The 59,033-nt window shown below is 32.6% G+C and overlaps 7 protein-coding genes and 1 long non-coding RNA gene across 8 annotated transcripts; 4 read left to right on the top strand and 4 right to left on the bottom strand.

The window, feature by feature from the left end:
• Positions 1-701: 701 nt before the first annotated feature.
• LOC146901629 (uncharacterized) lies at positions 702-2,602 on the top strand. Its single transcript, XM_085735966.1, has 2 exons — positions 702-1,163; positions 2,107-2,602. The coding sequence occupies exons 1-2, from the start codon at positions 835-837 to the stop codon at positions 2,231-2,233; spliced, it is 456 nt and encodes a 151-aa protein (XP_085592092.1). The 5' UTR covers positions 702-834; the 3' UTR covers positions 2,234-2,602.
• A 2,097-nt stretch (positions 2,603-4,699) lies between these two features.
• On the top strand, positions 4,700-8,429 carry LOC146901628 (26S proteasome regulatory subunit Rpn7). The gene is made up of 8 exons (XM_085735963.1): positions 4,700-4,888; positions 4,967-5,081; positions 6,786-6,876; positions 6,962-7,107; positions 7,201-7,420; positions 7,530-7,638; positions 7,788-7,956; positions 8,057-8,429. The coding sequence occupies exons 1-8, from the start codon at positions 4,750-4,752 to the stop codon at positions 8,229-8,231; spliced, it is 1,164 nt and encodes a 387-aa protein (XP_085592089.1). The 5' UTR covers positions 4,700-4,749; the 3' UTR covers positions 8,232-8,429.
• Positions 8,430-13,009: 4,580 nt separating this feature from the next.
• LOC146901627 (uncharacterized) lies at positions 13,010-22,398 on the top strand. The gene is made up of 12 exons (XM_085735962.1): positions 13,010-13,313; positions 13,434-13,562; positions 13,657-13,851; positions 15,230-15,277; positions 15,353-15,481; positions 17,099-17,223; positions 17,845-17,955; positions 19,029-19,137; positions 19,360-19,478; positions 20,655-20,808; positions 21,437-21,581; positions 22,011-22,398. The coding sequence occupies exons 1-12, from the start codon at positions 13,191-13,193 to the stop codon at positions 22,073-22,075; spliced, it is 1,452 nt and encodes a 483-aa protein (XP_085592088.1). The 5' UTR covers positions 13,010-13,190; the 3' UTR covers positions 22,076-22,398.
• A 6,341-nt stretch (positions 22,399-28,739) lies between these two features.
• Positions 28,740-29,711, top strand: LOC146901626 (uncharacterized). Its single transcript, XM_085735960.1, has 2 exons — positions 28,740-28,970; positions 29,104-29,711. Exons 1-2 carry the CDS (start codon positions 28,874-28,876, stop codon positions 29,529-29,531), a joined length of 525 nt encoding a protein of 174 aa, XP_085592086.1. The 5' UTR covers positions 28,740-28,873; the 3' UTR covers positions 29,532-29,711.
• Positions 29,712-30,028: 317 nt separating this feature from the next.
• On the bottom strand, positions 30,029-33,642 carry NDPK2 (nucleoside diphosphate kinase 2). Its single transcript, XM_085735959.1, has 7 exons — positions 33,308-33,642; positions 33,168-33,224; positions 32,967-33,053; positions 31,626-31,706; positions 31,426-31,538; positions 31,243-31,292; positions 30,029-30,241 (listed from the first exon to the last, which is right to left on the bottom strand). The coding sequence occupies exons 1-7, from the start codon at positions 33,548-33,550 to the stop codon at positions 30,174-30,176; spliced, it is 699 nt and encodes a 232-aa protein (XP_085592085.1). The 5' UTR covers positions 33,551-33,642; the 3' UTR covers positions 30,029-30,173.
• Positions 33,643-34,605: 963 nt separating this feature from the next.
• On the bottom strand, positions 34,606-36,511 carry LOC146901624 (GRAS family protein RAD1). The gene has a single exon (XM_085733439.1). It carries the CDS (start codon positions 36,483-36,485, stop codon positions 34,917-34,919), a length of 1,569 nt encoding a protein of 522 aa, XP_085589565.1. The 5' UTR covers positions 36,486-36,511; the 3' UTR covers positions 34,606-34,916.
• Positions 36,512-41,683: 5,172 nt separating this feature from the next.
• On the bottom strand, positions 41,684-43,333 carry LOC146901623 (uncharacterized). The gene is made up of 2 exons (XR_015023587.1): positions 42,322-43,333; positions 41,684-42,220 (listed from the first exon to the last, which is right to left on the bottom strand). It is a non-coding gene; the product is annotated as an uncharacterized LOC146901623 (long non-coding RNA).
• Positions 43,334-56,283: 12,950 nt separating this feature from the next.
• Positions 56,284-56,874, bottom strand: LOC146901622 (uncharacterized). The gene has a single exon (XM_085735958.1). It carries the CDS (start codon positions 56,775-56,777, stop codon positions 56,574-56,576), a length of 204 nt encoding a protein of 67 aa, XP_085592084.1. The 5' UTR covers positions 56,778-56,874; the 3' UTR covers positions 56,284-56,573.
• Between the last annotated feature and the right edge of the window lie 2,159 nt (positions 56,875-59,033).

The following is a 59,033-nucleotide window of genomic DNA, read 5'->3' as shown; positions in this document are numbered from 1 at the left end:
TTCAGAGACAAAAATTTGAGGAATGACCAACATGTCATAGTTTATTTTCTCATGCTAAAAGTTGTTTTTTCTTCTTCTTTTTTAAAGCTGAGTAGTGTAGAGTTTTTCTTTTTAATGTGTAGAACAACTCTGATCAGATTTTACTGATTTTTTGCTAACTTCTAATTATCAGACTTTTTATATTGAGAACCGGAGATCTAACACCAAAAAGAAGAGGCTAAATTTGGTTTCCATAAGTTTTTATGAATAAATAAAATTGAACTTCACTTTTTAGATTAACTGAAAATGATCCATTCATAAACTTTTATTTTCTTTTATTGTTTGTTCCAAGAATCAATTTTCGATGTTAAACCTTCTTAAATAGTTTATGTTAAAAACTCCATAAAAGAAAAGCTAAATTGCAATTTTAGTCCCTCTATTTTAAAATCTAATAGTTTTGGCCTGCCATCATATTACTGAATTAAAAATTAGTGATGAGATATGTTTTAAATGAAGGGATATACGATATAATGATGAAAAAAGATCAATGTAGATGAAATTGTAAGAAAATTCTTTTAACAAATTCATTTAAAACATGTTACATCATCATATTTTTAAACGGAATATTTGATGGAGGACCAATTTTACAAAATGGAGAAAATAGAAGATCAAAACTGCAATTAAGAAAAAATGTAAATTAAAAAAAAAAAAAAAAAAGTAAATTGTGCTCTGAAAGCACATTGAAGGCCCACAACCACGAACCAGTACAAAATCAAACAACAGAGACACTGACCCTACAGCACAACATTCTCTCCCTCCTCCTCCACTGGTCAATTTTCTCACTCGCAAACCGTAATGGCCGTTTGGTCTCTTCGCCCTGCAACATACCCATGCCCACCCTCACTCTCACTACTACAATCTTCTTCGGGTTTCACTACAACTAATTTTGGCCATGTTTCATTTTCAACAATCGCGTACCCTACACTTTCCGTCAAATATTCCAGTTACAACGTACATATCAATATCGTAGACGACGAACCCGAAGATAAACTCATCAATCGCTTCAGAAAAGAGGTTATTAAGGCTGGAGTTTTTCAAGAATGCCGACGCCGAAGATTCTTCGAGACTCCTCAAGACAAGATCAAAAGGAAAGCCCGAGAAGCTGCTAAAAGAAACCGTAAACGGTACTCCATTATTTACGTCTTCCATAAACTTTCCTTAATTTCCATTAATCTAAAGAAATTTCGTACAGTTAGTAATTAAAAGATATGCACGTCAGTGTAAACTAGTTTTACACCGGCATTCAATAAAAAACTTATTATTTTGTTTCATCGCCTCACTTTGATGTTATGACATTAAATTAAAAAATAGAGTTTTCTCTTTGAGTATCAATGTAAAACTGACAGTTTTTGGTGTATGCCCATTACACTCTTAATGTTATTTGTGATTAGATTTGTCTAGAGTAATCCTGATCCAATAATTATTGTTTTGAATTTTTTTTCTTTTCTTTCTAGTAAATGTATTTTATGGTCAAGAACAAATTAAGTGTAGTAGAGATGATCATGTTAGGTTGGATGTGTGGTAAGATTAGACGGGATAGGATTAGAAATGACAACATTAGAGAGTTAAGGTAGCACCTATAGTAGAAAAGATGGTGAAAATTAAGCTAGGTAGTTTGTGAATGTAGAGAGAAGACTTATAGATTTGGAAGTAAGGAGGTTGGATCATATAAAGAGTAGTCAAATCACTAGATGCAGAAGAAGACTTAGAATAACTGTAAGAGAAACTATTAAGAAAGATCCAGAGATTCATGAGTTGGATAGAGATATGATAGATTATTACGGCGTTGTTTGATCCATATAGCTGACACCACTTAGTGAGATAATGTTTGGTTTGTGTTGTTGTTGTTGTTGTTGTTGTACTTGTATTTTGTGCCTTTTTGTGCGATGCGATTCAAGGTTTTTTTTTTAATGTACTCTTGGTATCTATCTAGAGTGTAAATCGGGATTAATTTTAAATCGACACAGCTTTTTCTTTGCTATGAAACTGATATTTGTGTTAAAAGGAAACTATTGCGTATTTATTGGCAAGCACTGCCCATTATTAATTTGCTCTCATGGATATCAGGAGGCCATATCCTAAAATTCCTGCACGGAATAGATATGAATATGATTATCCAAATAAGAAAAAGGACGATGATGATGAAGAGGAGGATAATTGGGAACTTTTAGATGTTGATGTTCCATATTCTTGAAATTTAAATGCAGAAACAACCAGAGATGAATGAAACTTTATGAATAAAAGCATTTGACTCTCTTCTATGTTCTCCCCATGCCAAAGTCCTTCTCTGTCCGAAGCTGGTGCTCTCACTACCCTGAGATGTAATTCCCTGGCTCATAACTTTCACTTTACTCCAATTACACACATCAAGGAAAGGAAAATATCGCTTACTTAGTTTTAAAGATGGCTACTGATGTTCAGTTGCTTGTGCAGACCTTCGCTCTGTTCTAATTTTTTCTGCTTCATTTGTTTGTAAATATTGCATGTTGCAAAACCATTAGTGTTTGCACTGTTAGCTTTTATATTGTTTGTTTTATGGATATTTTCTTTAGGCTATACTTCCTATATGGCGTATTTTACTCGGATTGTTTATTGGTTCTACTTATTGTTGGTCACTCGATTGACAAGGACAATGTGGTAGGAATTTACTAGCTATACTAGTTCATTTATCGTTGGCACTAGCTACGTCCTATGTTATGATCTCAACAGTTTGTGGACCATTTTTAAATTCTGCTTATACTCGTTGTTATGAGTACAATGTTCATAATAGGTATTCACTTTGCCAATAGACCGTATGTGTGCATATACGGTAAAGCTGAGTTATCATCAATTAATTTAGTCTCTTAGTTAATCAACTTTGATGTATTCGGATTGTAAAACAGAGATCACCTGAAACACTGGAACAAATTTTTCAAAATGTGCTCTAACTTGGCAAGTTGTAAACGATATGTCAGCTCAACATTCTTATGCAAATAGATGATATAGAGAGACTGACTTAATTGATGGATAACCTTCACTTTCGAGGAATGTGAATTATTTTGAGGAATTAGTCACTTTAGTCCCTGAATAGGAAAGGAGTCGTCAATTTAGTCCCTGAATGCAGATAAATTGCAAAATAGTCCCTAAATGTAGACTCTTTTAGTCAATTTAGTCCCTGAATGCAGACTCCGTTAGTCAATTTAGTCCCTGAATGTAGACTCTGTTAGTCACTTTAGTCCTTGAAATTGACCAACAAAGTCTACATTCAAGGACTGTTTTGCAATTTCTCTGCATTCAGGGACTAAAGTGACTACTCCTTTTCTATTCAGGGACTAAAGTGACTAATTCCCCAAATTATTTTGTAGTAGGGGTACCGAATTTCTCGATCCTTATAATTTTTGAGTCCAAAATGGTGATTTTCATGTCGTCGACATATTTTTTTTTTTAGAGAAAGAATGTCGTCGACTTATGATGGGGAAAGGACTCCTGAAAATAAAGTTCCCCTTATGTTCATGGTTTTATTGAGTGTTTTGAACTCCGTGTGGTTACCCGTATATGCATAAGATTCAGAGTAATGTTAGCAACACTCTCTATAAATGAGTGTTGTTAGCATTCCTCTTTCGAAGATAACCTTTTGTGGTGAAACAACTTTGGATGCAACACTGCCATTGAAGCAACCACGGTGAGTTCAGCAAAATCACAGTGAACCATCGTGATTTTGCAAAACTACACTTTAAACCCCTACCATGAAATTTCTGAGTTTTTAAACTAAGACAAATTAATTATGATTTCTTTTAGAAATTCATAATTATGGAAAGCGTATAAAGTGGCATGTTTTAGTCCCAATAAAAACAAAAACCTTAACTTAAACAACAGAAACCTCAACTTAAAACTCGAATATTGAGTTGAATTTTTTGCTGAGATCTCTATAAATAAATACATAGAAATTTTGTAAATTGCAAAGTCGACTCGATTTATTTTCATTTTTTTATCAAAACGTGTAAAATCGCGATTTTATTTCCCAATTTTGCAGGCATGTTTATAACATCATAAAAACCCCTACCATGAAATTTCGGAGTTTTTAAAGTAAAGACAAATTAATTATGATATTTTTTAGAAATTCATAATTATGGGAAGCGAAAAAAGTGACATGTTTTAGTCCTTATAAAAAATTTAGCATGAAGTTTTAGTCCATGTTAAATTGAAATATTTTAATATTGTTAAACTTTTAAATTTTTGAATGACTTTTTGAATACATGTTCAAAACCTTATAAAATCTTATTTCATAAAAAATTGAATTTTTTTAACATGAAATGAATAAAATATGAAATTTTTAATATTTTAAAAATTCAAGATAAAAATAGTAAAAATAAACTTATAAATCATATTTTGAACTCATTTTACATAGAGAATTTTTTTTATAATATTTTAAACATTACAGACAAAATCACTAAAAAAATTTTTTGACATATGATAATTAAACAAATTTAAATTTTACAAAATCTATGGTAGAAAAATAACGAAGATTAAAAATGAAATTTAATATATTTAGAGTAACTAAAAAATTATTTAAGTCTCCTTAAAAAAAAAAAAATATTTAAGTCTTTATTTTAAATGTGAGTTGTTCACATTTTGTTACCTTTTTACTCAATATATAACTCCGATACTTGTCTTGCCCAGCACTTTTACTTGTGGGTGATAGATTTGGGTTTTTTGCATCGCATCGCGTCAATGGCAAATGAAGGTGAAGAAGTTCAGCAGCCACAACTTGTCCTCGCCGACAAGCTTTTCCTCCTCAAACAACAAGATGTTCAAGACATCGACAAAGTTCGATTCAAAGAAGATGTTTTCAATTTCGTCAAGGAACATGGTATCTATCCCTCTTCTCTCTCCGTAAACCCTAATTTTCTTCACTATATAAACCCTAATTTTCTTTTGTTTTTCACAGACATGGTTCCTTTATACGAAACCCTAGTTGCTGATTCCGTTTTGGATATGGATCGTGTCCTTTTGGACTCCATGCGTGCTAAAATTGATGATGAGCTCAAGAAGCTTGATGAAAAGTTAGTTTGTTTCTCTCTCTCTTACTTCGTTTAACCCCAATTGTGAATTTTGGATTTTGAATGCACTAGGTTAAATTGAAGAAAATTTATTTAATAGGGTTTTGATGTTTATTTTTTCAATTAACTATATTGTATGAGATTTGCTTATTTGAATTGTACTAATGTATTTGGTAAGTGTTTTTCTGTTCTTAAATGTTTTACTGGTTTTTGATCTTCAATTATTGTCAATTTTATGATGATTGCTGTTTGTTAACACTCATTATCGCAACATCTTCATCGCTTTATTTACTGAGATTGTAAACTGCGTTGATTAGTTGATTAGTTTATCTTGATGTACAAAACTTACTAAAACAAAGTAAGATGCTGAATTCCTGCTAAAGAAGTATGTTTGGAGTTGTGAATCCACGTGTTCCCTATTCAAGAATCTCTAGAATTAAGTTTTCCCCCTCTAGCAGTTTGATTGAAGTTGAACGGAATATTATCTGTGAAAACAATTTATGCCATTCAGATCATATGTCGATTTTAATATGAAAGTTGACTAGTTGAGTATAATGAGTCTTTGTTGGGGGAAAAAGATGTGTTATTATGTGTATACATTTGTATCATTAAACTATATATAGAGTGCTTTTAAATCAAATTAGTGTTTCTACCAGAGTTTATTTTTACATATTGTGACCTGGTCACCCTTGCTTATTCTGGGGTTTTTCATTAATATTATCATTATAATTGTAGTTGTAGTAGTATTAAGTTCATGCTATATACCCAATGTCACCAATGGCTTATGGGCCACCATAATAGCTAGCCTCAAAACATGCCCAGTGAATGGTAGATGCCATGGAAATCACCATAATCAAGGAAAGAAACAGTTTTGGATAATAAATGTAAATAGTATACATATACCTAAAAATGATGAATAAGTTGTATTTTATATAGTGAGAAGTCACCATACATCCATATAGAACTAAGCTTATAGTTGGAGGAATATTACTTAATAGACAATTAAAACAACCAAGAAAGAAAAGGATCAATAAATACATATCTTAATGGTTCCAATGATGTAGCATCATGTAAATTGTCATTCTGCAATCATTTACAGTGTTACTTGCAATAAGATTAAGCTCAATGACCGTTGTGCCCTGAAAAATCACCAGCCTTTGAGCTGACAGATGAAAATGAGATAATGTTTACCAAAACTTTCATTTTCACTCTGGCAGAGAAGGCACAGTAGCACCATAGTCAATGTCCACCTCACTTGAGGAGGCTGCAATGATGCTACCAGACTGAAGATGTCCTACAGTGAACCCTCTTCGTTGCTTTGCTATTTGGCTGTGACTGTGAGAGCCACATCTTCAAAAGTGATTCTATCTACTTGTCGCCTGAACTTAGAATTCCTGATGGATGAAATTTAGCCTGTCTCTGCGGTTATTATTAATTACCCATTAATCTTTCTAGGATATATTGCTCTTCTATTTCAAGATAGAAAAAGAAATATTAGTAAGTTTCAGTGAAAAGATTACAACTCAGTAAGCACAAGTACAAAACCTAGAATACTGGGAGAATAGAAAATGCAAAGGCTGGACCAGATGTGTCATAGTAATTGCATTTTTTCAAGTCAAAATTCCTCGAGATACAAACTATTATTTGAAAATTTCAAATTATATTATCCTTGTACTAACGATAGCTCATATGAATGTCTCATTTTAGGATTGCTGATGCCGAGGAAAACTTAGGTGAGAGTGAAGTTCGTGAGGCTCACTTGGCAAAATCCTTATTTTTCATCCGGATTGGGGACAAGGTATGTATATCTATTATAATTTATTGCTCATTTCCTTTTCCTTTCTGCTGCTGGAATCAAGTTAACACTGTCCTCTATGCACCAGGAGAAAGCCTTGGAGCATCTCAAGATAACAGAAACCAAGACTGTTGCAGTTGGGCAGAAGATGGACCTGGTATTCTATACATTGCAGCTTGGTTTCTTTGGCATGGATTTTGATCTCATTTCCAAAAGCATTGACAAAGCTAAAAGGTAATTCTTTGAATCTCAAATATCTCTAGTTATATCCTTTGCTATAATTTTCTGTTAAGAATGGGTTATCTAACTGTTTGCACCATATGACAGCTTGTTTGAAGAAGGTGGTGACTGGGAAAGGAAGAATAGGCTGAAAGTGTATGAAGGCCTCTACTGCATGTCCACTCGAAATTTCGAGAAGGCGGCCACATTGTTCTTGGATTCCATCTCAACCTTTACTACCTATGAACTTTTTCCCTATGACACCTTTATATTTTACACCGTTTTGACCAGCATAATAACATTGGACAGAGTTTCCTTAAAACAAAAGGTACTTCTATTTTTTTTTTTATGTCGCCTTTACACCATTTATCTTTTCTTTTAACCGTTGTTCTGTTATTTCTTGGCAAGTAAATATTAACTAGACTAATTTGCATCAGGTAGTGGATGCTCCTGAGATCTTGACAGTGATTGAAAAAATTCCACATCTTAAAGAGTTTTTGGACTCCTTATATGGTTGTCAATACAAGTCTTTCTTCTCAGCATTTGGTGAGTAGACATTGTTCGAATCACAGTAATTTTCTGTGATATCACAAGAGACACTTTGTGCTAAGTTAATACAAGTGCTGATAAATAATTCATTCCTATCTTTTTGCTTCTATGTTCATATATTTGTTTTATTTTGAAATTCATTTCAGCTGGCCTGACGGAGCAAATTAAGTTGGACCGCTATTTGCATCCACACTTCCGGTATTACATGAGAGAGATCAGAACTGTCATTTATTCCCAGTTTTTGGAATCTTACAAGAGTGTGACAATTGAAGCCATGGCAAAAGCGTTTGGAGTATCTGTGGATTTTATTGATGTGTAAGTGAATGCATCCCAAATCACTTGGTTTTTCGTTTTTAGCATTTTGATTAGATTACAATGTTGTGGGAGGCTGCTCATTACATATATTTGTTTCCAGGGAGCTATCACGTTTTATTGCAGCTGGGAAACTTCACTGTAAGATTGATAAAGTTGCAGGCGTTCTTGAAACTAACCGCCCTGATGCTAAGAATGCTCTTTACCAAGCAACCATTAAGCAAGGAGACTTCTTGTTGAACAGGATCCAGAAACTGTCTCGTGTGATCGATCTTTAGGCCATTTTATGTTTAAAAAGTGTATTGCATTGAAAGGCAGAGATACCGACAGTATCAAGGACATCTGTTGAATGCATTTTACTAGGTGGGGGAATGAGGCATGACATTTCAGTAGTCCATTTGATTTCCAAATTAATGAACATCCAAGCTGATCGAATCATCTCAATCAATTTCAAATTATTTTTTTGAACGGTTTAATTATTTTTGTGATGAATTTTAGTGTTTGAGCGCATACTTATTAGATATGCTATGATTGAGTTTGTCGTTTTTGTTTTATCATTGGGTTCGCTTGCCGCTGAGGCGTGATTTCCAAACAACTTTGGTCGCTAAATTCATCTCAGGGTGCCTCTCTTCTTTGCCCACAATTTTCATGTTTACGATGTTATTTGCTGTTGCTGGATATCCAATTGGGTGACATAGCATGACGTTGATGATATTGGTCAACCACAATGTCACGAGTGTACCAAAAAAACCTTGTGAAAGAGAAGAAAGTCACTTGTGACATTGTGGTTGACCAATGTCATCAAATTTTATGTCACCCAAATGCTACCCGGTTCACGGCTAGCATTGCTGTGTTTGAATAGTGTTGATTGCAAGAGCTGTGTTGTCCTTACATGCTAGGTCAAAATGGCATCTGCCATGTGTTACTATTTGACCTAAAAATATCTTCCAAATTGTAGCCTCCGTCCTCCCTTGTCTTGACTTGAGGATAGTCTAGTTTTGTTTATTTCCCAAAAGCAGGAAGATTTCTTTTGGAATAAACAGACCTCCTTGTGAAGGAAGGAAGCAAATGCAGTACAAATAAGAGCATAAATATCGGCAGGTGCTTAAGTTGCTTTTTCAACCATGATGCCACAGTGCTTGTGAGTAAGGACACCACTATTTGATGTGGTAAGAGTGGTATAAAATGGATACATGGTAAACTTTGGCAACGGTAGCAATTCACAATTCATACACCTTTAAATAATATTATAATGAATTGAAAGTTAATTTGTGAGTATATTATAAGATTAGTGGGACCCATTGTAAGTTTTGGAAGAGTGGTATGAATATTTAGAAAATGTAGTTGAGTGGTTTAAATAATTGAGAAGTGTGAAGTAATATAAAGTATTACGTGAGACCCATTTATACCATCCATATGGGTGGCATGGATGTGGATGCTGTCTTGGAACTTACGTTTCTATGAATGATATATCCATAAATGATCAACCTAATGATCGATTACATCAAAAATGACGCATACTCTTAAGTAAATTACGGATAGTATAGCCACTGACAATGAGATTACAAAGTAAACATCATATTTACCCCTATTTTGCACATAAATGTATCCAATATAAAATCACCTTTATTTATTTCAACTCCAATCAAAATTTTATGAATCTACGTGTTAGAATATGGTCAAAAGTAGACTCTTATAAGAGTACTCCCCCGTCCAATAATATAAGCAAAAAAAACTCATTTTCTTTGTCCCAAAATATAAGCAAAAAAGACAAACTTTTATCCTATTTAATTTTTTTTTTTTTAAATCTCTTTTCCAAGAAAAACTTTTGTTTATTCTCATAAAATTAAATGCAAATTATATTCAATTTTCTCTCTCTTTAATTTTTTCCATAACCAATAGACAATGAAAATTGTTTTTACATCTTCCTATAAAAAAATTTCCAATGAAAACACAAAAAACTATACTCCAAATTCTTATGTTTTAGTTTTTTTAATAAGTGTGATTTTTTTTCTTCTTATAATTTGGGACAGAGAGAGTATATCAAGAAGGTTAATCTAAGAAAGAAAAAAAAAGGCTAATCTAACTGTTGTAGTAGTAAATCTATCGATGTGTATTAGTTTTTCAAAAGTATCCATATAACTATTAGTTTCATATTGCACTAATCACTGTCTTATTTCTTGTACTCTTTTAACCAATTTTCATAAACTAGACTAGATAATAAAGTTATCCTTCTAATATTAAAAAATAGAAGTATTATTATATAAAAAAAAAGTTAATAAAAAGGATAATTTAAAAGGAGTTTTATTTATCTTATTTACTAAAGCTTAACCCCTGAAGCTAACCCTAACCCTAATATTTTCCCCCCATTTTTCCCTCCACTTTTCTGAGCCATTGGATCTTGCACATTTAGGTGCCATTCAATTTTAGCCATTGATCATATTTCATATTTATCTCTTCTATTTTCCGAAACAACTATTTCATATTTATCTATAGCCCTATTTTTCCGAAACAACTATTTCATATTTATCTCTTCTGTTTTCCGAAACAACTATTTCATATCTATCTTATCTTAATTACTAAAGCTTAACCCTTCAAGCTATTGTTGCCCTAATATTTTACCCCATTTTTCCCTCCACTTTTCTGAGCCATTGGATCTTGCACATTTAAGCGCCATTCAATTTTAGCCATTGATCATCTTACTTAATGCCAGCCGAATTTTGTTATCAAGTTTGCTATAATTTTGGCCAACCGAATCCTTATTTTTTAACCTAACAAACTTCATTCATATCCTCCTTTTTTTTTTTTTTTGAATCAAATATTTTCTACACTTTTAGGTTTGCAATTATTTAACATAACAAATTCCATCTAAAAAAATGCATCGCACCAATTTTATTCCTATCCTCTTGCCTTTTTTTTTTATGAAGCAAATATTTTCTACCCTAACTTACTAAAGCTTAACCCCTCAAGCTATTGTTGCCCTAATATTTTCCCCACATTTTTCCCTCCACTTTGCTGAGCCATTGGATCTTGCACATTTAGGCGCCATTCAATTTTAGCCATTGATCATCTTACTTAATGTCAGCCGAATTTTGTTATCAAGTTTGCTATAATTTTGGCCAGCCGAATCCTTATTTTTTAACCTAACAAATTTCATTCCTATCCTCCTTTTTTTTTAATCAAATATTTTCTACACTTTTAGGTTTGCAATTATTTAACATAACAAATTCCATCTAAAATAATGCATCGCACCAATTTTATTCCTATCCTCTTGCCTCTTTTTTTTTATGAAGCAAATATTTTCTACCCTAACTTACTAAAGCTTAACCCCTCAAGCTATTGTTGCCCTAATATTTTCCCCCCATTTTTCCCTCCACTTTTTTGAGCCATTGGATCTTGCACATTTAGGCGCCATTCAATTTTAGCCATTGATCATCTTACTTAATGCCAGCCAAATTTTTTTATCAAGTTTGCTATAATTTTGGCCAGCCGAATCCTTATTTTTTAACCTAACAAATTTCATTCCTATCCTCCTTTTTTTTTTGAATCAAATATTTTCTACACTTTTAGGTTTGCAATTATTTAACATAACAAATTCCATCTAAGAAAATGCATCGCACCAATTTCATGCCCACCAATTTCATGCCTTTTTTTATCCTTATTTATTAATTTTATTAGGTCTGCAGCAACTTAACCTAATAATTTCCCTCTAAAATTCTGCATTAGATTAGCAGCAATTTAACCTAACAAATTCCATCTAAAATGCAGCACACCAATTTAAACTAACAAATTCCTTCTAAAATGCAGCAATCCCTAATATTTCTCCTCGCTGATAAGCTTTTTATTCATATCCTGTTGTGTCATCGTTTGTATATATCTATTGTTTCTGTAGACTGTTTTGTCATCGTTTGTATATATCTATTGTTTCTGTAGACTGTTTTTTTTTGACAAGTTGTTGTACACTTATTAATGATATTTTTTTTGTTACAATTATTAATGATATATTTGTACTATATTTATAAACAATAGAGGATTTTAGGCTGAATTTTGTTATTCAAACTATACCTTAAACAATTTTGTTTGTTACATTTGAAATTCATAAATATTTATGCTTATAATTTTAATCTATATAAACTTTTTTATATAAAATATCGTTCATAATCTATATGTGTTAGCGTAATAAAAAAAACGAAAAGACGGCTTGAATGCCCGTCTTTCCACGCGTTGACATAATGTAAATCAATATGTTTCTAAATTAAAAAGAAATCAAATTATTACGTGGTATATCCCGTGAAAATAAAACTATCACATACCTCCCTAAAAACAAAAGAAACAAAAAACTATCACATTCCTTAAAAAAACAAAAAAAAAACTATCACATGCTTGAAAAATTCTATAAAAATCCTAACGAATCTTTTTCATTTTTATAAAGGAACGAATATCTTAATATATATATATATATAAATGTTAGATATTCTCGAATCAATCTTAATTAACCCTAATCCCGCCCTTTTTGACGGGTCTAAATATATTTTTTTTAAAAATTGTTTTGCAAGGAATTGAACCAACTACCCATAACAACACCTTAGAGCTTTTACCACTAGACCACTAACATTTTTATTGAAATATAGTTGCTTCTAAAATGGATATGTAATCTTAAAGGCCTTTTTTAAGCCACTAACACTCATTTTTATTGTGTTTATTTTCATGTTTGATTAATTTCACATAATTTAATTTATGACTTTTATTCCATGTTCATTTCTGTTGATGCAAACTAATGTTATAATTTTTTTTTTTTGAGATTTTGCATGTCGATCACTCTCAAACATCACTTAGTTTCATTGTTTCTATTCCTTTGAATGTAACTCTAAAATTAATAATATAGTCACTTTGATGCTTATATAAGAAACTCTACAAAACCCGTACATCGTACGGGTTAGAGTCTAGTAAAACAAACAAACAAAACTCAAAACCAAAATTCTTAAATTAGTCATATTGAGTAAAAAAGAGGCGAGAAATGAGTAAAAAAAAAAGTGAGAAGGAACATAGACAAGTTATCCAAAATCCAAAAGAATGAAGTTTGGCCAACTATGGTTGTGAGGTCCCCAAAACGCAGAAATTAAAGTGCAAGTGAAAATCGCAACATGGCTTGTGCGCCACACTTTTGAAAACGTTACTTCTAAGTTCTAAGCACAATATAATATGAGCTATTTCAGTGTAGTGTAGTTAATTCAGTTATGTTGCCCCCTATCGTCGTTGATCTCAACGACATAAAACAGAAACTCTCCGTTCAGTTTCGTCCTATTCAACGTTCCTTTCAGTTCTGGGTTCGAGCAATTGATATTTACACCGGATACAAGGTTCCTCTCTCTCTCTCTCTCTCTCTCTCTCTCTCTCTCTCTCTAACCAAATTGCTACATTAATTAACTATGCATGCTTCAATTCAATAATTGAATTTGCCTCATTTTCACGAATTGCAGGTTTTTCAATTGAGAGTTAATTTTGTGAAAGATGCACAGAAGCAAGAAGCAATGTGGGAAAGACAGCATGAGCTTGCTGCCGATAAGATTTTCTCTATGTGCTCTGACCTTGGTGGTTTCTTCCTCAAGGTTTTTTAATTTTTAATTTAATTGCTTTTTTCGTTTTCAATTTTATCTTATGGATTGCATTTTCTGAACTAGTGTTGTTGATTTTTGTATTCAGATTGCGCAAATTATTGGGAAGCCGGATTTGGCACCTGCTGCATGGGTGAAAAGGCTGGTTACGCTCTGTGATCAAGCTCCACCAACTTCTTATCACACTGTTAAACTTGTGCTTGAGAACGAGCTTGGAATGAGTATTGATGATGTGTTTGATAGATTTGATGTTGAGCCTCTTGGTTCCGCTTCAATTGCTCAGGTTTGTTTCAATCTTGTTTATTTCTTATCCCTCAAGTACTTTTGTTTATGCATCTTACAGTGATATGTTATGACACTAGTTGAGGATAACAATTTAAGTTTACCGGAGGGTTTATTATATTACGAAGCACTAACTCAGACACCAGACATCGAAGACCAAACACAACACTGAAACATCGACACTAGTAATAATTTGAAAAAAATAGAAATAATTGACCGTAACCACATGTGTCGGACACCAATCCCCGGACACACTTCAATCTTGACTATGCTATTTAACTCAGCTAGTATACAGAGTGGCTGGTTCTACTTCGTAGGCCAATTTAACACTCAAGTTATTGTGTAGCTGAGGAGCTTATAGTATTTGGACCAAAAGGAGATACATAATTGAAAATAATAGAGGGGGAATGAATGGTAACACCTTTGGGAACGGGGTTTGTGGTGCTCACCTACCTGTGTGACTTGCAATAATGTTAAGTGATATTTTCTGTTGCAGTGTCCGAAGATAACCTGTTTATTCTAGACTGACATCTTTGTTGTTTGTTGGTTGTTTGTCATGGGTGGTATTTGATCGGGGTTGAGTGGCTACCGGATTTTCCAAAGTACTTTTAGTAAAATTCAAGTAGATCAGCCATAGAGCTGGTGTGTAGCCAAAAAAAAAAAAATCATAGAGCTGTGTGATGATTGGGAGGGTAATAACTGAGGTATATTTGAATGGGTGGACTGGTGAAGTTGGGGGTATCGGTGGCTCGGTTAAGGCAATCGGAGAATAGCACGGGGCCATGGTCACAATTCACTATCATATGATATAGTGGCTGATGCATATGCAACAGTTCTTAGATTGTTCTTCTATACATTCATATATATGTTGTATATGCACTCTTTTGAAGTGAAGCTTGGTTAGTAAGCATCTACTGTGCTGTCTATCTCTGCGCATTTACTTTTAAGTGCTTAATTTATGTTAATCAAGGGTGACAATTTGGTTGTGTGGGATATTAAACAAGTCCTGCTATGTGTGCTATTTTCACACCTTCGTGTTCTTTTTTTTATTTAAATTTCTATTTATTTCCAATGCTATTCACTCTAATCGGTGGCTGGGTAATTTTGAACATGTTAATTAGCTGAATTTTGCATGAACAATTGTGTTTCAAAATTTTAACAGGTTTTACATTTCCAATGCCCAATATTGATTTTTAGCAGCGTAGATCTGTTTTCTTAATAGAACTAGTATTGAAAACGTTTTGTTTCTTGGGGTTCATATTCATGTTTACATGACATATAAATCCACACGAGGGTGATTACTTAGTAAAGTGTTTGTGTTACAGTCATAAATCTTTTTAAGATTTGGTACCATGTAACTGATATGTCTTTTGTAATAGGTTCATAAAGCAAGACTGAAAGGTGACAAAAGTGATGTTGTTGTCAAGGTAATTGAAGTAGACAAATCTTATGAATGCATGGCATAGTCAACTTCTGATTCTGATTTACTTTGCATGCAACAGGTTCAGCATCCTGGAGTTCAGGATCTGATGATGACAGATATACGTAACTTGCAAGCTTTTGCTTTGTACATGCAAAAAACAGATATCAAATTTGATCTATATTCGGTGACAAAGGAAATGGAAACACAGGTGTAAATTATTTCATTGCAATATTTCTTATACACGTCATGTATCAGATTATTTGATTCCCACTTATTTCCTTCCTCCCTGTTTTGTGGGTTTGTTTACTGATAGGCGATAGCATGTTAATCAAAGAAGGAACACATTATTGGATTTGTTTTTCATTTGCAGATTAGTGTAGTATTTCCTATTAGAAACAAACTGTACTATTTACTACTCCGGTCACTATTATAAGCAAAAAACTACTTTTTAGGTTCATTGAATAAATGATGTATGTGGTCTATATTAATGACCACATACATCCCTCATTCAATGAACCTAAAAAGTAGTTTTTTGCTTATAATAGTGACCGGGGGGAGTATGTAACTTTACTTGTGAAGTGTATGACATATGAGTTTTTTTATTTGATTCATACTAGAAACATGATGTGGATTAAAATGAATAATATATACGATCAAGTGGACTAAGTTACCAACATATCTTGCCAATAGTATCCGATTTGTTTCTTGTGCTTTCAAATTCATTTTGTTTCTCGTGCTTTCTATTTCGATGAGTCACATTAAACCCTTTTTCTCCAGAGACAGGATGCATTACACTTAATTTCACTCACGGTAAAAAAAAGAAGGGAAAAAGTAAACTGTGTTGTATTATTCGAGTATGGTGATGAAAGAATGGATGATACTCCGATAAAGAGGAACCACCCCTAGCCTAAATTTTATAAATATAGGAGCCCCTCTGATATAACAAAAGTAATAATGTTCATCACCCTTACCCTAAGTCCCTAACAGAACTTCCCCCTATATTACTTCCCACTTTTTCTGCATACATGTATAAATGACTTCTCACTTCCCCCTATCTCCCAGGTATTCTTTGTCCTCCCCTTTTGGCCACGTTGCTCTCATACATTGCACATGAACTTTACCAAACATAGGTCCATGCCCTATGGCTACTTGGGCGGTTAACATTTGGTCCTTTTGTGGGTTTGATTGTCTGGAGGGTCTAATCATTTTAAAATATATATTGGAGCATTTTATGACTGAATCTCAACTTAATGTTTGTTTGAGGTGATTGTAGTGCCTGTGCGAATGTTTGTTTAATTATTGAGTGTAATTTGAACCTCAACCTGGCCTAACTCTACGAAAATATTGCTTGCATATATTTTTTTTTTTATTACATTGTCTTGCTAATGAATTTTTTGGAAGGAAAAACAATTTAGGCTCTAGCAGGTCAGTTTTATTACATATTTTTTTTTTTGTAAAAATACAATTCACCACTTATTTTAAAAAAAAAAAAAATCACAGCAAGCTCCTCTTTTTTCTAGATAAAGAGCAAACTTCTCTTTAATTAACATGTAAATCATGATGTTGTCAAAAAATAAACATGTAAATCATGTTTAAACTAATGGACTAAAGTCCTTTATCTGTTTATGACAGCAATTTGATTCTTGAGTGAGTAAATAAAACTGACCTAAAACCCTTTGCTACCCTTTAGTTTATCGTCTTAAAATTAAGATTAAATCATTGTGCTTCTTTTCTATGGTTATTGCTTCATGGTCATGTTAATATTGTGGTTCTTCCAGCAATCTACCATGACTAGTTCTGAACTTCTACATGATAATTATTGTAGATTGGATATGAATTTGACTTCATGAGGGAGGCCAGTGCAATGGAAAAGATTAGAAAGTTCTTGTATAAAATAAACAGAAGGGCTCCTGTTTTGGTGCCAAGAGTTATACGTGATATGGTTACTAGGTATTCACCAAATCATCTTACATATTCTGTAGATAATAATATTAATAATGTACTAGAATGCTTAACTTTATTATTTTCAGAGTGTCAACAATTTATTTATTCTACTCGGAATAAGCTTGTCTCTAAAATGACATGTTAAATGAAAGTTGGTCTTAGCATTACTAATTTCTTATTCCATGCATTTTATTTCTTTGCTTACTATTTTTGCAGTTAGATATTTAGGGTTTTGGACAATATATTAACAGTAAAATAATTAAAAAGTGTGAATGGGGATGCACTATAAGCTTGTGCGCATAGCTGTTATCAGGATCTATAAGTATATGTTGTGAATCTAGCATGTCATTATTATCTTTTGAGCTCTCTATGCCAACCGCTATACTATATGTTACGAAAGGCCTTTATTGATAAAAACAAGGTTGAATTGAAAACAATGAAAAAAATAAATTCAGTGCTGAAACAGTCTTTTTATGTTACACAAGAAATCTTGGTCAAATGGCCAATAAATGTACAAATGTTTTTTATGTATTCGTTTGTTTAAGTCTTTATTCAGATGCATTGGTTCACTTGTATTTCATTGTAATGAGATATTTTTACTAATGATGGGCTTCTTTAATTGTACAGAAAGGTCCTAGTTATGGAATATATTGACGGGATTCCAATAATGAACCTTGGTGATGAAATAGCGAAGAGAGGCATAGATCCTCATGGTAAGGTTGCAGCTGCCGCAAAGCAGTAAGCTCCTGACCTATCTTGAAAGCAGTCCTGTACACCCTACTTATGTTTTGGTTAATAACTTATACATGTCCAGTACTCTGACTTATGATATTTGCTTGTAGTTTTCTTGTCTATTTTGAATCATCAAAGTAAACTTATTCATTCGTTGTTTTCTTCATTACCTTCTTTCATGTAGTTTAACTTCTATTTCCTTTCTTCCTAATTCCAATCACTTTCTTACTCTCCTCCTCTGCCCATATCTTTTACCCATTTTCTCTCAACACTATCTTTAACTTATTTTAATTTCATTGCACAACTAGCTTCACTTTTATTCTCCCCATCAGCAAGTTAGTCAGTTATGTCATGGAAAGTTGATTGGTGCTAGTAAAGCACACTCTGCGCCTATACATGGAAGTAACCCCATTTTCTTAAAGCTTAGTAAGCTTTAGCTTGAGGGAGAGTGTTAGAATATTATGAAGTATCTTATAATATCTTTATATTTTGAGTATCTTGGTTTATCTCGTAGGATTACTTTGTAATCTTAGGTTATCTCCTAGGATTGATTTTTATTACTTAGGTAGTATTATGACTTGTTTCCCAATTTCTCTATTTTCTTAGGATTTGGAGATTTGTATCTCTATAAATAGTGGTTTGTGTTCGGCCTTTTGCATCAAGCTACTACCAAGTTAGTATCAATTTACTACCAATAATCTGAAAAGCTCCAATTATTTCTCTCATCCTCTTATCTAAAACCCACAACGTCAACATAATCTATACATTTAAACTATAAATTTGGTGTAAACTACAAATAAAAAATATGTTATGCTTCTGACGATGATTCTCCAATCAACAAGTGGTATGACTAAAACAAATGTGATGAATCTTGGTGTTCATTCATCTTTCTATAAATTTGATTGCATACCTAAATAACTTCGGGCAATGTCATAGATTTATGTAATATAAAGTGGACAGTTGAGTTTAATTACAGTAACACCAGCCTTTTCTGAAAGATTCATTACAAAGATTGTTTTCCATACTTATGTATGTAGTTTCAAGTATATTACACCGTTAACATTCTTATGGGCCTGCAGGAAAATTCTTCAAAGTTTGACTCTAGCATATGGTCAAATGATTTTGAAAAGTGGGTTCTTCCACGCGGATCCTCATCCAGGAAATATCCTGATTTGTAAAGGATCAGAGGCAAGTCATCACTTATATTTCTTTTCATTTCCTTCAGTGTTATTTCATCTCTCTATGGACGAGTATCCTATTGTTTATTAAATCGGTGTTTTAATCAAGAGGAATCACATATGGAAATGACTTAGGGGTAGAAAGAACATTGATGTTTAGTTCTAGATATTGATGCCTAATATAATTTTTAACTTTTAACCACCCTAATATTTGTATTTTTCCTGGAGTCAGGTTGCCTTGCTAGATTATGGACAGGTGAAAGATCTCCCGGAGCAATTGAGGCTTGGTTATGCTAATCTCGTTCTTGCAATTGCTGACGGTGATCCAGCGAGAGCTTCAGAGAGCTATAGGTACTGTTATTCTCATACTCTTGGATATCAAATGCTGCTTCTCTTATATTTGTGGAAAATAATAACAGAAATAAATAACTTCACTACTGCCAAGTTACAAACTGCACTAGTTATTTTGCTGGGAATAAATAATGGAAGCGAGGAGGAAATAGTTGATGTAGAATATGATTGATGTCCGAAGTAAGAAGATTTTGCTGGGAATAAATAATGAAAGCGAGGAGGAAATAGTTTATGTAGAATATGATTGATGTCCGAAGTAAGAAGAAACAGAAATATAGATATGATGGTAGGGGAGAAAAGATAAAGTGTTAGGATATAGAATATAGGTCTATTGGAGTGGCTAAGAGCTGGTTAGTAGAAGTTAGTAAGTTGATAAGTTGGTTTGGTAGTTGTTAACAGTTGTTATTTTCATTTTGATTATTCTCAGAAAGTCATTAAATAGCCTTCAATTGGTAGAGGGGAGGATGGCTTTGAATAATTAAATTTAGTGACTAGAGAATGCTCTAGTGCGAAAGGAGAGTGCTCCTTTGGGGTAGCCTTGAGTGCAAGGTTATCATCTTCCTTTTGTATCTTCTCTTTCAACCCTATTATCCCATTCAATTGACAGTAACAGAAAGATATTCAAATTCTTCTTTTCTCAATTTTGTTTATCAATCTTTATTCTAGTTAGAATCATTCTCTTATTTATTCATTTCTGCCCAGTTTTGGGAATTCTTTCCATATACCAAAAGTAAGGTTCTTAACATAAAGGGAATGCTGGAAATATGAAAAATATTATTTACTTAATCCTTCACAATTAATACTAAATTTGATGGTCTTCTCAATTTATCTTCCCTAAAGTTGAAGGCACAAGCCCTATATTAATATAAAATCCTGATTGAATTGTACCGTAAACATTAGTCGCAAAATCTTATGTTCATAGTATATGCCTTTGTCAATGACCTTCCTAAAGCTAAATTTGTCTTCTTTCATTGTTACCATCACTATATATATAGATATTAATATTTCACCATAGGGATAACTGCTAAATCAACTTAGATTATGTGAAACATGGACTTCATTGAAGGAAAGTTGACTTCTTAAAGTCATAATTTCAAATTGAGAATGATAGCTGATCGGTGGCTAATGGCTATATTCAAACGCAATTAACTAACTACTTTTAATCTTATTTTGCAGGGAGCTTGGTATAGATACGTTAAGCAAATGTGAAAATGAGCAACAAGAAATGCTTAAGCTGGCACAGACAATGTTTGATACAAAATTACCTCCTGGTGTAAAAATGCTGCAACCGTTTTCAGAAGAATCTTCAATTAAAAAAATTGCTGTTCAGGTACATTCTAGAGTAGAAATATCGACGCCATGTTTGTTCCCAAAGATTACACATCCTTGATGTGACACGGACATTAGCTATTAAACATGCTGCTTAATCTATATTAGTTGAAGTTTTTATTGTAAGAAGTAAGAACAATTTGGTTTTATAATCAGGGGATAGGGGATAGGACAGTAAAAATTTGCCAGGTCATTTTGTTGCACATTGAAGTTAAAATCACTTGATTGAGAAGATATGCATAGAAGTTAACCCAAGGAAACTAAGGGGGAATGAAAATTGTTGTTTTTAAGGGATTTGTAAATTTCATTGATTCTTTTTTGGCGAATCTGTGTTTTTCTGTGTTGCGTAATATTGCACTTTTGAATTTCACACTAGCTAAAATATGAAAATTCTTGTCTCTTTTATCTGAGTTTTGTGGCACTGGCAGACCTTCATTTATAACTCATTAACAGATTAGTAGATGGAAATTTGTTCACACAAATTAGTGTTTTTAAATAAGGCCACGCCGATTGATGTATACATATAAACAATATTTATAGTCATGGAACAAGCAGGAAATAACTTGTTAATATTTTATGCCGATACCTTTTTCTCACTAAATATATATTCCTGTGCCTGGTTATGGTAGGCTTTTCCAGAAGAACTGTTTTCTATACTTCGGACAGTGCATCTACTGAGGGGACTTAGTGTTGGACTTGGAATCAATTATTCTTGTGCGGAACAGTGGAGACCCATTGCTGAAGAAGCTCTGTCTCAAGCTGGCAGATTTAAAGGTGCCACTGTAACTCTTGCTTAAAATGGAAATTCGAAGTAATATTATCCATGTTATCCATGTTGGAATTATTCAATTTAGCATGTGAACCATATTGATTTCAATCTGAAAATATATATGGACTATATAAGGACTAGTTTTAACATCAACAAATATAATATAAACTAAAATCCAAACATAGACCAAAAGGTATATACTACTGAATTTAAAAAGTTATTTAAGCCAATATTTGTATAATATCTTTTTTTTATGACAAATATTTGTATAATATCTATTGCCATTTCAAATTGGAATGCGTCCCATGTTTTCTATTTCTTATTATGTATATGTTATTTGTATAATCTCTGGTGTAACTATTTCTTATTATGATATCTCCCTTTTCTACTAAACTAGCTATATCTAATTCCGAGCTCACTTGTCATTTTCACAGGTAAACATGTTAAGCACAGAGGTATAATCCATGGTATAGTAAAAACATTATTTTGGAGAGACTAAATAGGTAGGTATGGATCAATCTGCATTCGGTTAATTCGTTGATTGACCGGTAAATTTTGTGTGGCATTGAAGAAATGTAAATTCATCTTCAATATGGCATGTAAATTTGACATTGATGGCGAGGCAATCACAAGTATAGGTGTTTTGGTGTGTCCGTGATTAGTTTCTGGAAATTTAAAATGTTTTGGGGATTACACTTGAGGTGTTTTTAGACAAGACCAATTGCATTACCATCATTTGAAATTTTGCCGTCTGTATATTTCAGTCCGCAACATGACCGCAACATGAACTTTCGTATTATTAAGTTGAGTACTATCTCAAAAGGTATTGTTCTTCTTTTTACATGTCAATTACTCAAAAGGAACTGATTAAAACAAAGTGTCCGATACAGTCTATAAGCAAACTCCTCCCACTAACAAAATTACTCAATAATGAACACTAACAGGCATCTGCCGTAAGCAGCTTTACATATAGTCTATGGTTTGCAAAAACAGAATCTTACATTCAAATTACACTTTCCTTTCATTTAATTTTAATAAGACCAAGTTGTAAAATCTACATATATATTTTTTTATGTCGTAAAATCAAAAATAAATATTCAAACCAGTCTCTACAAATTAAATTCCCAAAGTATTTGTCATAGTCATAGACCATCATTAAAAGGCACTTTCATATACAAAAATAAATTGACCAAGCACACCGTGGGCAAGGTCGGGGAATACCACTAACTGTATTGAAGATTATAATGAAATTTTTGTATAATCTATCGATTGCGGAATTTTGGATTTAAACCCAAATCATAATGATTGTGAGTGAAATGTCTAACTATTTGTATCCACCGCAACACTTGGTAAGACTTCCCTCCAAAAAAAAAAAAAAAACACTTGGTAAGACACATTAATACTAAGAGTGATGATACTTTGACATCCATTTGATGACAACTTTGTTGACAACCTTGTTTTTCTCACTTCTTATTGGTCAAAAACAATGGAGAGAGAAAAAGGAAGAGAGAGGATAACAACATCATGTGAGTATGAGAGAGAAAGTTGTCCAAAAGTTGTCAAAAAGTGGTTGTCAAAATAGCATTTCTCTAATACTAAAATGTACCAAGTATAATACATTTATATCGAGAAAATAGATTGTAGGTTGTACGATAATAGGAGAAACAACTGTAACTTAAGCTTCTATTATGAAAATAATGTCATATTCTCATTTACAAATGATGGGTATGACAAAAAATGTTGGTCTTAAATCATAATTTTAGTAGTGAAAAGTTGTCACTTTATTGGTTTGGAAACTGTTAACAAAACATGTTAATATTAGGAATTAATTTTTGAGTTAATTTTGATCTAAAAGTATAGTTACCCAAGCAAAGTTTATTTCTTTTTTGTTAACATTTAGGCACCCGTACCTTGGAGTTATTTTTCTAGTTTGTAGATGAAGTGATGATCATCATTTAAAGATCATGTACATACAAGTGCAAGATTCTATATCTGAGCTCGTGTGATGGTGTCTAGTAGAGCTAACCATAAATCGAACCACTTGAGTTCGTTAAATAAATTAGTTGAACTTGAATTATGTATAGGGTCTAGGGTCGATCCTGATATTTCTGTACTCTAGGACAACTAAAATAATGGCGCCCTAACCCTCTCTCAATATTATTAATATAATTTTTTGGTTGTGTTCAATGGTGAAGCTTGAGCAGAAATTTGGGTAACGTGTAAAAGTGAAGATAAAAAATGTAAGGTGCAAATTTACAAAAAAAAAAAACAAAAAAAATCAATAATATATAATAGTATTAATAAACTACATGTACAACATGACAAACGAAATAAAAATAAATCACCTTAGCATATTTTGACCCTCAGGGCAATGGTTAAGGAATCCAAAAATAGCATGTTTGCATTGGTTTTAACAACATTTTGACTTTTAAAAAGTTAAATTTATCACTTTTCACCATTTTCCAATACTATATTTCTATTTTTATCCTCTTATCCAATGTCCCGAGGGCAATGGTTAGCATTCTCCTACAAATAAATGTAAAAAAACATCATAACAATAATCACTAGATAACATACAACTACTTTTCTCAAAACTAATCAAGCCTTAGTCCCAATAAATAACTAAATTAATTATTTTTGTTAATATGGAACGATCTAAAAATTAAACAACTTAAATTCTACTAAGAAAATAATCATTACAATATGTAATGTTGTCGTGAAATTTTTTAATTAATGTTGTGAATTCATTCACAACTTGCTTGAATCGAATTTCAAAGAGAATCATTTTAGAAACATATCAAGCTTTGGTGAATGCATGCTTTGTTAATTAAATAAGGCTTAAATATGTTATTCGTCCCTGCAAATAGGGGTCACTTAAAATTTCATCCCTGCAATCGCTAATCCTTTTTTTTTGCCCCTGCAAAGTTTAATCAGTTAAAAATTCGTCCCTTGACCAAGTTAATGACTGCCACGTCATCAAATTAACAAAATGGCATGGGAATTGACGAAAATACCCCTGGCCTATTTTTTTTTGTTTTTTTTCCTTCAAAAAAAAATTCAGTTTTTTCCCGAATTTTTTTTACGATTTTTTCCCGAAAATTTTTCAGTTTTAATTTTAACAGTTTTTTCCGAATTTTTTTTTTGACTTTTAATTATTTTTTCAGATTTTTTTAATTTAAAAAAGAATTTTCAAAATTTTTTCAAAAGTTTTTGAAGGAAAAAAAAATTAGCCCAGGGGTATTTTCGTCAATTCCTATGCCATTATGGTAATTTTGATGACGTGGCAGTCATTAACTGGGTCAAGGGACGAATTTTTAACTGATTAAACTTTGCAGGGGCAAAAAAAAAGGATTAGCGATTGCAGGGACGAATTTTTAAGCGACCCCTATTTGCAGGGACGAATAACATATTTAAGCCATTAAATAATAAATTAAAATAATATTAGTATATAATTAACTTTAAATTAAAAGATATATATTTGAATATTAGATATATCACACAATTGATTTTGTCTCATTCTTATTAACTAAAAATGGTTTTGGACTAATGCATTTCAATCACAAACTACATACACGAACCATCGATATATTTTGCAAAGAATACATATCTATATCATTCTTCATGTATTAAATATGATTCTTGGAGTCATATATTTCAATAACAAACATTTTCACCAACTACATGTATGAACTACCAAATTTTTTTAAGGAGCATGAACTATCGATATATATTGCAAAATAGTACATATTTTTCTCATCCTTCACGTATTCAATAAGTCTATTTGAGTCATGGATGTCATGTGAATAAATGTTATATATATTAGAAATACAAAGTGATCGTAAATTTCAACCCTTACATTTGTGTATCATGTATTAATTATATATCCATTATTTTATGGACAAATAGTTACTTATGTGATCTCTCATTTGTTTTCATCTATTCTTTTAAAAAAAAACTCTTCTTTTTTTCGCAAATGCGTAAAATAAAGACAGTTTTGTGAATGCATAAGCACACAAAATTGTTATCCTGTAATTATTTGAAATATAATATTAGAAAAAATCACTGCACCTCTAAATATTTATATTGTATGTATTATTAAAAAAAATAGTGCTCATTTATGAATGGCACCGTAGGTAGTTGCATGTTTCAATTGTAATCAACGGCACCACTGATTGTGTCTAATCTAACAATATCGATGTTTGTAAATTGAGCTAGACCTTATATATAGTACCCTAGAGTTTTGTTGGTAAATACTCGTCATCCAACCAACATCATTTTTCTATATGTAATTAGTCACATTATTTTATTACAAATGCTTAAACACCATTATTCACTGGTGTGAGATGAGAAATAATATAATATGAATTACGACACTTCAATAAATTATAACATACTTGTCAAAAAATGGAATCTCAAATTTCTCATACTCTCTCTCCCGCTTCATCTATTCGTTTCAAACTCATTTGCATAATTGTATGTGAAATATGAAAATTTCAACACTGATGATTACAATTTTCTATAGTTACGATTATGTTCAAAATATAATTTCAACAGTGATGATTGCAATTTTCTATAAAGTTACGATTATGTTCAAAATATATGGACCGAATGGAATTGTAATGATGATAATATTGCAGATGATTATAATAAGTTAAATGATTACAACATCGGGCATACCAACTACAATCATGGCCACATACTCAATGCCTGCCAATGGGGATAAGTGTTCATATCAGTGATTTCTTACATGCCACGTATGCATTTCTAAAAATTATGTTTTATACGTCATCAATCAATTATCGTGGATAGATGTCGTTGGCTTCGAGAGTATATTTAGTCTGTAAATCGTGGGTCATTGGCTTCAAGTACATGTGTAAATTATGTTTGATATATTGGATAATACTATAATTAGGGTAAGAAATAATATTGATAATTGTGAAACGTTGTTAAAGATAATATTATAATTGTGGAACGATTTAGCGATGATGATCCATTATAAGATTTAGGCAAAATATCTCTTTTCGTCATTTAAGTTTGGCAAAAATGCCGAGGTTTTTAAGTTTTAAATAGGTCCTTTAAGTTTTTCTAAGTTTCAAATAGGTTCTTTTAAGTTTTGTAAGTTTCAAATAGGTCCTTTAAGTTGCTAATTTATTGCACCTGTTTGGTTTTTTAAGTTTTTATGTTTCAAATAGGTCCTTAAAAAGGTATTAAAGACCTATTTGAAACTTAAAAAACTTAAAGACTAATTGATATTTTTGTCAAACTTAAAGGACTAAAAAAATGTATTTTGCCTAAGATCTAATAAAACACAAAGATTCAATGGTGTCAAATATTTTAGTAGTTTTTTTTTACTAAATAAACCTCTGCATACCACTTAAGTTAGGGGTCCATGCTAGCATTCAGAAAATTTTTACTAAACTAAAACCCTTCACTTTTTCTAAAAAAAAAAAAAAATCAAAGTATTCCGCTACACAAGAGAGAGTTAGTTTCCAAAATCAAATTCGAAAAAATTTCTTAGATTTTTAGGTACACACATAGTTTCAGAAAACTCAATTGTAACTTTTCAAGTTTAGAAAAAATTCCTGAAAACCTTATTTGAAGTATTCCGATCTACAATTATTTTACGGAAAACTTACCTCAAGTATTTCGGTTTGGACTATGTTACCGGTAAGTTTACCGAGTTTTTTTATAATTAAAATAAGAATTATCTTAAAAAAAATATTAGTTTTTTTTGAAGGAATTAATATAAGTTTTCCGATAAATTTTTTTTTTTTGAACAAACAATTTTCCGATAAATTAAAACCAAAACTTAAATCTTGAATGAAGTTTTTCCGAAAAACAATTTAAGTTAGAAATCTTAAATGAAGTTTTTAGAAAATCATTTTACATATTCGGAATAATGGTAAGTGTGAACTCCTGCTAAATTTAGAAAGGTTGAAAGTGAGTGAAAAATGGTAAAATTGACATTTTAATGGTTTATAGGGTTGGGAATAATGAAATGAAAGAAACTGTGGAATTTTCAAGCACAAAGAGCACTATCTGTATCACCTACATGACAAAATTAAATTAAAGACATTTTTGTGGTTGAAAGCGAAATTCACTAATTTCTCTTTTTTTTTTTTTGTTTGAAGGACACTAATTTCTCTTCTGATTACCATATTTGGTGGTTCAACCCAATTATGTGTTTGGGGTGCTATAACTTAATTTGTTTTTTTTTTCTTTCTTTGTTTTTTCCATTGCAGACTTTGTAACCTTTGATTTAGACTTTTCTTTCTGGCACACTTTGTGCTGGAAAGTCTCAGACTCTCAGCCCTTTAGTAATATAATTCCATTTTAATTTTTTTTTTTAAAAAGAAAGAAAATGAAGGGGTTGCATAGTAAAATTGAACTTTCATAATGGAACATCCTTAGAAGAAGATTATGTTTTTAAATATGCGCACATTTTCCACCTTGAATTTATCAAGTTTATATTCATATTCATATTTTGCATCGATTATTTGAACAAATGTATAACAATTATAATGTCTCAGCATTTGTATGCTTGCAACGAAGGGATACAAAGATTACAAATTGAGGGATACTGCTAATAGTTAATTGAAAGAATGGAAGACAATAATAATACAAAAATTGTGAAAACTTTTTATTGAAGGCAAAGGCTATAGATTGATTCATTGGTTAGTGATAATTGGGCAAAAACCTTCACACCCCTTTTACAACTCAAAATTATTTGTGTTCTTCCTCTTTTAATCATGCTCTTCTCCCATCAAAAATTGTTCGGTCCCAATCAAACTTTCGAAAATACCCCTGTGTGACTTAAGTCACGCAACCTACGTGAGTTAACTCGCGCAAGATTTATAATTAGTGTGAGTTAACTCACGCAGCATATATTTTCGAAAGTTTGGTTGGGAGCGAACAATTTTTGATGGGAGAAGAGCAGAATTCCTCCTCTTTTCCTTGTCTTTATATTGGATATGGTAATGATAATACACATTTTAATTTGTATTCCAACTTCTTTAAACCCACTCAGAAGAATTTCTTGTACATCAAACCTTTGATTTGTTCGACTTTGACCAAAAACAAAAACAAAAAAATCAATAAAACCTAAATAAATAAATAAATAAATTAAAGAAAAAAGGAAAAGAAGTTTGCGAAATACGATTCCCGCTTCGATTCTACGATTCAATCTAAAGCAGCGCCAAATTAATCTTATTTCTCTTCTCTATTTAAATTCCTCACTCTTCTCTGCGGATACCCGAACCGAACCAACCCTGTCCGACCCGATTATTCCTCTCAGAAAATGTTCGGCAGAATCAGAGCTTCACCTTCGTCGCTGGACACTTTAGAAGGTTCTCCTCCGTCGAAGATTCTCAAAGACGATTCTTTCTCTATCTACGGTACTCTCTCTCTCTTTCAATTTTCATTAGCACCAAAAAATTATTGTAAAAATGTTTAATTCATGTTTAATTTCTTCAAATTCAGATCTGGTTGATAAAATTCTTGTATGTGTTTGTTTTAATTTTGATTTAGAGGCTACTCTTATGAAACTTAAACTCGGTGCGAAACGTGATACACCGTCAGTGCAAATTGACGAGGAAGAAGAGTTTACAAAAGATTGTTCAGTTACTGATGAAGTGAGTATGGATGTAGATTCTACTCCAGTTACAGAAATTGCTTCAAACTCTCTCGGTGTAACGACGTTGATGGAAATGGATTATTGCTCTTCTTCTATAACTAACACATCACCTAATGTTGTTACTAGATTGGGTGAAAGTGTTTCTACTGAGAATAACTTAGAACAGCCACGGCAAAATAATGTATCAATTCTTCATTTCTTTAATAAAATCAAGGATCCTGGATATGATTCTTCGTTGTCGATGAAGAACAGTAGCTGTGGATCTGCTTCATCGTCGGGTTCTGTTGTTTCTGATGGCACAAGAAGTGAATTGTGTGAATGATTGAAGATTGTTTTTTGATTTGGAAGCATGGATGTGGGTGATTATGCCTACTGCTTTTATATCAATTAAATTTCATCTGTCATATTGTATTGTATTGTATTGTATCTTGCTCTTTACATTACACCCTCTATGTGTATCATCAATTATTTAAAATTTAAATACAACCAAAAGTTTGGTGAATTATACTCCGTTCTACTTATTTGCTCATAAATCTTGTTAAGTAATGTGTAGACTGTATAATAATGTATTTATTTCCAAATGTAATTTTTTGTTTTATATAAGAGCGACGGAGTTTAATTTGAAGCAGTGGATTGTAATATTTACTATCAGTGACGGAGTTTTTGAAGCAGTGTGTTAAAAATTGATTAGAGAGGCATCCCTTAGAACTTAAAAGTTTCAGTTAGACAGGGTGTCTTTCAAGATTGCTTTAGGTCTAAATAGATGTTAGGCGCCTTGAATTGGCACGATAGAAATAGAGAAAATGGTATGGACTTCCATGAGTCAAATGCAAAATTTTATAAGAATTTCAGAGTATGTTTGAACATTGAGCTTAAAGGAGGGATACATTGAAAACTGAACAATTGAACAAATTATTGAACTTAAAAACTGCATGAATCGTTGTCATTGCGCATCTCTGGTTTATTATTCTCTTAGCCATGGATGTAGGACAGGAGTCCATTCACATAATTCGCCTTCCTTGAACCATAGAGCTGCAGCAAATGGAAATAACTGGGTTAGTTAAAGAATCACAGTATTACAGGAATATTTACATTGCTGTGCAAAAGCTCAAAACAATCATGAGTCAGATTTTATCCTATAACTAAATATCGACAAAATAAGGTGCACAAGTTTTATAACCATTCAATGATCAATCTCGTTGTATCTAAGATGGACCCCCTTTGCAACTTATATTTTTCTTTTCCTCGCAACCACTCTTTACACTGTTGGGTTTTGTGGTGGAGGTATGGGTTTTGTTCAAAAGGTTCTCTATGTTGCTCACTGTTGCTTCTTTTTCGGTAACAGGGCAGCCAACAGTTTATACAACTTGTGCCCTGTGCATCACCTAAAATGCTTATGCATGCCAAGTTTTGCCTGTATTCAATACATAATTCAATTGTCTGTTGTTAACTTAAGCCCACACTTACACACAATTCTGCGAACATAGGACACAAACGAGTTAAATTTCAGGATCACTCTTCGCTGTTGGTAAACTTGTAGAAGTCGACGAGAACTTGACAAAATTACAAACTCTGGATTCTACTAGCAGGTTTATAAACTTATGCTGAAGAGGGTCTATTCCACAACTTTTTTGGGAATTCTAAAACTTATGCTCATCAAAGCAAACTGTGGATAAATGCTAAAATAGAAAAAGGCAGCCCAGTGCACTAAAACTCCAACAGGGTCCGAAAAGGGGTCCCACCATTTTGGTGTAGCCTTACCCTGTTTTTTACACAAGAGGTTTTTTCCTGGACTTGAACCTGTGACCTTTCAGTCACATGACAATAACTTTACCGTTGCACCAAGGTTGTTTCTAGGACAAATGCTTAAAACAACAAATAAAATTTAAAGCTTTATTTTGTATTTGTAATACTCTTTAAACCTGCTAATATATAAATTAACGGCACACAATGATATTCTCTTTTGCAATCTACAATCCTTTTCGTTGCATTTATTGGGTTAAACTGAATCATGACACTATAAGAGGCCTTACCTATTTCACGCTCGCCATTTTCAGGGCTGTCACTGCCATGAATAATATTCCTGCCAAAAGTTCATCACAAGATCTTGTCACTCCACATCCTCAAATCAACCAGAAAAACACACCCTATGAATCTTATCTTGATTCTTGACTAAGGCTCACAAAAGTCACAAATCAGATGTGAAAAGTCCTTACCTTCCTGTTTCAACAGCAAAGTCTCCTCTTATTGTGCCTGGTTCTGCTTGCAGAGGATTTGTTGCTCCTATAAGCTTACGTGCTGATGGCACTACTCCAACACCCTCCCAAGCCTTGCAAACATAAAACCAGAAAGTACATTCAACAGGTATACTGTGAAACCCTCATTGAGAATGGGATACTAGTGGAAAGAGTTATACCATAGACACAACGGGGCCCGAAGTAATATAGTCAATCAGCTTAGGGAAGAAAGACTTCTGATTTAGGTCCTTGTAATGCTCCTGAAACCATAAATAATCACAATAAGTCATCCATGTGTAAATAGCAAATTAACAGTTGAACATAAGACAAACATCACAAACTGAATCAACATTATTGCAAACACAAGATGTAAGTCTACTCTATATCATATGGTATAGTAAGAAACCATGAAAATATGGATACAATTGGATTTTGTAACTGGATGGTTGGAATTAGGTACTCAAGCACTTGATATTGTGACATTTCATGCAACTATACTCAATCCTTTCATGGAAACATATTCAGAGACAGAGAATAGTTCTAAAATACAGAGAATAATACCTTGAATGAACTTCACAATATGTCATGGATTCTAGTCGAGAAAGTAACACTCTTAGTGCTTTTATTCATTTAATGAGGGTTAATAGGAGCATTGCGTTAATATTTTGCATCATACATCATACCAATTTAATAGATTACTACAGGTCTCCTGTCTCTCTTTTTGTCGTTCCCTACCTAAAACCCATAATTAGGCCATGGTATCCATCTTGAAGAGACTTTCTTGTACTATCAAGTTTATGGAACCAGACCCTGACATTCATGTTTCATCTCTTTTTGCTCTGCTCTGGTTAGTTTTAAAACTGTTTAATTAACTCTGTTCCAATCCCCTTCTCACCACAGATTGACTCCCGTATACCTATACCTATCTTAGAGCGTGTTTGCTCTATTCCATCTTGTTGTTGCATAGATTGAATTTATTTAGGTCTTGTCTTTTATGCAGATTGGCTTAACTGCAAATCCCATTTAGTTCCTCTCCAATTGAACACCCTTACAATGGCACCTCAGCTGTGGCGTGCCCTTACAACTGCATCACGCCTCCGCCATTGCACACCCTTACAACAGTGTCTCTTCAGAGAACTTAAAGATTAACAATAACAAGCTATACCTTAGAGGGAGAGTGTTAACAATACCACTATGGTATATCCTGATCCGGAAGTATCTTAAAAGATCTTCGTAGTGTATTGTGCAATGAATAAGTTTGCTAATTGAGAAAACAATCTTCTCATTTTCCTGCTAAGAGTCAACAATCTTATTGATGGTTTTTATTATTATGAAAAGCACAATTGGGTTAAGTACTCTATCATATTACTAATAGATAGTATCCATATCAATGTAATATATTGAACCCTGTCATTCTCCTTTACAAACTGAACCCTGTGTCGTAACAACAAGAAAAATAAATTGAGCATAAGACATCATTTATACAAACAAGCAAGTATTGAAGAAGAAAGTAGACAAACCTCAGCTAATTCTTTAGAGCATTGAAAGAGCTTCAAGCCAATTAACTTAAAACCCTTCTTCTCAAACCTAGAAATAATTTCACCCACCTAAACCAATTCAACAAAACAACAATTATAACCTTAAACTTCAATTTTTGTTTCATCTCTTAATGTCTGAAACCAGAACATATGAAATTGAAGTGAAGAAATTAACAGACTTACAAGACCACGTTGCACGCCATCGGGTTTCACCATAATATAAGTCTGGTCAACTTGTTCCTGCACATTAAAAAAAAAACATTTAGAATTACACACAGTGATGATAAATTCAGCGAATTTGTGAGCAGAAAGATAAAACATACGAGAGAAGCAATTAAGTGGGGAAGGAAAATGCCGGTATTGGTGGAGCTTTTAGTGCGGATGGTTTTGGCATAGGAAGAAGAAGTAGAAGATGAAAAAAGATGGGATTTAGAAGGAAATGCAGAAAGGTGTTGGGTGGTGCGTAATTGAGAGCTTCTTGTGTTTGTGTTTGAGTTGGTGGTGCGTAGGAGAGAGGATGTGACATAGATACTATTGCTTCCGCAAAACACGCCCATGGCTTCCATTTCTCTTCTTCTTCTTCCTCTCTTTGAGTAGTTTGGATTTGGATGTGGCAAGTGTTTTCGTTTTTTTTTTTTTTTTTTTAATATAATGATAACAATTAAAAAAGTTCATAGAAGAAAAATGATACAAATAAATGTATAACAAAAAATAATAATTACAAGTTCTTCTGTCTACTTCAATTGATTATTATTAATATCAAGTTGATTTGATTATTATCCTTTTCAAAAAAGTTGGGACAAAATTCATGAATTTACCGTCTGTCAATAGATTTTTTTTCAAGGAACCGCTTGTCAATAGATAGATAGTTTATCTTTAAAGATTCTTTTTTATTATTAAATTTCACAATTGGTCAAAATAATTGAGATTCAAAACTTAGTTTGTCGTATTGTGAGAGATTAGTCTTTTATATTTAACCGAACTTTAATTTCTTTTACGGTCTTTTGGTGTTTCTTTATCATTTTATTTTATGTGTACATCTTCGATTTTATGTGACTATATTTCTTTTAGGTAGGAGTACGACTAGTTTAAGTTTAGACAAGGGAAGAAGCAACGACTAATGAGATGGAGATGACAAAGCGCGTATTTGTTTAGCATATAACTACTACCATTTTAACATTATATCGATAGGTTTTTCTTAGGGAAACTTTATATCAATAGTTCTTATCATATAAATAATTTATTTTAATTTTATTTAAATTATTAAATTTGGTATTTTATCATTTTATTTCAAAGATAATATATAATGACAAATATGAAAATTGTCTAAAATTTATTTTACCAATGCCCTTGAGGTATATTTTGCGGATATACCCACATTCCTCTATCACACTCTGCATTTGCAGCCCCTCCACTCTTGGCCACCTCAGGCTATGCTATCCATAATGAACTCTTTTTCTAGTACATTGTGCTTTAAATCACAATTATGAATGAACTTCCCTTCAAAAAAATAAGAATATGAATGAACTTGGTGCTAAAAGATAGGCTTAGATATACTTACATGAAATAATAGGGTAGCAGAGCCAACATTAACCAGCAAATACAGGAATTTTTTTGGAGAGAGTATTATTAAGTTCATTGAAAAATTGAATCAAATAAATGTTAGTAGGATTTACATCTCATCTAACTCCTGCACATATTATGAACACAAAGTCAACACTTTATTTCTGCTCCATCTCAACAAGCAGCCATACCACACACAGAATTACATGAAAAGTTTTATTCTCGCCCTAAATATTCAGTGCTTCCACAAGCCACTAATTTAGGGTCTTAAATTCAAAACATGCACACAAAAAGAAAATACTCAAACGTACACATGACAACAGCTTCTCACAAAACTGTTATTTATTGACAAAACCTAAAGAGGTTCATTCAGCATTTCCAGCAAGAAACTGCAACAATAGGCTTTGATTTCCATCCAAGAACCAAACACCCTTTCTCTTCCACAACAGTATATCCATCACAAACATTATTCTTCACAAGCCACTGCTTAGCTTGAACAACCATCTTAATAGGTGAACCTTGAAATCCAGCCCTACTCATTCTCCTCCTCCACTGATCAACTTTCTCATGCCTCTCCATCCTCAATGGTCCTTCACAGCTCACAATGTTCTTTATCTCCTCAGCAAAATAAAACTGTTCCATTTTTGCCCTCTTAGTGTCATACTTTGGCAGCATAGCATCCAATGAGTCAAATATAGCAGAATAATAATGCAATGATTCCATAAACCTTCCAAGGAAAAAAGGTCCATTGTGACCAGAATCTTGCTCAGCCATAACCAACACTTTTGGCGAAAGACCGTGGATCATTTGTAAAACCGCATTCAAAGCGCCACGACTCTCTTTAACAACACAATGCAATTGAAGAATGCTGTTAACCACAAGGACCTCATTTTCATTCACTTTTATGTCCTTAGGTTTCAAATTCTCCAAATTCTTCTCAACAATTGAGAATTCCAAATGAATCCCCAAATTTTTCGCGTAAATTGAGAGTTCTTCACCAATGACTTGGATTCTAGCAATGCATAGACCAATCGCTGTGATCCTAAGCTGCCGAACACGGTGGCTGGATCGATCCGCGAGACTTTGAATTAGTCCTCGCCATTGGTGTCCATGTGGAAGACCAAGGCTCATGCCAAGATCAACCACATGAAGAAAACTCTCACCCTCAAAGGCTTCCAATATTATGGAATTAGCCACAAAATGTCCAAATTGAATATGTGGACAATTTTCATAAACCAACTTGAATGCTTCTTCCATTTCTTCTGATGCAGCATCCATTATGTTCATCATTGATTTTGTATCTGATCCAGCAGAGTTATTACCAATTGGTTGAATCAGAGTTAGTCTCTCTGTGAGTCCTTGAACAAAACAAGAAGCAACTCTTTGAAATGAAGAACCAAACACCAAAGCATTTGATTTAAGCTCGGACAGTAAAACCGAAGCGTGTGATTTGTCGCGACACGCGACAGCTTCAGCACATGCAATTAGAAGTTGAACTAGTCTCATTCCATCAGCACATGAACCATCTTCTTCAGCTTCGCAATTATTGTAGTTGAAGTTATCTTCTGCTGCTTCTTCAACAGCTTCAGCAGCAAAATATCTTTGCTTATAAGTTCTTATGTGATCTCTGAAATGAAGCCTTGGAATGCTATTCACACTGTTGTTATTGCTGTTGATGTTATTGAAGAAACTATTACTATGGCTGCTGAAATTCGCAAACCAAATAGGGATAGTTACGGTTGATCTTTTCAATTTCTTGTGATCCCTAGTGGTTTCAGTTTCATGATCAGAAAATGGATTAAGGATCCATGTTGAACTAGCACTGTTTTCTAAAATAGGCAAATTTGGATATAAAGAAGCATAGTAAGAACCCATTAATGATGATGGATTTTCATCTACCTCACATTTGAAGGTACTAGCATAAAGTGCAGGTGACATATTAATTTCTCAATTAATGTCTATAACACTTTATAAGTTTGCTTTCTAAAGATATTCAACAAAGCTCTGAAAGAACGTACATACAAATGATTGACAATTTATAGCAAAAATTACCTTGTAATAGGCGTGAAAAACAAGGTTTACTTTATTATAATATTTTGGTACAAAATTATAATATGGAACATATGCTGTCAACTTCTCTTGTTGACGTTGAAGTATAGCATAGCAAATTAAATTGAATTTTGATCAATAAGGAATCTCCAAAGAGCATTGTGTCCGCTCCCAGGATTTAGGAATTTGACAAATGGCATGCATCCGGTTACGCTAATTGGTTGATAAAGCATAATTTCTCTGAAGAAAGATCGGTGGACATCCAAAACTCTTTGACATCGTGAAAAAGAAAGATAATAAAGCTACGTCAAATATATTGTTGATGTAATAGAAAAAGAGACAGAGAGATAAAATGAGGTGTTAAATAGATGAAGCGGAGTCAAAAATGTAAATGTATTATTATTGTTTTTTTCTTTGGTACAATGAGAATATGATATTCTAGTACAGCATAATTTGTTGGCAGTTAAATAACGTTTATTTTTGTCGCCGTTGTCATGGTCAACAGAAGAACCGCGTCTAACAGAATATGGGGGTGAAATATAGCTACGTAATTTCTCGTCCAGTGACGTAATAACTATATACTAATGTACTCTCTTAGTCCTTGTACAACTACATATACTCCCCCGGTTTCCAACATTGTACATATACTCCCCCCGGCATTCCAACATCTACATTGTACATAGGAAAATTGTCGTCTTTTTCACTTTCAATTATGCCCTAAAACAAATTTAACTATTAATATGTTATTTTGTTGGTGTTATTAAAAAAGATAATAATTTATATTATATTTGTTACATTGTTAGTATTATTGAAAAAGATAAATATAGTTTGTTATAATATAAAAGCGGTAAAATATCTATTATCTAAACATATACTTTTAATCAAAATAAAAATAATTTTAATCAAAATTTCATAAAAACTATTATTCGTAATTTATATGTATATGTATTGGTGCAATAAAAATAACTAATTAACAGACGGACATGAAGAGTCGTGCCCGTCTGAACGCTATAGTAGAAATAATATTTGTATAACAATTTCGTGACAACTTTTGGGACAATCATTTTTTATATTCTCTCTTCTTATTCTCTGTCGTGTCCAGTAACATGATTATCTTGAGAAAAATAGAGAATTTCACGTTGATGATAGATTGATGAAGAAAGTGCCTCCTTCCAAAGAACTTGTCGGTGAGACGGAGGGGGTTGCACCCGCACACGCACTTCGACGCCACAAGTCAGATGGGAACTAAGAAGGTTGAGAAATTTTGGGGATAGAATAAACTTACTTGGAATGTAATGAAGCTCTCTTTATATAGACATAAGAGAGAGTGTTGGGCTTGAAGCCTTATTGAGCCTTGTCTTGCAATTGGGCATTATCAAGTGATTTTGGCTTTTAGCCTGTTCAGAACTCTCTCTCTATTACTTTTGTTTTCATGTTAATATCTATAATTTTTTTTAATATCTTGAGTCATCTCATACTTGTCCAAAAAATGATTGTTCAAATAACATACCTCTTTCAAATATAAACAACAAAAAATCATGTTATATGGTCTGAAATATAAGCAAAATTTAACTAACTAACGCGATCTTCCTAAATTACACTTTAATCGATTTATATTTTAATTTTCAATAACTCTTTCAATATCATATAACAAGTTCCCATGATGGTTATTTCAAGGATTACAAAAGCAATGAAGCATGTACTTTGAGAAAACTAAACGAGTTTAACAAAAAAGAATTGGTGGTGAGTTTAACTATTTAAAAAAAAACGTGTGAAAGTAGTTATTTTTGCTTATATATGAAATTGAAGGAGTATATTTTTGTTACAAGAGATAAAAAATAAAAACGAAACAAAAGGAAAGAACTATGTTGTAATATATGACACTTCAACAACATCAGCTAACAAAGCTGAGGAAATTCAAAAGCGCTTAGATGAGATGGGGTGAATTTTTTCTAGTTTAACCAAGGTCTTAGGTTCGAATTTAATATTGGACATGCAACAACATTAAAGCTTTTAGGGAGAGTTTGCCGTCTATTTGAGTCCTACAAGTTAGAGGGATTAGTCTTCGCAGTTGTATGCGGAGGATACCTAGTTTACGTAAAAAAAAAAAAAACTGAGGAAAGACATGAGACGGTTCTTGAACCATAATCAATTTATCCATATAATTAGCTTACAACTTCACTATAATTATCTTAAAATTATTTTTATCCATAAAAAATATTATCTATATTAATTTTAAATGTAATTAAACATTACGTCAAGACTACAATATTTTTGTATTTTATTATTATTTATCCTCCATACACTAGCAACTACTTTAATAAATTTGATAAAATTAGTTAAAGGTAAATAATATTGTATTATTTTGTCCCAGGCATGGCATTGTTAATATTTTTTTGTCAAAAAAGAAATATTTTATTATTTTGTACCAAAAAAAAAATTGTATTACTATATATTATAAAATGATGATAAATAGTTTGAGAGAAACAATATTCTAAATGAGGCATATATATAATGTGAGTGAGAGGGAGTACATACAGATTTTAGAAGTTTTATTTTAACATCACAGATCAGTCATCAGACACCATATACTTTTTTATCAATCGGGAATTGTACTGGTATCTTATCCTAGAGCTTACAACACTAATTACTCACATTGTGCACCACCATTTGTGTTAGACCTCAACAGTATTTGACAGTGTGTGTGTGTATATGGTATAAAAATGTATGTTTCAAAATAATCGTCAACATTTGTTAAAAAGAACCTCGAGATGACTGGAAAAGAGAAAAAAAAACGTAGATAAATAAAGAAGACAATTTTTTTTTTTCTCTCAAAAAAAAAATATTTTTTAGGGGAAATAAATAAGACAAAGTTGTAATTGATATGATATTCAACAACATATTTATTGTCAAAATATAATTCTCGGTTTTTATCAACAGTTTAATCATGTAAGCACTTACATCACTCAATAAAATATTTATGCTTGCATATGCCAAAAAAAAAAAAACATTATGTCCCAACATCTTTCAAATTTAAGATAAAAACGATGGTTTAGAAAAAGGTTGGTTTCTACCAAATAAAAATAGAAACATAACTGAATTAATAAAACATAATCCGCAGATTTGTATATGAAAAAAGTTCCATGTACAACAATGACCGACGATTAAACGGTATAGAACTGAGCAAGTAATTGATCAATTGAGTGTTTGAATGACTCACTCAAAGAATGGTATAAGGTAATTTCAAATATGGGTGTTCGCGGTGCGGTTTGTTTCGGTTTTGAGATTAAAAGTCATCTGAACTAATAGATTGATAGGATTAAACTATGTTTTGATATTTAACGTGAACTTTTAGAGAAATAGACTATATATTATATCATATTTAAATTCTAATTTGTAATAATACATTTAAATATGCAAAAAATTAGTGTCTACTAATAAGCTTAAATTACTGAAAAAGTTAACAAATTTATATTTAATTCAAAGTACAAAATATAATAAATAATATAATTCATATTTACTTAAGTAGCATGTGATATGACCTTTTAAGTTAAATAAGCTTCTAAAAGAGTTTAGATCTTCTCTGATTAAGAAAAAAAAACATGACCTAACATGATCTATCATACCTTATTTCGTAAACCCTATAGACTAACCAAAGCTATTCCCATCCTTACTATGTAGTAGTGATATAAAAATATGAAATAGTGACATTCATAAACTCCATATTCGTGATCAAAAGAAGCTTATCAAAAGACGCTTATGACATAGTTAAAAGCTCTTTTTATAGACCTATCCAAACACCCTTACAAATATTGTCAATTGATAAATTCACATAAACTAAAAATAAGTCAATTCATTTATTATAAAAAAGGTTAGATGTAAATGTTTAGTCCATATAAAATTAAGAGTTTTTTTTTTGTCTAGCAATTAATAGTTTTTATTTTAGTCTCTCTAAAAAAACTAATTTAATTTTAGTCCTTATTTTTATTGATTGTTTAATAAATTGAGTATTTTTTTTTGTTGTCCTTGTATTAAGTTTCTATAAAAGGGAAATAAAGACTAAAATTTAACAAATTTTTTGTATGAACTAAACTTAAAAAACCCTAAATTTAATAAAGGACTAAAAAGGAATTTAACAAAGTAATAATCAAGTGCCATGTTGTTTATCATTTCCTTATAAAATCACCGTGAAAAAAGTATAATAAAGGTTTTGTGATTTACTTCCGAAGTAAACGGTGAGAACTACATTACCCTCTCTTGTTTAGGGGGTAATTTACCCTCTCATGATATTAACCAATCAAAATGTAATATGCATAGACAACATTAAATGTCAAATATATGAATCAATTTTTTCTAAAAATAAAAAAGTTCATCTTAATCATAAGGTAACTTTTAATACTTTTAATTTTTATTTAGAGTAAATTACACTCCCCTCCCCTCTTATGTTAAAATATACACTTCCCTCCCTTTAAAAATAAAATCTACACTCCTTTCCTTCTAAGATGCTTGAATTACAACCCTCTTCCTTAATAATTAAATATGTACTACACTTTAATCTATTTTAACATAAATAAATATTTTTATGATATATACTAATTTTGAACCACCATTTAAGAAAAATAAATTCATTTCTTTATAATTTAAATATCAATGGTAATTAAACTTAAATATTTTGCTATTAAGTTTATAATTTATAGTATAAAACTAATTTTTATATAACCATATTTTATTGTATTTAGTAATTATTGTAATTTTATTTTTTGGTTGTTTCATATTTTATAATAGGGTTTAAAATTATATGTTAATGTAATTGTGATTAAAAAATAGCGAAAAATATGTATTCAAATTTTGATTATGTTAAAATAGACCCGTGGTACTTTTTTTTTAAGTGTGTTAGATTATTTTATTTTATTTTTGCTAGATTATTGAGGAAGTAAAGTGTAGATTTTAACATAAGAAGAGAGAAGAATGTAATTCAAGCTTCTCTTAAGGGAGGGGAATGAAATGTTTTCTAATATGTTTGGAATAAGAGGGGAGGGGAGTGTATATTTTAACATAACAGGGGAGGGGAATGTAATTCAAGAATCTTTGAGGGGAGAAGAGTGTAATTTACTCTTTTATTTAATTATATTAAGGTGTTCAATCTTAATTAATTTACACTACAAGACTTATAACAAATAAAATTTTTACATCAAATTTCTTTCATCTGGATGTCCTTACATTCATCACTTACATTCATAAAATTTCTTCCATTCCACAACCCCGAACGTGAGAACAAAAACATCTCCCTCATTCAAATTTCTTCTTTATTCTTCCCTATTGATCAATTCTTGTTTCTTTTTCGTTTTCTTCCCATTTTGATTGTTCAATTTTGTCATTCCAAACTGCTGCAGTTTCAAATTATAGTGAGAATTGTCGTTGTTTCTAGAACCGTGTCAGGTATCGTGACTTTTTTTTTATTTAAGTAGCCAACCTAATAAAATCTGCTAACACGCATAGACCTACCCCACTATCAGCCAAAGCCTTTAAGTCCAAACAAAAGAACAAAAGCCTCGTGACATAACCATATCAGCAGCAACCGAAAAAAATGCTAGCAAACTCCCAAAACATCACAGCAGCAACACCTGCTAGCAATCCTTAAAGTATAACATATGACTTGCTCAATTGTTATAATTAACTACCTCACAACCAAGAAAAATCAAATCAAAAAGAAAAATCAACTCACCATATCTGACGTGGTTCTGGAAATAACGATAATTCTCACGATATTTGAAATCAAACGAACGACGACGATTTTCACGAAAATTGAAAAATGCGGCAGTTTAGAACGACAAAATTGAACAATCAAAATGGGAAGAAGAAATTTTATGAATGTAACGGATAAATTTAAGGACATTCAGATGAAAGAAATTTGATGTGAAATTTTAATTGTTCTAAGCCAGTCTTGTCGTGTAAACTAATTAAGATTGAACAACTAAATATAATTAAGGCAAGATTACATTTGGGGTCCTTTATCTTATTTTTTTGTAACAATTTGGTCATTTATCTTTATTTTTTCCCGTTTAGGTCCTTTATCTCTCTTAAAAGCACATATACATCTTTTTTCTCATTTTTAAAAATACATAATTTTATTTCTAAAAATATATTTTTATTAAAAATGAAAAAAAAAATTCAGAAATATGATGAAGATGTTCATCATCTTCATCTTCTTCCTTTGACTCTTCATCATCTTCTTTAAATAAAAAAAATTCTACTAAAATATATCTCCAAATATCATGAATTAATGTTATATTCACCTCAAATATTCTTTTAAACACAAAAATCAAAACCTTAATTTCACAAATGTTGCAAGGCGGATGGTGGAGGCTTAGTCACTGGCGGAAGGGTTAGGTTTTACAAAAGTTAAGATTGTTCCGGAAACAACAAAATTGATGTGCAAAGCTGCTCTAAACTTTGGGTTTATTTTTATGCAGGGTTTGAATATTGAGTTAGAAAATAATAATAATATACGGTGTGACAATTTATATAACTAATTTTTTTTTTTTTTTGTGATGAAACTAAATCTCTTTTCTATAGAGTTTTGATTTTTGTGTTTAAAAGAAGATTTGAGGTGAACATAACATTAATTCATGATATTTTGAGATATATTTGTGTAGAATTTTTTCTGATTCGATGAAGATGATGAAGATTCAAAGAAAGAAGATGAAGACGATGAACATCTTCATCATATTTCTGGATTTTTTTTCATTTTTAATAAAAATATATTTTAAAAAATAAAATTATATATTTTTTTAATATAAAAATGAGAAAAATGATGTATATGTGCTTTTATGAGAGATAAAAGACCTTAACGGAAAAAAATAAAGATAAAGGACCAAAGTGTTACAAATAAATAAGATAAAGGACCTATAATGTAATCTTGTCTATAATTAAATAAAAATTAAAAGTATGAAAAGTTACCTAAAATTGATTTTTTTTTTTTTATAGAAAAAAGTTACTCATTTATTTGACATTTAATGTTGCCAATGTATACTACATTTTGATTGGTTGATATCATGAGGGGGTAAATACCCTCTAAATAAGAGAGGGTAATCTAGAAAAAACCGAAGTAAACTGAAGAAAACTGTTTTAAAAATTGAATTGCCGGCTTTATCAACATGTAACCAACGACAATGAGAAAGAACCAAAACAATGGAAAAGCATTACGTTGCTTGCTTGATGTACTTTATAATATTTTGTTTTAGAGCAAGTCTAGCTCTTTATGGATGGATTATTAGTTGTTATTGTTACCAAAACTCTTGCAACTTCTTCCTTAAATTAATTTTAAATAATTTACTTAGACTAGGGATACTCTTGTTCAATTTTATCAACGTGAATATTCCAGCATCCAAATCCTTCAAACAACACTTTTATAAAAACTAGTACAGTATATTTGAAATACCAATGGCAGCCGCCAAAGCTGCTAATATGTTATTTGAATACTTTTATTAAAATGTTGTTACGAACTCAGGTAGAGTAAACCAACAAGTTTTTCACCAACTTTGTAAAGCGCTTCAGGGTCGGCACAACATATATTGAGGTGTTTTCACTAAACTAAAATATTTGTATATGGAGGAATGATGCAATTGTTTTGGTGGTCTTAATAGAGACCAAAGTTCCCTAAGAAAGAATACATTTTGTATGCTCTAAAGTTTTTGATGAAGATGACACATACCGAATTTGAAGCCATTGAGATATTTGTGACTGAATTAAGAAAAAAAATCCCTATCTTTGTCAAGTCGTATATCCTGTAAGAGGCAAACATTATATGTGTCAACATTAAGGTTTATACATTTGACGTTACAAAGACCGATAAAATATTTGAAATATTGCTAAAAGAAAATATTTGAAATATCGTTTCAAGGATATGATTCGGAAGCTATTAAAATAGGAAGATTGAAGTTCGTTTGCAGGAAACCAGACATGAAAGTAGATACTCCCTCCGTTTCAAAATGAGTGTCGCTTTAGCTAAAAAAAATTGTTTCAAAATGAATGTCACTTTCAGTTTCCAATGCAATAATAACTTTTTCTTTTCAATTGTACCCTCCAATTAATACTCTGCACACTACTTCCAAAGTATTACTTTTAAAACTAACCAAGGATAATTTGGTAAAATAACCATTTTCTTTCTTTTAATCATTGCATTTCTTAATATGTGTGTAAACACCTAAAACGACACTCATTTTAAAACGGAGGGAGTACCATATAATTAGTATCGGCAATGGACAGGTACCCTTGAACTTCGGGATGGTCATTACTATGGTGATTCCAACATAGTATTCTTCAACGTAGATTTTCTCCTCTGTTTCTATATCCGCGAGAAAATTTTCCCGCCCGCAGATCCCGAATAGGGCAGTCTATGCCAAGATCCCTATACGCGATTACAAACTCACATCCCTAATGAGTGTCCGCGCGTGCGTGTGTATATATATAATATCTAATACTCTCTCCGTTTCAAAATGAGTGTCGTTTTAGTCAAAAAAAAATTGTTTCAAAATGAATGTCACTTTCAGTTTCCAATGCAATAATAACTTTTTCTTTTCAATTGTACCCTCCAATTAATACCCTGCACACTACTTCCAAAGTATTACTTTTAGGGAAATGTTAACTTGTGCCCTTGGGACATAAGTTAAGAAGTCAAATGTAGAAATTTTTTCTTGTAAATTGTGCATTTAATGTCTTAAAAGTTTCAAAAGTTATATTTTCAATATAAATTTATTTTTAATTTCCATTTTAAGCTCATTAACTTGTGCCCTAAGGGCACAAGTTAACATGACCCTTACTTTTAAAACTAACTAATAGTTAATAAGGATAATTTGGTAAAATAATCATTCTCTTTCTTTTAATCATTGCATTTCTTAATATGCGTGTAAACACCTAAAACGACACTCATTTTGAAACGGAGAGAGTATAATTTATGAAACCCAATGATGGGTATAGAAGCTTACTATGTATCTAAACTAGATTACATTCTTGTTTGACTTATTTAATCCTTCCTTAACATTCCCCTTTTTGTTTCATATGACGCTTTTCAACATTTATTAAGCATTCCTAAAATATAAAATAATTTTTTTTTTCGCTTAGCACGGTTACTTGGCTTGTATCTTTCAAACGAGAAAACAGAGCTCTTTTAAAAATACTTGTTGATAAATTCATTATGAATTTTAGTAGATGAATATTACAGTTATTTTAAAATAAATACGATCTTACTTATTTGCAATGTGTCTTGCACTTCCAAATCCAAACTTTTGTCCAAAAACGTTTTTCAAACTTTCTGTTTGGTTTTGTGTTCACCCTATTGAATAAAGCTTGACATTTTTCAGACTTTCTGTTTGGTTTTATGTACCCAAAAAAAAAAAAAAAAGGCTTGACTTTTGGGATCACAAATTGGTATTGTATCAATTAACGCATTAAAGGTTTTTTCGTTCGTCAAAATATAGTTATATTAGGAGTATTTTGGTGAACGTTCATTATCTAATAAGTCAAGCCTTATTCAATAGGGTGATATAAATTAGTTCTAGTTTTGGTTAATTTCAGAACAAGCTGAAATGATGGCTTAATCAGTTTGAAGGTTATTATTATTATGATCATCATCTTTGAGATGATCTAATTCATGATCTGATGATCATGTTCTTTCTTATGGCTTTTAATCTAATATGTTAATCTTGTATTCGCAATTTCGCATAGAGAAATTTGTTTGGGTAACACATTATCATGTTTGTTATTCTTGATAAATTGTAGAAGAATTCCATATTCAAGCATCTAAGAAGATTGCGTAAAGAATTATTTTTCTTAATTATATTCATGTGAAGATTTGTGATATAGTTTTTGAAAAACTAAAAATCTAATATTAAAATATTCATGAAAGACCATTCAAAGAATGAATTGTTATTGATCATTGTTTATGAAGATCATTTGAAATATCGTTCTTTAAGGACAAAAACTATTCATATTGATTCCAATTTTTTTATCTCTAATGAAAAAAATCATGACTAATATATCACATTTTTCAGGTCTCAACCAACTCATTGTGATTTTATTTTTGGTTGAAATATATATTTTCACTTACATAGTATCAAAGACCACTATACTTCAATCAAGTTAATGAATTCAAGTTGTTATGAGTTTTAGTTAATGATGAATTGTTCAAGAGAATTTAAATTCAGTTTATAGTTGAAATATTTTTTACCTTCATCCAAAAACATTAACGAGATTGGAAATATGTGTCTTTCTCAAGTGAAGATATGAAATAAAATAAAATAAAATCACACGTAAAGACATTGGAATTAACTTGTAACGAGAGGCTGCTGCAATATGGGTCTATGATTTTGTTTTTGTAGTGTATGTAGCTGGACTTGGACAACATGCTTTTGCTAAGGTCAGAAGATGCATGTACCAATGAACCTGTAGGGACGAATGGTTTTTTTTAAAAAAAAAAAAACGGGACAAAAGATATTAATTTTTTGATTTTTGTAGGATTCAATAGACATAAAACTTTTCCAAAGGTGTTTTTTTTTGTGGTGGCCGGAGTTTGAACTCAGACCTTGCATATATTATGTATTGTCCATACCAACTGAACTAAGCTCACGATGACACTTTTCCAAAGGTTTTGAATGTTTATAAATGGGTTTCAAATTGATTGGTAAAATTATTTAAAATAAACAGTTGTATAGAATGAGTGTGCAATTTACGGATTACGGGTCTTCTTATCTTATACTTTTATGGTACAAGTTAAGAAATCCAAAATAACTGAGTTCTTTTTTTTTTTTTTTTGCAACGGGTCTTTTGAATTATAAGCAAGTACTTGTGTTAAAAAAATAGTTAATTGCTTGTAAAATGTAGGGCTTTTACATGGTTCTGGTTAAACGGTAGACCACAAGCTACATTGTCAGGTTTCATTTTATTTCTGTTTTTTTTTCTTGTTATCAGTTTAAAATAATATTAAGTTTTTTAATGGCAATAAAAAAATAGATTAACCTGTTATACTAAATTAGTTCACATTTGAATCCTTTTTAAAGAAGTTCATATAATTAATTTCTATTTTTTTTATTGTTATCAGTTTAAAATAATATTAAATTTTTTAATGGCAATAAAAAAAATAAATTAACCTGTTATACTAAATTAGTTCGCATTTGAATCCTTTTTAAAGAAGTTCATATAATTAAAAGAGTGTGTATTTTCCTTAAAACAAAAAAAAAAAGAGTGTGTATTTGAACATCATCATGTGTGATATCATCATGTGTGATATTGTATATATTTTTTTTTATGGTCAGGCGATATTATATATATTTATCTTTATCTATCTTTCACTTTTTTTTTGTCCAGTAGATTAGTGGCTAGAGCTCACACAATTAAATGTGAAGAAGTGGGGTGTCCGGGGTTCGAACCCCGACCCCTGCATAAATTATGCAATATCCCTACCAACTGAGCAAGCTCACGGGAACTTTATCTTTTACTTTTTATTTCATACAATTTACACATATTTTAAAATATACATAAAAATCAAAAGATGCTCTATTTCACAACAAAATTTTGATGTCAAACAAAATATCATTTATGAAGCACCCATAAAATGTTTATAGTATTCAACTGTCTCATGCTTATAGAGTATTTTTATTTTATTTAATCGAGTTATATTTTAAGTTTTTGGTTGGTATACTCATTGTTTAGTTACTTTTTTATATAGTGTTTAACTGTTTATGTAAACTGTTTTGACAGATTTTTTTTATTTGCTAGTTTGTACCCAAAAAAAATATCAAAGAGAACAAACATTTTATTTACTCAACTGTCTTATACTCTTATACTCCTTATCTCTGCAATACAATGAGTTTCTTCATATGAAATGCAGTATTTGACTACTTTTTTCTTTAACAGCAAGAGAAAGTATTGGACTACTGACTGGTGATCAGGCTATGTGTTTTCTCTATAAACCCTAGTGTTTTCCCAACCCTAGTGTTTGTTGCCAAGAGAAATTCTCTATAAACCCTAGTTTGTATGTTGGCTTCTAAACCCTGTTTTTCTACACACATAATCATCTGATACAAGGCTTATATTTATAGTGGAAAGCATCCCTCAAAAATTGGAACAAAACAGGCCCACAAGCTGTTTTATTTTTCTCCTCCTGCGCGAAATCGGCCACCGAGCTTGCAAAATCGGCCACCGATTTTTCCAGAGACAAAAGTCTCCAAAAAACAGGTCAAAATCGGCCCCCGTGTGGTACAAATCGGCCACCGATTTTGACAGACAGGATGCACATTTTTGAGTCACTTTTCAACAATTCTCCACCTTGACTCTAAAATAGTGATGATGTCAATTTAACCATCAATCACCTTGCTGCTCTCTCCAACCTTCATCTATTCTTCAATGAAGTTAATCAAGTCCAAGCAATGCTTGAACCTTGATCTCGGTAATGATTTGGTGAACATGTCTACTGGATTTTCTTCCGATGCCACTTTCTCCACCATGATCTCCTTTGTCTCAATCATGTCTTTAACAAAGTGCAAACGAATGTCAATGTGCTTTGTTCTTTCATGATAGACCTGATGATTTGCCAAATGAATGGCACTTTGGCTATCACAATGTATCTTCACACACCCTTGACTAATCCACATTTCTCCAATCATACCTTTCAACCATATGGCTTCCTTGACCCCTTCAACAAGGGCAATGTACTCTGCTTGAGTTGTTGAAAGAGCTACAACTGATTGTTGATTTGCCTTCCAAGTTACCGCTGTACCGAACAAAGTAAACACAAAACCTGATAGAGATTTTCTAGTGTCTACATTACCTGCATAGTCCGCATCCACATATCCCTCCAAAGCATCCCTTCCTGGTTGTGACCTTGTATACTTCAGACCACTTGTCAAAGTCCCATTCAAATATCTCAGAACCCACTTCAAAGCTTTCCAGTGCACTTGACCCGGATTTGCCATAAACCTACTTATCACACTTATTGCATAGGATAAGTCCGGTCTACTACAAACCATACCATACATGATGCTTCCAACCCCACTTGCATAGGGAGTACCCTCCATCTTGCTTTTCTCTTCATCGGATTGAGGACACTGCTTTATTGACAACTTTGTGTGATTACCAATAGGAGTGCCAACGACCTTAGAATCTTTCATTCTGAACCGCTCCACCACTTTCCTCAAGTAACCTTGCTGAGATAAGAACAGCTCACCTTTGTTTTGATCCCTTATGATATCCATACCAAGTATCCTCTTTGCATTACCAAGATCCTTCATCTCAAATTCATCATTCAATCTTTCCTTGAGCTTCTGAATCTCTTGCATGTCAGAACTTGCCATAAGAATATCATCTACATAAAGGAGAAGGTAGAGAATGACTTTCTCATTCCTCCTCATCATGTACACACAACTATCATAGTTGCTTCTCACAAAACCAACCTTTACTAGGAACTCATCAAACCGACGATACCACTGCCTTGGACTTTGCTTCAACCCATACAAAGATTTCTTCAACAGACATACTTTTGAATCATCTTCTACGAAACCTTCTGGTTGTTGCATATAGATAGTTTCTTCCAACTCTCCATGTAGAAATGCGGTCTTCACATCCATTTGTTCTAACTCAAGATCATACATGTTAACAATCGCCATAAGTACCCTTATAGAACAATGTTTTACCACCGGTGAAAAGATTTCATTGTAATCAATCCCTTCCACCTGAGTAAAACTCTTTGCTACAAGTCTTGCCTTATACCTTGGTGCTTCGACCCCTGGTATACCTTCTTTCTTCTTAAACACCCACTTGATTCCCACTACCCTTTGATTTTTAGGTAATGAAACAAGTTTCCAAGTCTGGTTCTTTTCCAATGAAAGTATTTCCTCATTCATTGCCTTCAGCCAGTCCTTTCTTTCATTGATTTCTAATGCTTCCCTGAAGTTCTTTGGTTCCGAGTCTTGCAATTCTTCAGCTGCATTCAAAGCATAAGATATGATGTCAGCATAACCGTATCTTTCAGGTGCATTAATTTGTCTCCGTATCCTATCTCTTGCTAGCTGATAGTCAGGATTAATTGTTTCTTGGCCTTCACTCTCATCAGGTACTGGAGTCTGATCCTCCCCTTCCCTTTCATCAGTGGTAGGCTCCACCTCAAACTGAATTTTCTCTACCTCCGTTTCTGAGCTTGTATCCAGGTCTTTGCACTTCATCCCCATGCGGGTCTCATCAAAAGTGACATCCCTGCTTATAATAAATTTTGATCCTCCAGGTTCCATCTTCCACAGTTTGTAACCTTTCACACCTTCAGGATAACCCATGAAAATACACTTCACAGCTTTAGCATCAAGTTTGTCCTGTCTGACATGAGCAAATGCTAAAGCTCCAAAAACTTTCAAATTAGAGTAGTCTGCCGGTCTCCCACTCCAAACCTCCATAGGTGTTTTGAGATCTATTCCTGTTGATGGACATCTGTTAATCAAATATGCTGCAGTACTAACAGTTTCTCCCCAGAAACTCTTGGACAATCCAGCTCCCAACAGCATACACCTCACACGCTCCAACAAGGTCCTGTTCATTCTTTCAGCAAGACCATTATGTTGAGGTGTGTATGCCACGGTTCTATGCCTCTTTATACCTCTTTTCCTGCAAAACTCATTAAACTGCTCTGAAACAAACTCCAGGCCATTGTGAGTTCTTAACACTTTCAGTTTAGTTCCAATCTGATTTTCTATAAGTGTATGCCATTCTTTAAATTTTTCAAAAGCGTCACTTTTATTCTTCAGAATGTAAACCCATACCCTTCTAGAAAAATCATCAATAATAGACATGAAATATGAACCTCCCCCATGAGTTTTAACTGATGCAGGACCCCAAAGATCCGAATGAACATACTCAAAAGGCCTACTAGATTTATGTACACCCACCCCAAACTTCACCTTGTGTTGTTTGCCTAATGTGCAATTATCACAGAAATCTAGTTTGTTCAATTTTTCATTCCCTAGCAAACCTTGTTTAGCTAGCTCAACTAAACCCCTCTCACTGACATGACCTAACCTCAAATGCCACAGTTTAGTTATGTCCAGAGTGTCTACACTAGCAACCGATGCATGACCTATAAAAGTGGAACCTTCTAAAATATATAAACCATGTATTTCAGACCCTTTAGCTATAACTAATGCACCATGAGAAATTCTCATCATACCACGTTCAATGCTAGTACAATATCCTAGACCATCAAACATGCTTATAGATATTAAATTTCTTTTAAGTTCAGGAATATACCTCACATCCTTCAAAAGGAAATCACGGTCATCAAACTTTTTGAGACGGATAGTACCCATACCTTGAATTTTGCAAGCCTTATTATTACCAAGGCAAACAACTCCACCTTCTTTCAGCTCCAATGTTTCAAAGTACTCCTTTCTTGGACAGATGTGATAAGTGCACCCAGAGTCCAAGACCCAGCCCTTTTCAGGTTCCCAACTTGTCACAGTTAGTGCTCCAGCACTCTCATAACCTTCCTCTTCATTTGCAATCTGAACGGATGGATTACCACTTCCATTGCCCTTTCTCTCCGGATAATCCTTCTTAAAGTGACCTGGATTGTGACAAATAAAACATTTGTACTGTGTTTTATTACCACCATCCTTCGACCTAGATTTTGACCTGGAATTCTTGCCTTTCCCATTTCCTCTGTTTTGACTTCTCCCCCTTGAGACATTCAAGCCTTCTCCACTATCATCAACCTTCAACTCTTTGAACTTGGTTAACTTTTTGGTTCTCAAAGCTGCTTGAACTTCCTCCAAAGTGATAGTGCCCTCTTTGCCATAAAGCATTGTATCCTTGAAATTCTCAAAGGACTTAGGTAAAGCACACAGTAGGTGTAAGGCTTTATCCTCGTCATCCAGATTTACATCTATGTTTGCCAAATCATCAATAATCTTATTGAACTCCGTCAGTTGCTCCATTATAGGTTTTGACTCCACCATTCGGTAAAAGTAGAGTTGTTGTTTTAGACATTATCTATGTGCCAAGGACTTGGTCATGTACAATGAATCAAGTTTATTCCACATATACACAGCAGTAGTCTCCCTTGCTACCTCTCTCAACACCTTATCCCCAAGACACAGAATGATAGCACTGACCGCTTTATCATTCATCTCCGTCTTCTCAACAGGTGTTAGATGCGCAGACATCTGTGCTTCTCCCTTCAATGCTTCAACACATTTTTGTTGAATTAGAATTGCCCTCATCTTTACCTTCCACAACCCGAAGTCGTTACTACCGGTAAACTTTTCAATATCCCACTTCGAACCCATGATACCTGGTTATTGATTTGACCTTTGCCCCGCGGTGGGCACCAATTGTTGTGAATTCGTTGTGAAAAACACATCAATAATAAAACTTGATGTGTGAAGCAAATTAATACCAAGCAATCAATCAAGCGGGTGACAAAATAATTCAAACAAAAATAAACAGCAAGAGATAAAGGAAGAAGGAGAACACAAGAATCTGTTTACCCAGTTCGGTCTAATGATGACCTACTCTGGGGGAGAGAGCAGCTCTCCATTCCACTATATGATATGAGTTTCTTTACAAAGAGATATTGAAGGTTACAAAAATTAGTCTTCAAACCTAACTCTACCCTCAGTCCCAACCTCTTCCCGTGACCAAGAGACTCAATCCTAATAGTGCTTTGTTCAAGGTGAATCAAAACAATCAGTTGTAGCTCTTTCAACAACTCAAGCAGAGTACATTGCCCTTGTTGAAGGGGTCAAGGAAGCCATATGGTTGAAAGGTATGATTGGAGAAATGGGGATTAGTCAAGGGTGTGTGAAGATACATTGTGATAGCCAAAGTGTCATTCATTTGGCAAATCATCAGGTCTATCATGAAAGAACAAAGCACATTGACATTCGTTTGCACTTTGTTAGAGACATGATTGAGACAAAGGAGATCATGGTGGAGAAAGTGGCATCAGAAGAAAATCCAGCAGACATGTTCACCAAATCATTACCGAGATCAAGGTTCAAGCATTGCTTGGACTTGATTAACTTTATTGAAGAATAGATGAAGGTTGGAGAGAGCAGCAAGGTGATTGATGGTTAAATTGGCATCATCACTATTTTAGTGTCAAGGTGGAGAATTGTTGAAAAGTGACTCAAAAATAAATTGTTGTGAGGCACTTTCACAACAATCTCCACCTTGACTCTAAATTAGTGATGATCCCAAACCATCAACCACCTTGCTGCTTTTTCCCTTGTTCCCACTACACCAAGTAGCTCCACAAGTTTACACCCTAACCTCTTCAACCATCGGAATGCCTTCCGCCTTTTTGAAGATCCTTGTGTCCAAACTACTCAAGGAATTTTAGGTAGTTCCACAAGTACACACCTTAACCTCTTCAGCCATCGGAATGTCTTCCGCCTTCTCGAAGATCCTTGTATCCAAACTACACTAGGAATTTCAGGTAGTTCTACAAGACTACATCATACCTCTTCAATACGAGACATCTCCCGCTTCCTTGAAGATCACCTTGCATCCAATCACCCTTGGACTTTTAGGGTAATTCCACAAGTCGTGCTATACATTCTTCAACCTCTGGAATGCCTTCCGTTTTCATGAAGAAATCCATTGCTCACCACTAGAGCATAACACCCAAGGTCCTCCATAGTCGTACCACTCCCGGTGTGTTCAACTCCACCTAAAGCTGAGCTTCCAACCTCTCAACTAGCAAATGAGTACATCCCACTATGTCTTCCATCTTGAAACTCCACCTCAACAGGTAGATCATGAGTATTCTTACCACCGCCTCTCCAGGCTGATGTTGAGTGTTTAACGTCTCTCCAGAAGACCACCGCTCCACTAGGCATCACTCCCAAGGTGACCAACATCACCTTCTTCATCCTCCAAACAACACCACACCATCAGAGCACCCGCATCCTCAAGACGCAACTTAATGTTCTCCAAATCACCAATGATTTTGTTGAACTCCACAAGTAGCTCCATGGCGGCCTTTGATTTTACCATCTTGAATGAGTAAAATTGTTGTTTTAGGACTTGCCGATGCGCCAAAGACTTTGTCATATTACAAATATTCGAACTTTGACCACATCGATGTCGCGGTTGGTTCCTTTGCTACTTCTCTCGAAACTTTATTCCCGAGGCACAAGATAATGGCACTCCTGGCCTTGTCCACCATCTCGGTCTTCTCCGCTCGTGACATGGTGATCGGTAACGAACCTTCACCCTTCAAAGTTTTCTCACACTTCTGCTGTATTAACACCGCTTCCATCTTTACCTTCCATAACCCAAAATTGTTATCTTCGGTAAACTTCACAATATCCCACTTCGAATCCATGGTACTTGATTATCCTTTGACCCTTGCCCCACGGTGGGCGCCAATTGTTGCGAATTCGATGAGAAAACACACCAATAACAACTTGATGTGTGGAGCAAGGGATAATTAAGCAACCAATATCAAAGTGAATTGCAATTAAACACAAGCAAAAGTAGAAAACAGTGAGAGAAAAGAAGAGAGAACACAAAAGAATTTGTTTACCCAGTTCGGTCCAAATTGACCTAGTCTGGAGGAGAGAGCAGCCCTCCGTAACGTTACAAAGAGGTATTGAGTTACAAGAATCAGTCTCCCGCCTAATTCTACCCAAATCCCAGCCTCTTCCCGTAACCAAGAGACTCAATCCTAATAGTGTTTCCCAAGGTGAATCAACCTTCCAACCCTAGTTTGTTGCCAAGAGACAAACTCTATACAAACCTTAGTTTGATTTCTAAACCCTTGTTTCAGCCCCCTCTATCTCCAGGTTTACACTGATACAATGTCTATATTTATAGTAAAAGAATCCTCAATAAAACTGGAACAAATCTAGGCCCGAAAATATGTTTCTGTTTTATTTTCTGCTGTCAAAATCGGCCACCGTGCTCACCAAATCGGCCACCGATTTTTATAGAACCAACAGAAAAAAAAACAGAGTCCAAAATCGGCCACCGTGCTCTGAAAATCGGCCACCGATTTTCTGCTACCAGAATTCCAATTTCTTCAATTTTGAGGCACTTTCACAACACTATGCACATGTTTCATACACTTGTATTGCAATTGAAATTATATTGTTTGAAGCAGTGAGTCACATTGATGAAATTAAACTTATTTTACTTTTATCCTTGCAAAAAAATAATTTTGGTTTTTAATCCTTACATGTATTTTTTTCTTTTTGTACTTTTGTTTTTTGGGTTAGTCGATGTAAATATTATTCATATTCAAATTGGTCCATGTAATATTTACTTTAGTTCTTCTTTTGAAAGACTAAAATTAAATATTTAATTTATTATAGGGATAAATTCTAATATAAATAAATTTTGTAGAGACTAAAATAAACCAACATGACTCAAAAACAAAAAGAGGTATACTTTGCTTGCTGACATAATCAAGAAGATTTCTTAACTTTGGCTTATTAGTAAGAGAGGGAAGGAGAAGAATAACTTGTTTGTAGACTGGTGGAACAATCATATTTCATGTTTAGAGTATGCTTGATTTTCCTCTTGTAATCAAATTTGAGTACCCTTTGCCCTCTTTTCAATAAATATTTGCTTATAAAAAAAATATAACAAACTATATATTTACTGTGGTGGAAAAAATTATACAATACCTGAAATAGAGAAGATGTTGCACAAATGAATTACAATTAATACTGAATTATTAAGGGTACACTTACTAAGAAATAAAAATAATAATGACATGAAACTTATATATTGTTTAAAGGCTATACTATAATTTCTAAGACCATAGTTTATAGACAAGATGCAAATTCAAGAGATAATTAAGTGCTGAATAAAAAAGGAGATAATTGAATATAATTAATCTAATTTTCTAATTGATAAGAGGAGTGAAGAAGATAAGAGATGAAAAGGAGCTAGGAATTGATAATTAAGGAATGCATTATTGAATTGTGAGTGTTATCCATAGGAAGGAGCACAAGCTATGCAAGCTAGAAAAAGAATGGCAGAAGAAAGACCATCCTCTTCCACATTGGAACTACTCCTTTTGAACTTTCCAGCTTTTCCTTTGTTGCAATGAATTTGTTTTTGTTGTTGCTGATTGTGTTGTTGTGATTGTTGTTGCTTGTTCTTCTTCATTGCTTCTTCTACTTTAGACACCATAATGTTCTTTTGAATGATTTGAAGAAAAATGAAACTAAAATAGAAAATTAGGATACTAGCTATAGATGGAATGTTGTGCTTGGATATTCATACAAGTACCTACCCTTTTATAGAGTTTTGTAAGTAGATCTAAATGCCCCTTGTTTTCTGCCAGTTTTCACTTAGAGCATCCACAATGGTAGTTCCCTAACAAGGACTCCTTAAATAGACCTCACGTGACACATCACTTATTTATAATTTTTTAATAAAAGTACCTATTAAGGACTCAATGACTCCAATGGCAATACAGTAATAAGGACTCCAATGAAAAGTATTTAAATATGTCCCACTATCTTTACATATTAAACAAAAATAATTTATCTATTACTCATTTTTACAAGTGGGACCAAGTGGTACACATTTTATTACTTCTTTATGCAAGTGGGACCAAATAGTACACATTTTATTACTTCTTTATGCAAGTGGGACCAAGTAGTACACATTTTATTACTTTTTTAAACGTGAGACCCGTTAGTTACTCAGGAGAGAGGGTCCTTATATAGTTGCCCGTTCCTTAACGGGGACTCAATTTTTCTTCCTCCAATGGAGGGTCCTTAACGGGGAGTGGTCCTTGTTAAGTAAGGACCCCCCATTGGAGATGCTCTTAGCTATTAGATACTCCAATTGGCAATTGGTGTACAAGGTGGGCCCCCCTACCAATATTTATTAATTTAAAATAAATAAGAGATAAGTTCATATATTTTGCACTATCTTTTTTCTCACATAAATTTTTTAACCTCCCTCCTCTTTCTTCTTATAAGAAAATGTTAATGGTTAACTTATTAGAGGTGAAAAAATTAGTTAGCAGCTAGTGGTAAAGTTAGCTTAATTTTTATGAGGGCGCCAAACTTATATGTCTTAATTCTAATCTTAATATGAAATATTTTATGCTCATTGAGAAACTAATAATCATATTTCTTATAATAATTAAGTATAATAAACCAATCCAATCAACAAAAAATAATTGTCCCCTAAAAAAAAAATTTGAAGTAAGGAAATAGTTTTAGTGTTATGGTATTCATTAATACATTGTGAAACAAGTATTCGGTATTTTGATGTGTCAAATGTTGTTATTAAAATTATCTCTGAATGTATTAAAATTACAAAAATATCTCTGAATGTATTTTTCTTTAATGAATTGATCTTCAAATGTGTTTTTTTGTGAAGTCGATTTAATTTGTAAAATTACTAAGAAAAGAAACAATCATAGGTATTTTTACAATTTCAATACATTCAAAAACTATATTACACCACCTCTCATATTTATGAATAAAAATGACAAATTGCGTGTCGTTTACAATATTTTTGAGATAGTCATAGCTAGGCTAGTTAGAAGCAAACTTTTAACCTAATTTTTAATACTTTTTCAGTGACACAATTCATACTACCGGCTACATATTTAGAATTTTCTTCTCTTTGATGTAACTAGCCTCATCTATCTTTTTATCGGTCTCTTTTTCTATCATCACATGATCATTTGTCAAAAATTTCACTTTCTAACTCTTTTCTCTATAGTATAGACTATGTATGTGTCGTGAGTTACCAAGTTGTAAGCCAGGAATGAACTCACGGACTGAGCCAAATGCCAATGTTGTTAGCTCCTCTGTTCTTTTGTTTTAAATAAGAAAAATGCGTGTAATTTTAAATTGGTTATTTTAAGCTTTTATTTAACTATTTCAATGCTGCAAAGCATTTTAATTTAATCATTCCGCCTCCTTACTTGTTGTTTTATAAATTTTAGAGCAGACTAGCTAGTAGCTAGCTCTCTACACATATCACGGGATTCCTAGGTAGGTAACATTTATATTGAGGGGTGTTATTTGAACAACCAATTTAGTAACAACTTATTTGACAACCATATTTTACAAAGAAAAAAGTGGTATTGGCACGGAAATCATAACAATAGAGAGATAAAGTAAAAAGTAATGTGAGTATGAGAGAGAAAGTTGTTGCAAAAGTTGTCACTAAATAGATGTTCAAATATCATTTCTCATTTATATTATGCCAATTTTGTGTATATTAATTTCGACCCAAATTTCGAACACATTGAAACACAAGTGATAAATATTTGCATTACTTATCTTATAATTTTATTTTAAGAGTTGGTATTATATTGATTTATTAAAAAATGGCTGAATCGAATTTTGACGAGTTATGGAATATCAAAATTGTGATCAAAACATATTGCACACCACATGTATGTTTGAAATTTGAATA

Source organism: Medicago sativa, chromosome 8, assembly GCF_051527215.1.
Source record: "Medicago sativa cultivar Bolivia chromosome 8, Bolivia_mono, whole genome shotgun sequence".
NCBI lineage: Eukaryota > Viridiplantae > Streptophyta > Magnoliopsida > Fabales > Fabaceae > Medicago > Medicago sativa.
Note: the sequence above shows the minus strand (reverse complement) of the source record. Positions and strands in the feature narration are given on the sequence as shown.

Excerpts from the sequence above, each read along its gene's own strand:
- LOC146901629 (XM_085735966.1), top strand. The coding sequence starts at position 835 with ATGGCCGTTTGGTCTCTTCGCCCTGCAACATACCCATGCCCACCCTCA. Across the intron at positions 1,164-2,106 it reads GCTAAAAGAAACCGTAAACG|GAGGCCATATCCTAAAATTC; the intron begins GTACTCCATTAT and ends CATGGATATCAG.
- LOC146901628 (XM_085735963.1), top strand. The coding sequence starts at position 4,750 with ATGGCAAATGAAGGTGAAGAAGTTCAGCAGCCACAACTTGTCCTCGCC. Across the intron at positions 4,889-4,966 it reads CAATTTCGTCAAGGAACATG|ACATGGTTCCTTTATACGAA; the intron begins GTATCTATCCCT and ends TGTTTTTCACAG. Across the intron at positions 7,108-7,200 it reads AGCATTGACAAAGCTAAAAG|CTTGTTTGAAGAAGGTGGTG; the intron begins GTAATTCTTTGA and ends ACCATATGACAG.
- LOC146901627 (XM_085735962.1), top strand. The coding sequence starts at position 13,191 with ATGTTGCCCCCTATCGTCGTTGATCTCAACGACATAAAACAGAAACTC. Across the intron at positions 17,224-17,844 it reads ATACGTGATATGGTTACTAG|AAAGGTCCTAGTTATGGAAT; the intron begins GTATTCACCAAA and ends TTAATTGTACAG. Across the intron at positions 17,956-19,028 it reads GTTGCAGCTGCCGCAAAGCA|GAAAATTCTTCAAAGTTTGA; the intron begins GTAAGCTCCTGA and ends ATGGGCCTGCAG.
- LOC146901626 (XM_085735960.1), top strand. The coding sequence starts at position 28,874 with ATGTTCGGCAGAATCAGAGCTTCACCTTCGTCGCTGGACACTTTAGAA. Across the intron at positions 28,971-29,103 it reads CGATTCTTTCTCTATCTACG|AGGCTACTCTTATGAAACTT; the intron begins GTACTCTCTCTC and ends ATTTTGATTTAG.
- NDPK2 (XM_085735959.1), bottom strand. The coding sequence starts at position 33,550 with ATGGAAGCCATGGGCGTGTTTTGCGGAAGCAATAGTATCTATGTCACA. Across the intron at positions 33,225-33,307 it reads CCCACTTAATTGCTTCTCTC|GAACAAGTTGACCAGACTTA; the intron begins GTATGTTTTATC and ends TTTAATGTGCAG. Across the intron at positions 30,242-31,242 it reads AAATGGCGAGCGTGAAATAG|CTCTATGGTTCAAGGAAGGC; the intron begins GTAAGGCCTCTT and ends CATTTGCTGCAG.
- LOC146901624 (XM_085733439.1), bottom strand. The coding sequence starts at position 36,485 with ATGTCACCTGCACTTTATGCTAGTACCTTCAAATGTGAGGTAGATGAA.
- LOC146901622 (XM_085735958.1), bottom strand. The coding sequence starts at position 56,777 with ATGGTGTCTAAAGTAGAAGAAGCAATGAAGAAGAACAAGCAACAACAA.